The following is a 68,695-nucleotide window of genomic DNA, read 5'->3' on the forward strand; positions in this document are numbered from 1 at the left end:
CGGGTACAAGGTATACGTACGTTTTTTTTTTTCTTTCTTTTCTTTATTCCTAATCACTGACACGATAAATGAACAAATATGGTGAAGTGACCGAAAGACTCCACTTGTTGTGATGCCACGAGCTAGCAAGTGGAAAACAAAGACGTAGTCAACAATAGTCACTACTATTAACTATTGACTGTTCCTTATGCTTAATTCAATTGCATGGTGGTCTAGGATATTACACCCACTTACTTATTTATAGTTAGTCACTCACACCAACCGTGACTAGCCACCAGCCGCCTTGTAAGTTGTAAGGTTGACGCACCCGTGTAATCCATTTTCACTTACTTCTCACTCTCATTGACCAGCTGCTATACCAACAAATTTCCTATGGAACAATAATGATATTTTTGGACACAATGGAAGGAAGGTGTGGTTTCCCGTGCATTTTGTATACTTTGTCCCTTTTCACTTAGATCAATCGTGGTTTTTTTGTATCTTAGTTTTTTTTTTTTTACACTTATACCTTTTTTCAAAGGATATGTGGTCGAGAGTTAGGTTTTGAAGGAAAACTGAGAGAGGGCGATAAAAAAATTACTTTTGAGTTGAACATATACTGTTAATAAAACTAAAGAAAAGATAAATACATTAATTTGTTATTTAAAAAAATGTCAAATTAAAGAATAATTTATTTGAAATGAAAAATTTTCCTTCCTTCTTTTTCAAAACAAAACACCCAAATAAAATGATAGAGATTAAGGAAGGTCCTCAAGAAGAGATGAAAGATGCACGTAAGAAGAAGGATCCCTTAATTGGCTCAAAGGACTTGAGAAAGGAAGAACTCAAAGAGACAACTATGGTTGGGTTAGAAATACCAATGAGAGCAAGAATAAAAGAGACAAAAGAAAAATTTAGAGATTATCAACATATTATATAGTCAAGCCTAAAATGGGAGAAGAGAGTCCATGATGATGCACTTGATTCAAGTTGAAGCAGGTCAACCTAACAATGCACCAACATGGATTTGCAACCTAATTTTTTATTTCAATTTATTTAAGTGTTTTTGGAACAATTTTAATAATGATAAAGGAGTTGGTTTGATGCTAATTAGGAGCCCTAGTTTTAATTCTAGATTAGGAATATTTTCAGTTTAATTTAAATTATAATTTGGACTTTAATTTCCATTTCTTGTCTATTCCATCTTTTTTGTTTCTTTGGTTTAAACGTCATGTAGTTCTTGTTTGCATCATTGATGCAATTGTTTCATTGCTTTGTGCTAGTTTTTTCTCTTCTTCTACCTCTTTTCTTTATGTTGTCTTTAATTCTTGTTATAAGATAACCAATTCAAGAAATATTCGTAAAATAATATGATTCCTAACGAGGATCATATTATATATACTAGGTGTGAACAATAATATTTTTTATTTCCCAAATAGAAATTTGAGAGCAAATAAATTAATCAATTTTAAGATCGTGATGATTAGAAATTGGAAAAGAGATACAAGTGACCTCAAGTTGATGAAGACAAAAATCATAGAACTAAAAAAATAAAGGATAAATACTCATTTAGATCCACAAAAGTGTGAGACATTGACAGATTGGTCACTAAAAGATAAAAAATTTGAATTTAGTTCTCGAATGTACAAAAAGTACAACAAATTAGTCATGTTAACTCTCCTCCATTATTCCTAATGTGTGGTGCCTATGTGACACCTCTAATGATGACATGACAAACGATGGTTGTCACGTGTTATCCATGTGTCTACCATAAGTCTTAAAGTTGGTTTTCAATTTAGTCTCCGAATTTAATAATTTGTTGTCATTTTAGTCTATGAAATTAACTACTTACTAATGTTTTGGTCATTGAACTTAACCACATATTGTCATTCTGGTTCCTGAAAGCACTTTCAAAATTTCAATTAAGTTCCATGGTGCATGTAAATTATTAGCATAGACATTATCATATTTCTTCACTTCTATTCTTTATCCCTCATATTACCTTCCTCTTAAAAATTTTCTATTTAAATTATACTATAAGTACGAAACTAAATTATCCCTCACAAGATTCTATAAGGTTCAAAATTAGATCTTCTATCTAAATCAAGTTATTATCTTTTATGCTATTAATATGTATGTATGTTAGATTAATTAATTAATTAATTAATATATTTTATGGAATAACATTAATCACAAAAAGATAGTTAAAAAAACTAGAGAATCATGAAAGGAAAAATGGAAGTGTTAGAACCATTTCTTATATACCCTTTCAATGTGACAAGTGTAGTACATCTTGTCCCTCTTTTTTTCGGTCTTTGCAATTTTCACAGAATTGTTCAATGGTTGCGTATTAGAGGACATGACACTCTAGTGGCATGCAAAGCATGTGTCATTTTTCATTTTTTTTTTATCACATTTGGAGTGTAAAGAGTGAGAAATTTTAAGGTTGAAGGAGGTGTAAGTGTGAGGGGTGGCACATGATTGATGATCAATGAAAAAGGATCAAGCATATCAGAAAATGTAAACAACAAAAGTTATTTTCATGAACTACTGGTGCACCAGAGGTGGCGATGAACCAAACCAACTTGAAAATAGTTTGAAACTCGATTTCATAATCTCGTTGAACTTCATTCATGAACAAAATGAGTTTAACTTGAGTTGCGTATAGTTCGACTCATTTGGTTCATGAATTGGCTTGATATGTCTATATATATATATATATATAATCGATTGAATTTTCTATTATTTTATGTATGTAGGGTGGGGTAGTTTTTATTTTTGCAAACTTTGGTTGTAATTATGTCTTTTTATTTCATACCTTGTGGCCCTAAAAAATTAATAGAATACGTTCAATTTTGCTTTCTTAAAAAAAATTAAACAATCATCTTATCTAAAATCTACCAATAAATTGAAAATTTGAAATATATAGGATTTAAAAATTTTGACTCTTGGTTCATGTGATTCATGCTAATAATATGAACATAGATGTTTGTGAGTTTGAAACAAGTCGAGATCGAGCTGGGAAAAAAAGGTTTATGTCGAGCTCGAGTCGAGTTTTGAGTTGAGCTAAATATTAATGAGCTGAGTCGAGTTGTACTGAGCTCGACTTATTTCCAACCATAACTACAAGGTATATATAGACATCAAAGAATGTTAAATGTAATGGTTACTTGAGAGTGTTGAAGAAGTTATTTGAATTTTTTTAATTGAACAACATGTAACTTCTTAAAGAAGCTAGACAATGTTTATTAAGAAAATAAATAAATAATTTTTTAAGATGCTTTTGTGTTATTTTCCTATTAGAATTAATGTTTCAGTTGAATAAATGACAAACGTTGCATGCAAATAGTGGATGTGAAAGTTAAGATGAACTACAAAGTGTGGAAGAGGAAGATAAAAAATATGACAAATATGAAATGGAAGTAAGGGGATATGGTGGTGACTATTCTAATAATTTACATGCAACACGAGACTTAATTAAAAATTTAAAAGTACTTTTAGGGACCAAAATGATAGTATATAGTGAAGTTTAGAAACCAAAATGTTAGTAAGAGATTAAGTTCAAGGATTAAAATGACAGCATTGTTAACTTCATAGACTAAATTGCAAAGTCAAATATTAGACAAGTGACAACTATATGGACGACAAGTGACAACTATATGGATGACAAGTGACAACCGTCAGCTGTCATGTCATCATCAGAGGTGCTATATAGGCACACAACTTAGTGATAATGGAGGAGAGTTAATGACATGACTGATCCATCATACTTTTTGTACATTCAAAGATTAAATTTGAATTTTTCATCTTTCATGGATCAATTTGTCAGCGTCTCACACTTTCAGAGACCAAAATGAATATTTATCAAAAAAAAAAAAAAGAGAACTTCAATAAAAATATTTTATTGGATTGATTTATATGATTAAAGAGCCTAGATGAAAACAACATACTCACTTATTTGTACTACCACTACTAGAAAATAAAGATTTAACATTGTCAGTTTAACATCGGTTTTTTCCTAAACCGATGTTAACATAAATGTGGTGGCATAATTGTAAATAATGTGAATTAGTTGACGTCAATTTTTTGCAAAACCGATGTTAACGTACGTTCATTAACATCGATTTTTATAAAATCGATGTTAACGTAAGTTCGTTAACATCGGTTTTTATAAAACTGATGTTAATTTATCAAAAGTTAACATCGGTTTTATTCATAAAACCGATGCCAACGTTTACATCACTTGGTTAACATCAGTTTTCTATTGAAAACCGATGTGGAAGCTACATTTTAAAAATATTAGAACGCGAGCCCTATTTTCCTCACGCTCTCTACTTCTGTCTTCTTCGCGGCTGTATCTCCCTTTGCAACACGCTTGACACCTCACCACCGTCCCTGACGTCTCCAAGGTTGGCTGTGCCCGCGAAACCCTCACTGGTGCCTTCTTCCAAAGTGGATAGTTTCTTCTTCCCAGCATTGACGGTAGTCACTGTTTTCTAGTTAACAAGGCAAACCCTCTTTTGTCTTGCTTGGATTTAAATTTTCCTTGGTTGAATATATGATTATTCTTATTTGGTTGGTTGCATGGATATCATTTTTATGTATAAACCCCAACTCTTCTTTGGTCATTGGAATTGAAGCTTGACCTATTCTGCTTTGGTTTGATGGGTTTGCTATTAATTGATTCATAAGTGAAGATAGTTTTAATTATTTTTTTTACACTTGTATTGTTGTGTTAAATCCCATCTTGAGCTATCCTCAATCTATATTTTCAATATGTGTTGCTGTTCTAATTTGGCCGAGTAAGGGAGAGCATTATTATTGTTGATAGCTGCTACTATTTAGTGCCCCACGAACAAAGCCACATGACCCATAAGTTCATGTTCATCCCTTCCTCTACTAATAATATTGTTTCCACTATTGACATTTGAAAACTTACTAATATTGCTATTATCATTTTTATTGTTATAGCTTTCAGTACTAAACCAGTCAAGTGTTTCTGACTCAGTACTAGAATACAACACTTAAATCTACCCATATTTCACCAAAATACCACCAAGTTGTTCACTTAATAAAACTGAAGATCAGACGAGAAGGTCTTAATCAAATTGGTTACTATGCCCATTCCCATGTAACACATACTACATCTTTTTGGGCTTTGAAACCAATGACCACTTATTCCAACACTTTTTGACTGCCTGACAGCCTTCTTGGCAATGTTAAAGAAAGAAATTTAGGGGAATAATCTGAGTGTGATTATCTCTTGAATGTTTTCATGTATACATAAACAAGTGGTGATAGCTGTGGAAAGCTAACTCCTAGAATCAACATATTTTTAAAATATATAGATTAGTGGTGATAAGATGATCCTATCTAAGGTGATTTAATAACTATACTATCAAGTACAACCGAACTATTAGTTGGGATATCAGAATAGAGTATCAGCTTCTTAATAGAAGCTTGTATGGTCATTCATTAACTGTCAACATGCACAATTGTACACAACAAGACACAATTTGTTGGAGACTACGCTAGGAATAGAAAATAGAAAAATTATCCAAATGGGTTGAAACTTGAAAAAGGTTGATGGATTGGCGATCCTTACTAAAATCTTTTCCTTTCATTAAAAGTTGTTCCTTTGTCAAAAGTAAATAAATAGTAGTCCCTACCATTAAATATTTTAACACCTCGAGTAATGTTAGAATTATTTTTGTTTTCCCCTAGTGGTTAGACCTTCATTTGTATGCTTGTTTGGATTTTCCCTTCAATCTTTTGTTCAGTTTTTTTGTCATTATTTTGTTTTTATGTTATCCATTTATGTATTCCCTCCTTTTCTGCAAGACCATATCTGTGTTTTGTTGTCTGGTTCATCATTTAGTATGTTTGGTATTTTTCATGACTTTGGTTTGTTGTCTCCAGTCTTGCCATCTATAGGCATTGATGCACTTTTTGCACGAGAGGCTGAAGGTAGAACAAATATCTCTACAGGTGAAAACGTATTTGTCTCAATTTGGTTGTTGAATTGTTGATTCTTTTCTTTTCAATATAAAATTTATCTATTGTTATTTATGTCATTTCCTTGTTATAAGCTCAACCTTGAAATTATAGTGGAATTTCACTGCATGATGCATATTATTTAATTATACAACATCCTAAATGTAACTAATAATGACTCAGCTTCTAGTAAAAAAGCTAGCTAGTTGTTCATTACAATACCTTGAAAGAGTGCATTTGTGATTGCACAAATGACAAGCTAGCACATAAACTGCCTGTTCAATATAAATTGCATGTTCCATATCCACATTTGCACCCATCAACTTCATCCATAACATAAACCAAAATGATCCACTTGCCATGTCCATAAAATAGTCTCCAACTAAGGTTGTAATGGTCTGCCATGTGCTGTCCAATGCGATCCTTTGACTCCATAAAGGCACTACTTCACCTGCCTTTTTCTTTCCGACAAGAATCCATTTTGCTATAACACACGCCAATGCGGTTAAGGCTCCTGAGTGAATCCAAAACAAAGGAAGCAACCAATATATTGGAAGCTTCTTGACACTCTTTAGGTAAACAACACAGTTCAAGGGAGCATATAGTCCTGTAGTCCTATAGTCCCTAGTATTAGGAAGTTCCCTCTTTTCATATTAGGCCTTAGATAATTCATCCATCTTAATCTACAACTTTTCCCACATCTTGCAAGACCTAAAAACCAATACACCAGATAGAGAATTAATAAAATTTCTTCTATGCATGACTATATATATAAACAATCCTCACTAGCTAATTAATTGGCTTAATTATAATTTTGACTAGTGTTAGAATATATATATATATATACCTACAAATTGGGGTTATCAATCCTCCAACTCCTTTGTTTCAGTCCTTGTCATATGCTTCTATCTTGGGCTTTCCCTTGGTAGAACCAGCAAAATGACCCAACTCTTTGCCTTCAAGGTTCGTCAATCGTGCTTCAAGCTGCAGTAAAACTGGTTAAAAGTATGAAAGAAAAAAGCAAGAAGCCAAGATTATAACTATACAAAATATAACAAGTACCTTAGCTTTGTTTAAATGTTTTCTGGTAAAGCTTTAGAAAATGTGTGTGTGGGAACCACAAATGTCATTCTAGGGGCCATATTTTCCCACCATGCCGAGTGTTGCTTCGGGGAGGCAAATATGATTTGCGGGGGACATGATATTGCTTTTAGCCACATTTTTTTAAATCCTATTAGTTACCATTCGGTTACCATTCTGTGGAGCAAAACAAACTAATTATTGTTTGTGTCTAGTCTATTCTATTGGTACTTATCATTCTATGATTTTTTTTTTGTTTTTGTTTTTTACCATAAGGATACTCTTTTCCCTCTAAATATTTAACATAACTACATACATTCAAATTCAGGACTCAAATTCAAAACCTTTTGTTAAGCTAAAAAAATCTCATACCAATTGATTCCCTGTGCTTGATAATATCATTCTATGATTTTCATTTTCTACTTTCTTTAAAAGTTTTAAAAATAAAATAACATGATGTATGAGTTCAATTAATTAATCATCTTTCCACTTGTAACTAAACAATACTTTTCAAGGGGAAGTACTACTTTTACTCAATTTGTTATTCAATTAAGTGGCATAGAAGGGTTGTGGTAAGGCGGGCCAGATGCACATATATCATTGATAATGGAGCAATGCTATATGCTGCTAGCCAAAATAGACCACAAGTTCACTGCAATTAACTAAAAGCTAATGATGTTAATCTAATTAGATAAGCTAGTTTAGAGGGATAGCTAGGGGAAAATATGTGTATATATATATATATATATATATATATATATATATATAGATAGATAGATAGATAGATAGATAGATATTACAGTGTGAACTTTTATTGAGGATTCTTCATGGAAAAGTAAGAGAGGTGCAGTTAATCTTTGGTTCAAAAGGGACGTTTCAAAGAAAGAAATAGACAAGCTGTTGGTAGTGTTCAGAGAGCATCCAGTGTTGTTGTTATGTTTCCCTTTACTAACTCAGCTCTCTCTTCCCCATCCTATGTTCCATCCTCTCTACTGCCACTGCCCCTATCATTTGTTTATTGTAGCTGGTTCCAATTGTAGCTTATACATATTCTATTCTTATACATTACTACTCTGCAGGGCACGTACCATCTTAATTATTAAATCTCTTACTTTTCATATTCTTCGTTTATGCTATAGCCTCATTTTTATGTGTTACTTGCCTACCCTCAATTATTCTTATCACTTAACTGTGCTCTGATGAAAGAAACAAGTAACACTGGATTGCAGGCTCTACGGGTGGTTAATGGTGTGTTCAAAGACAATAACCAAAGGGTTTAATTAATTATTTGAGAAATATTGGTTACTTACACTAAATTGTTAAGAGATTGAAATATATGCCTTGAACTTATTAATTCCTATAGAAATGTTTATTAATGCACCTGCTTTTTTGGTACATATGTTGAAACTATCTCATTTTGTACTCTTTACAATGCAATTTGTTTGAAGATGATAATTATTTGTGGTCTTTGTTAAAGTAATTTCTTTTCAGGTTAAGGCAAGCAGTGTCATTAGTGAAGCCGATCAAGTTCAGAAAGGGATTGTTGACTTGGTTACTGTGCATAATATCAGCAAGCTTGTTATTGGAGCAATACCAGAAAAGTAAGTAATGCATTGACTGACAACAAATTTTGTTAGTAAGAGGGAATGAGTATTTATGCGAATGCATAATTGTCTAGTTTGTATGCATTGAACTTGGCTTATTGACTTGTTTATTCCATTCTAGTTCATAGGTTTCTATAAGTGGAAAATTTGATGTTTTTCTCTTATCTATATGTCTATCATTTCTATAGAAACATACTGAACCCTTATTTGCTATAGCATAAGCTCGGAGACCCTTATCATTTTGTTGCTTGCATCATCATTGATGATATTCATTGTTGGAGACTACTGATATTGAACATTATTATAGGTACGAATGTAAAACATACTTTTCTTGGCCTGGTTTATGTTAGAGTCCTTTTTTACGTTGTTTTATGTGATTAATGACTATTGTTTTGTATATAGTTAATGCTTATCATGAGTGAACCTTAGATTCCCATTTGAGATTGAATACAATGATTCTTGCGGATAGTTTGCATTAATCGTTGTATTGAATCTTGAATTGTCCGTTTGGACAGTTTAGGGAGACTCATATTTTTATGGTAGATTCATTCGTTAAGGTTAAGATTTTTTTGTTCAATTTGATGAAATTTTGGTACAATGCATTTCTAATTGTTCTCTGAGTGCATACTTGATTATTGGGGAATTAATCTCATGGATTTCATGTCGTGTACTTGGAGACCAATGCAAAATGCCACCAAAGTTTTGTCAAATTTAACAAAAGAGATTGAACCTTGACATATGAAGCTACCATAAAAAAATGTCTTCCTGAATGGGATAGGGCCACACCTATAATGAAAAAGTGAGATTTTCATGCATGGAATAACTTTGTGAGTATCGCGGAGTTATTATTTAGATGGACCAAAGGTATTGATCAGTTCTTGCAATTTGCTTTTGAAAGAAGTCGACCAGATGAGGACAGAAAATATTTTTCTCCTTGCATCAATTGTTTGAATGGGAGATAACAAATACTAGACGACATATAGAAGTATCTGTTGTGTGATGGGATTAAGAAGAATTACACCACATGGATATGGCATGATGAATTGATAGACATGCAAAGGGGGTCTCAATCTAAACCATTTGTGTTGGATCAAGTGGCCTCAGAATAATTAAGAAAGGGGGGTTGAATTAATTATCAATGAGCCTTTACTAATTAAAAATCTATCATTCTTAATGTTGCTAGATTTAATTAGGCTTTTACTACTAAGTTAAGAAAGTAAAGAACAGGAATTGAAACTTAACCAAAAGTAAAAGCGATAATTAAAGTGCACAACGGAAATTAAAGAGTGTAGGGAAGAAGAAGACAAACACAAGAATTTTATACTGGTTCGGCAACAACTCGTGCCTACATCCAGTCCCCAAGCGACCTGCGGTCCTTGAGATTTCTTTTCAACCTTGTAAAAACCTTTACAAGCAAAGATCCACAAGGGATGCACCCTCCCTTGTTCTCTTTGAACAACCAAGTGTATGTACCCTCCACTTGAACTGATCCACAAGAGATGTACCCTCTCTTGTTCTCAGTTACAACAACCCAAGTAGATGTACCCTCCAATGTGTTAAGACAAAGTTCTCAGGCGGTTAGTCCTTTGAAACTTTGTTAAGGGGAAAAAAAAGAATTCTCAGGCGGTTAGTCCTTTGAAATCTTTTGTTTAATGGAAAGGGAAGAATCAAAAGAATTCTCATACTGTGTCGTTTTGACTTCTTTGAAAACAGAGAAGGGAGACACAAAAGAATTCAGGCGGTTAGTCCTTTGTTCTTTTGGAAAAGGGAGAAGAGAGACACAAAAATAATTCAGGCGGTTATTCCTTGACAAATTCTTTTTGGCAAAGGGAGAAGAGAATGAAAAGATATCGAACACTTTTGTTTTCTGTGAAAGAACAAAGTTTGGAAACCAGAAAACTCAGAAAACTTTTGGCAAAGGAATAAGAAGAAGGCAAAGTTCAAAAAGATGTTCAAAGAGATTCAAAGGTTGTAAAAGAATATATGAAAAAGTTATATCAAGTTTTTTTTTAAAAAAAAATGCAAGTCAAGGTCTTGTTTTTATAGACTCTTCATGTATGGTCAAGAAAACCATTGGAAGAGTTATAGCCTTGAGAAAAACCTGAAAACCATTGGAAGAGTTATAATCTTAAGAAAAACCTGAAAACCATTAGAAAAGTTACATCTCTTGACTTTTTTATTCAAAACTTGTCACTGGTAATCGATTACCAAAACCATGTAATCGATTACACAAAGCATTTTATGAAAGGATGTGACTCTTCACAATTGATTTTGAATTTCAATGTTCAGATACACTGGTAATCGATTACCAATATCTTGTAATCGATTACACCATTTTGAAATCAATTGGAACGATGCAAATTCAGTTAGAAGCTTTTGAAATCAAACTTTGCTACTGGTAATCGATTACAGGAAACTGGTAATTGATTACCAGAGAATAAAAACTCTGGTAACTTAGAAAATTTTGAGAAAACTCTTTTGAAAAAAAAAATTGTGCTATGTTTGTTTTTTGAAAAATCTTTTCAATACTTCCTTTGTGAAGTCTTCTTGATTTCTTCTCTTGAATCTTGAATCTTGAAATCAAACTTCTCTTGATTCTTGAATCTTGTTGACTCAATCTTGAAATCATTCTCTTGGGCTTTTTGTCATCATCTTTGTTATCATCAAAACTACTTGAATCGACTTGATTCATCATCATGAAGCTTGCTTCTACAATTTGATGTAGAAATAGGAGATCACTTAGAGGATATGATTCGTGATCATGGACAAAAGTCTTTTCAGCAAGCACATGCCCCTATGTATGATACATTACAAACTAATTCAAAGAAGCCTTTGTATCCAGGGTGCAAGCATTCCTTAAAGTTGTTGTCAGCGGTGTTACAACTTGTTAATGTGAAGGCCAGATATGGGTGGAGTGACAAAAGCTTTAGTTCACTACTTCAAGTAGTGCATGATATGCTTCTAGAGGAAAACACGTCACCAAAAAGTTACTATCAGGCCAAGAAGATATTGTGTCCAATAGGTATGGAGTATCAGAAGATTCATGCTTACCTTAATGATTGCATACTGTACAGACATGAGTTTCAAGACATGCACAAATGCCCTAGGTGTGGGGTATCACGGTACAAACTGAGTGTAGTAGTGACGCAAACTCAAAGAAAAGCCCCCCAGCAAAGGTGTTTTGGTATCTTCCCATCATTCCAAGGTTTAAGCTTCTATTTGCTAATGGAGACAACGTAAAAGACCTTACATGACATGCAAATGAGAGAAACTACGATGGAATGCTCAATCATCCGATCGATTCCTCCCAGTGGAAGAAGATTGATAGTTTGTATCCAGATTTTGACAAAGAGGCAAGAAATCTTAGGCTTGGACTAGCCACTGATGGAATGAATCCATATGTCAGTTTAAGCACTCAACATAGTTCGTGGCCAGTTTTGCTAGTAATTTACAATTTTTCTCCTTGGTTGTGCATGAAGCAAAAATACATGATGTTGTCTATGATAATATCGGGCCCAAGATAGCCAGGAAATGACATCGATGTTTATCTTAGTCCATTGATTGAAAGACTTGACAAAGTTGTGGGACGAGGGGGTTTTAGTGTTTGATGGGTTTCAAAATGAAACTTTTCATTTGTGTGCAATACTTTTTTGTACCATTAATGACTTTCCAACATATGGGAATTTGACTAGTTGAAGGGTTAAGGACCATAGTGCATGCTCCATTTGTGATGAAGACATAAGCTACTTACAACTGAAACATGGTAGAAAAACAGTTTACACTAGGCATCGACGTTTTCTAAAACCTCATCACCCTTATAAGCAATTGAAAAAAGCATTTAATGGAAGTCAAGAGCATGAAACTATGCAGATACCGTTAACTGGTGACCAGGTCTTCCAGTGGGTTCAACATCTAAATACTATATTTGGAAAGACCTAAAAGAAGGAAAAAAGTAAGAGTTGCATATGGAAGAAGAGGTCAATTTTCTTTGATCTTCTGTACTGGTCTAATCTAAATGTTAGACATTGTATTGATGTTATGCATGTGGAGAAAAGTGTATGTGATAGTGTCATTGGGACGCTCCTTAACATTCAAGGCAAGACGAAAGATGGTTTGAATACTCATCAAGATCTAGCTGAGATGGGCATATGATCGCAGTTGCATCCAAGGTCTGATAGTAAAAAAGTATATCTGCCTCCAGCTTGTCATACTTTGTCCAGAAAGGAGAAGATCAATTTTTGTCAGTGTCTGCACTGGGTTAAAGTCCCTCAAGGATACTCTTCAAATATTAAGAGCCTTGTGCAGTTGAAAGATCTTAAGTTGGTAGGCTTAAAGTCTCATGATTGTCATGTGTTGATGCAACAATGGTTAGTCGAGGTCATACGAGACATTTTGCCTAACAAAGTCAGGCTTGCCATAACTCGGCTGTGCTTATTTTTCAATGCATATGTAGCAAAGTCCTTGATCCTGTCAAGTTATATGAGTTGGAAAACAAGGCTGCTATTATATTGTGTCAGTTGGAGATGTATTTTCATCCTGCTTTCTTTGACATCATGGTTCACTTAATTGTTCATCTGGTCAGAGAAATCAAATGTTATGGTCCAATTTATTTGTGGTGGATGTACCCGGTTAAGCGATACATGAAGATCTTAAAAAAGTATACCAAGAATCTACACTGTCTAGAAGCATCTATTATGGAAAGGTACATTGCAGAAGAAGCCATTGAATTTTGTTCAGAGTACATTGAAAAAGCTAAACCTGTTGGTCTTCCCGAGTCTCGATATGACGAAAGAGTGAGAGGTTAGGGTTCAAGAGAACTGCATGTTATCACTCCAAGTGTAGAAGATTTGCAACAAGCTCATTTGTATGTGTTGAATAACAGTAATGAAGTTTTGTCATACATACTTCGCCATGAAGGTTTAGTGAAAGAAAGTAATCCAAAAATGTCGAAGAATAGGGTCTTGAAAGAGCATAACAAGACTTTCCTAGATTGGCTTAAAGATACAATCTTTGCTAATGATAATGCTTCTGAAATGTTAAGAAACTAGCAGATGGGCCTAAAAGAAATGTTATAACTTGGCAAGGATATGATTTTAACAAGTATTCCTTTTACACAAAAGCACAAGATGACAAAAGTACAATGCAAAATAGTGGGGTTACCCTCAGGGCTAAATCTCAACACTTCGCTAGTGTACATTGATGGAAGCTTGCTTGTGGAGCTTCTATGGAGGCTGGATCTTTGAGCTTCAATGAGGTCCTTAAATGGTGATTTTCCACCATGGAGATGCAGTGGAGGCAAAGGAGAAGAGAAGAGGGGAGGCACCATCCACTAGGGAATAAGCCATGGAAGAAGGAGCTTCACCACCTAGAATGTGCCTTGGATAAGAAGCTTGAAGAGGATGCATTAATGGAGGAAAAGAAATAGAGAAGGGGGGAGCACGAAATTGAAGGAATAAAAGAGGGAGAGAAGTGGAACTTTGAAGTGTGTCTCATAAGACTTTCATTCATCAAAGTTACAACAATTGTTACACATGCTTCTATTTATAGACTAGGTAGCTTCCTTAAGAAGCTTTCTTGAGAAAACTTCCTTGAGAAGCTTTCTTGAGAAAACTTCCTTGAGAAGCTTCTTTGAGAAAACTTCCTTGAGAAGCTAGAGCTTAGCTACACACACCCCTCTAATAACTAAGCTCACCTCCTTGAGAAGTTTCCTTGAGAAGATTCCTAAAGAAGCTAGAGCTTAGCTACACACACCTCTCTAATAGCTAAGCTCACCTCCTTGAGATGAGAAGCTAGAGCATAGCTACACACCCCCTATAATAGCTAAGCTCACCCCCATTCCAAAAATACATGAAAATACAAAAAAAAGTCTCTACTACAAAAACTACTCAAAATGCCCTGAAATACAAGGCTAAAACCCTATACTACTAGAATGGCCAAAATACAAGGCCCAAAAGAAGGAAAACCTATTCTAATATTTACAAAGAAAAGTGGATACAACCTTGACCCATGGGCTCAAAAATCTACCCTAAGGTTCATGAGAACCCTAGGGCACCCTAGGGCCTTCTTTAGTAGCTCTAGTCCAATCCTCTTGGAGCCTCTTGCTCATGGCTCTGGTACCTGGTCCCTTCCTAGAGAGGATTGCATCATCATGATGACAATCCTCGTGTAGCTTTCATCCCTTACTTTGGTTTCATTGAAGAAATTTGGGAGCTTAACTATGTCAAATTTACTGTCTATGTTTTCAAATGTAAATGGGTTGAAAGCAATATCGATGTTCGGAATGATGATGTAGGATTTACGTTGGTAGATCTAAAGAAACTCACTTACGAAAATGACTCTTTCATCATGGCAGAACAAGCTAAACAAGTATTTTATGTTCAAGACCCTTGTGATGAAAGGTGATAAGTGGTTCTACACGGAAAAACAATTGGTGTTAATGTTGAAGATTATGATTCATACATTGATACTTATGTTAGTCCTTTGTCCACACAAATGTTGCCTAACATCGTTGGAGAATAAGAAGCTGACGGCGTTCATGCTAATCGTAATGATAATGATGAAGGAGAATTAATTAACATCATCTAATGTAATTTTCTTATTATGTACTTCATTTCAGTCCATTCATTTACATAAGTTATTCAGTTTTGTGATAATGTTAATTAACTGTTTTTTTCTTTATAGGAAAATGGCTACACCACCCAGCTCTCCTCCTCCTCCTCCTCCTACTGCAACATCACAATCGCCATCTACCTCGAAGTGGACAAGAAAAGACACACGGCTAAGATCATTGGCGACTAGACCAGTTGGGGCAAAGAGACATGTGGTCCATGTCGATCCTGCAACCTAGAAAGCTGACGGTCCCCACAGAAAGAAGTTAAGAACATATTTGGGGATCGTCTCTCGTGATAAGGTGGATGTGACATACGAGAATTGGAAACAAGTCCCAACTGCTCAGAAGGATTTAATATGGGAGGATATTCAGGTATTTTGGTTAAATCTTTCATTTTGTTGATTGACAATCAAATTGTAATTTAGTAACAATAGAATGTAATTTTTCGTTTGTCAGGCGGAATTTGATATCCCTGAAGCATCTGATCTGAAGACGAAAAAGAAAATACTTCAGACTGTGGGGAGCGGTGGAGACAATTTAAGTTTGATTTGACATTGAAATGGACACTTGCAGCCGACAAGGAAAGTGCTGATGACACTGTATTGGAAAAGTACGACATTAGCAAGGAGAAATGGGCCCAATTTTGTCTATCCCGCAGAGATCTTTCGTGGGAGGTAAGTTTGTGATTTTCATTGTTATAAACTTTAAATTCAGTTACTATTATACATTGTAATGATAACTTTCAATAACATTTAATTTTTACAGGATGTGCGAAAAAAGGCACAGGCCATCCCGAAACAAAACACTACCCCTCACTTGTTGTCTCGCGGGAGTTATGAATATCTAGAAAACAAGTTGATGGAGGGGAAGAGAAACAAAAAAGTGGAGGAAACTGCTCAATCTAGAAGCACTAACACCGTGATTGGTATTCCATCTCCCATCTGACGACACGTGAAGTGGAAGATGGCCCTTACCAAGAAAACTGGGCAAATGACGTCTCAGGTAGCAAAGGAAATTGCTGACAAGATTGTAAGTCACTTTCAATTGTTAATTGCAATTATTTATGTTTATTGTGTGATTGAGTAAACCAATAAATGTGTTCCTTACAGGATTCATCGGAGGACCAGGCCTCACAAGGTTCCTTTGTCGCCTATGGAAGTCAAGATGTACTGACTGTTGCCATTGGGTGACCAGAACACCCTGGTCGTGTGCGTGCTGCTAGAGCTGGTGTCACGATCAAGTAATACTTTGGACCGGCTCTGAGGACACCATGCATGTCTTCGTCCATGGCTCCCAAAGACCTAGAGCAGCTGACGCGAAAAATCAGGGACCAGCTAGAGGAGTCGATCACAGTAAATGTAACTTGACAACTAATGTTATCCTTCAGCCAGATGTAGTCCCATTTTCAATTGCAGATGCAATCATAGGGACTCACACTACCTCCAGAGTCTGAGGTTGATCCTTCAATTGCTTGTGTCAGCATAAAGGAGAGTTGTGTTGATCCCTCAGGAAGCGATCCAGACACGGGTGACTTAGACAAATGCAGGTTGTACGTCGAAGACAATCCTCCCCGCTTGGTTGCCCAAGAAAGACTATATGAGGGATCCACAACCGTTCACAACATTTCTTTGTTGCATGATCAAGTCAAGGTTGGTGTTGAGGAGGTTAGAGATGCAGATGCTCCCATTCCTGTACCCACTGAAAAGGTTAAATTAGTGGGGCAGACACTTAACACCTTCCTTGCTTGGTCAACACATCTTGTCAAACGTTTATCAGAACAGGTATTTCAATGTCATTAAATGCTTTTTTTTTCAATTAAAGTGTTCATTGTAATTAAATTATGTTAATTAACTGTGTTGGATAAATAGGGAGCTATGTGACCAGCGAAACCTGCAGATAGGCCGGATCAAGATGTCGATGATCCTCTATATCTGATGACATTGACCATCCCACAACTTTTTTTGAAGTCGTTGCAGGTTATGTGGGATGCTACCGTGTTTGGGGTGTTTAATGACAACTTCCCCTTGTACATAAAACATGAAGATCTGTCGGGAATAGCACATGATGGTCAATGTCTCAGCATCTCTATTATACAATTGTGGATTCTATAAGTCAGTTTACATTATTGTTTATTACCTAACATATTGTTTTAAATTTATACATAATTTACTTTATGTTAACAACAATAGGCATATGATTGAGACAAGTATGCGAGCGGGGAATGCCGATGTGTATGGATTCCTCGAGCCACATTCCATACAAAGATCTAGGCAATCTCAATTTGAATCAAAAAGTTATATTAAGAATTGGATGCAGAAATGAAAGAGGGATGTGTACCTAGGAGCCTACTTGAATGAGTAATTTAAACTGAACAAATGAATTTAAATAATGTATAATATTACAATAACCTATATTGGTCTCCACTGCAGTGCACATTGGCAAATGGTCGACATTTTGCCTAAGGAAAATGTTGTCATCTGGTTTTGTTCATTGCATAATAGGCCAGACAACTACCTCAAAGGAATAATTAACAGGTCAGTGTTGTTTTTTAATACATTTGCATTAGCATTAGTCGGGAACATCAATATTTTAATTGTACAATATGCATCCATGTTTGTATTCAACGGTGCTTTGAAAGGACTTGACGATACTCCACAAAGTAAATCCAAGGTTGTTGTTGCTAGGTGGATTGTTGTTAAAGTAAGTCATTTAAACAATGCTTCTAGTTATATTTTAGTACTGTGTAGACCAATTTGTACTTAATGTTGAATATCTAAATTTCATAATGTATTTAGTGTAATAGACAAAAAGGAAGCACTGAGTGTGGGTATTTTGTCATGCACTAGATGTCAACTATAATCCTAGGAAGCTTCAAGAATAATTGGGAAACGGTAATTGTTTAATTCAAACAAATTTCATTTTTTTATCATTGATATTATATTATTAACTTATATTTTATTATATTATGCAATATTTTAATGATGTTAGACCATTGGAATCAGAGAGATTGAAGGCACTTCGCATCCGGTGGGCCATTTTGTAATTAGTTTACTTACTTTACATTTTTTACAATTCATGTGTCCTTAACATTAAATATTATTTTAATTCATAATAATTAATCAATTTTTGATGGAATTTTTGGTAAAAACTATTTCAAAACAGAATGAAAATTATATGTTGTGTGGTCTGCTTTTAAAATTTGTAGGTTAATTTTGGGGTTATTAAAAAAATAGACATCATATTAAAAAAAATCCTAAAAAGCAACATCGGTTTTTAAAAATACGATGTTGTATGTTATTTTAACATCGATTTAAAAAAAAAACGATGTTAAGTTTCATCAACAACATCAGTTTTAGTAAAAACCAATGTTAATGGTAATAAAACAACATCGGTTATTAGTAAAAACTGATGTTGTAATTTTATAATTCTTATTATATAACATCAGTTATTAGTAAAAACTGATGTTGTAATTTTATATTAACATCGGTTTTGGAAAATCAATGTGAACGATAATACTTTCAACGTTGGTACTTTCAACATTGGTTAATAACGTTGGTACTTTCAACGTTGTATGATGCTTAATACACTAACACAAGTCTGATAAGAGGTATTGTCACAATCAGCTTGACCTACAAACAATAACAAACGGGAAGGAATATCCAAAACCCCTTCTTCTAAAGACAAGGACAAACATCTTCCCTTCAAAAACAACAAAGTTGAGATCCACCTTTTCTTGACGGTGAACAAGTACTTCTTTGTGTCAATTTGGCATATGTGGTTTTTTATTAGGTTTTGGAACAAAATGACGATTGGTATTCTACCTTGCATTTGGTCTTTGGAGTAGACTTTGTTGCCACAACACTCGCTTAGGATGGCTTGGATTGTGTGGTAATAATTGTATTAGAGTCTCAATAAAGACCAATGCTCATTGTTATTGTTCAAATGTGACTAGCAGCGAAGCATCACAATTGTGCCATATTCCTTCCTCACTTAAGGAGTGATCATGACATGATTAAACTAAAAGATGAATCTATGTTGTTTGATTTATCAGAGATTTCCATGGTTGGATGGAAATGGAAGTTGTATAAGTTGCTTGGATGTCAAGAAAATAGGCAACAAAAGAAAATCCAAGAAAAAGGAAATCAATCTCCAATTAAATTGACTTGGTGCAAACGGCGGGGAAAAACCTTTTGAACTAGGGAAGAGAGAAAGGTGATAAAAGAATAGGAGTAGTGAACAGCAATTTCTGCCAAGATCAAAGATAATTATGCATACAGGTAACATCAAAATGGAATTGCTCAAATCCATAAAGATAGTGTTGTTTTGAAATCACAAATTAGTCTTGATATTTTATGAATTTTCTCCAGGACTTCAATTATGGGAGCTAATTTTCTCACAACTTTGGTTGCCAACTGCTTCCTTAGAGCTTTTCGTTTGGTGGACTTGCAAACAATTTGTTCGTTTAATAGAAGTTTTATTTTACTTCAAGAGCTTATTAAAAGACTATGTTTATTCCTTGGTAACGTACCCAACAAGATTTTTCATGAACTCAGACATTACAAGTATTCTTTAACCTAAGCTTCTTTAGGCTCAACAAAAAGTATATAGGGTTTCAACATCAGTTATTAATCAATGTTGAAAGTACCAACGTTGAAAGTATTATCGTAAACATCGGTTTTCCAAAAATCGATGTTAATATAAAATTACAACATCCATTATTTAAATAACCGATGTTATATAATAAAAATTATATAAAAACCGATGTTAATATAAAATTACAACATCCATTATTTAACCAAAACCAATGTTAATATATATGAAGACAACATCAGTTTTTAGTAAAAATCGATGTTGTATGTCTATTATATTAACATCGATTTTGTTGCTGGTAATAAAACAACATCGGTATTAAAAACCAATGTTGTTTTCTTATAACAGACATCGGTTTATGGCAAGAACCGATGTTATTTTATTGTCAGGAACATCGGTTTTTCCCAAAACCAATGTTGTTAATGAATTTTAACATAGAGTTTTTAAAAAATCGATGTTAAAATGACATACAAAATCGATTTTTTTAAAAAAAAAAACCAATGTTGTTCTTAGGATTTTTTTAATATGGTGTCTGTTTTTTCAATAATCCCAAAATTAACCTGCAAATTTTAAAAGCAGACCACACAACATATAATTTTCATTCTGTTTTGAAACAATTTTGACCAAAAATTCCATGAAAAATTTATTAATTACTATGAATGAAAAGAATATTTAATGTTAAGGAGACATGAATTGTAAAAGATGTAAAGTAACTAAACTACAATTACAAAATTGCCTAAACATCCTAGGTTTCATTTTTAACTTTCAAATAATACTTTGCCCACTGGATGCGAAGTGCCTTCAATCTCTCTGATTCCAATGGTCTAGCATCATTGAAATATTGCATGATATATAAAACATAAGTTAATAATATATTACGTACCCATTATAACAAAATGAAATTTGTTTTGAATTAAACAATTACCATTTCCTAATTATTCTTGAAACTTCCTAAGATTATAGTTGACATCTAGTGCATGACATAATACCCACACTCAGTGCTTCCTTTTTGTCTATTACACTAAATACATTATGAAATTTAGATATTCAACGTTAAGTACAAATTAGTCTACACAGTACTAAAATATAACTAGAAGCATTGTTTAAATGACTTACTTTAACAACAATCCACCTAGCAGTAGCCTTGGATTTACTTTGTGGAGTATCGTCAAGTCCTTTTAAAGCACAGTTGAATACAAACATGGATGTGTATTGTACAATTAAAATATTGATGTTTCCGACTAATGCTAATGCAAATGTATTAAAAAACAACACTGATCTGTTAATTATTCCTTTGAGGTAGTTGTCTGGCCTATTATGCAACGAACAAAACCATATGACAACATTTTCCTTAGGCAAAATGACGACCATTTTCCAATATGCACTATAGTGGAGACCAATATAGGTTATTATACTATTATACATTATTCAAATTCATTTGTTCAATTTAACTTACCCATTCAAATAGGCTCCTAGGTACACATCCCGTTTAGAATTCTGCATCCAGTTCTTAGTGTAACTTTCTGATTCCAATTGTGATTGCCCAGATCACTAGATGGGCTGTGGCTCGAGGAATCCAAACACATCATCACTACCCCCTCACATACTTGTCTCAGTCATATGCCTATTGTTGTTAACATAAATTAAATTATGTATGAATATAAAACAATAAGTTAGGTAATAAACAATAATGTAAATTAACTTACAGAACCCATAACTGTAAAATAGAGATGTTGAGACATTGACCACCGTGTGCTATTTCAGACACATCTTCATGCTTTATGTATAAGGGGAAGTTGTCATTAAACACCCCAAACACAGTAGCATCCCACATAACTTGCAACGACTTCAGAAAAAGTTGTGGGATGGTCAATGTCATCAGATATAGGTGATCATCGACATCATGATCCGGCCTATCTGCAGGTTTCGCCGGTCCCACAGCTCCCTATTTATCCAACATAGTTAATTAACATAATTTAATTACAGTGATCACTTTAATTGAAAAAAGAAGAATTTAATGACACTGAAATACCTATTTTGATAAACGCTTGACAAGATGTGTCGGGTAAGCAAGGAAGGTTTTAAGTGTCTGCCCCACTAACCTAACCTCTTTAGTGGGTACAAGAATGGGAGCATATGCATCTCTAACCTCCTCAACACCAACCTTGACTTGATCATGCAACAAATGAATTTTTGAATGGTTGTGGATCTCTCATAAAGTCTTCCTAGGGCAACCAAGCGGGGAGGATTTTCTTCGACGTACAACCCGCATTTGCCTGAGTCACCTGTGTTTGGATCGTTCCTTAAGGGATCAACACAACTCTCCTTTGTGCTGACACAAGCAGCTGAAGGACCAACCTCAGACTCAGGAGGCAATGCGAGTCCCTGTGATTGCATCTGCGATAGAAACTGGGACCGCATTTGGCTGAAGGATAACATTAGTTGTCGAGTCACTTTTTTTGTGATTGACTCCTCCAACCGGTCCCTAATTTATTGTGGCAGCTGCCCCAGGTCTTCGGGAGCCATGGAGGAAGACGTGCTGGAGGTCCTTGGAGCTGGTCCAAAGTATTTCTTGATCGTGACACCGGCTCCAGCAGCACGCATATAACCAGGGTGTTCTGGTTGCCCAATTGCAGCAATCAGTACATTCTGACATCCATGGGCTGCAAAGGAACCCTGTGAGGCCTGGTCCTCCAATGAATCCTATAAAAGAACACATTTATTGGTTTACTCAATCACACAATAAACATAAATAATTGCAATTAATAATTGAAAGTAACTTACATTTGAAAACACAGACAGTAAATTTGACATAGTTAAGCTCCCAAATTTCTTCAATGAAACCAAAGTAAGGGATGGTAGCTACACGAGGATTGTCATCATGTACACTAGCGAAGTATTGAGATTCAGCCCTTAGGGTGACCCCACTATTTTGCATTGTACTTTTCTCGTCTTGTGCTTTTGTATAGAAGGAATACATGTTTATATTGTATCCTTGCCAAGTTATAACATTTCTTTTAGGCCCATCTGCTAGCTTTCTTAACGTTTCAGAAGCAATATCATCAGCAAAGATTGTGTCTTTAAATCAATCTAGGAAAGTCTTGTTATGCTTTTTCAAGACCCTGTTCTTTGACATTTTTGGATTACTTTCCTTCACTAAACCTTCATGGCGAAGTATGTATGGCAAAACTTCATTACTGTTATTCAACATATACAAATGAGCTTGTTGCAAATCTTCTACAGTTGGAGTGATAACATGCAATCCTCTTGAACCCTTACCTCCTACTCTTGCATCATGCTAAGACTCAGGAAGCCCAACAGGTTTAGCTTTTTCAATGTACTCTGAACAAAATTCAATGGCTTCTTCTGCAATGTACCTTTCAACAATAGATTCTTTCGGACGATGTAGATTCTTGGTATACCCTTTTAAGATCATCATGTATCGCTCAACCGGGTACATCCACCGCAAATAAACAGGACCACAACATTTGATTTCTCTGACCAGATGAACAATTAAGTGAACCATGATGTCAAAGAAAGCAGGAGGAAAATACATCTCCAACTGACACAATATAATAGCAGCCTCATTTTCTAGCTCATCTAACTTCACAGGATCAAGGACTTTACTCATATGGCATTGAAGAAAAAGCACAACCAAGTTATGACAAACCTGACTTTGTTAGGCAAAATGTCTCGTATGGCCACGACTAACAATTGTTGCATCAAGACGTGACAATCGTGAGACTTTAACCCTACTAACTTAAGATCCTTCAACTACACAAGGCTCTTAATATTTGAAGAGTATCCTTGTGGGACTTTGACCCGGCGCAGACACTAACAAAACTGATCTTCTCCTTTCTGGACCAAGTATGACAACCTGGAGGCAAGTATATTTTTTTTACCATCAGACCTTGGATGCAATTGCGATCATATACCCATCTCAGCTAGATCTTGACGAGTATTCAAACCATCTTTCGTCTTTCCTTGAATGTTAAGGAGCATCCCAATGACACTATCACATACATTTTTCTTCACATGCATAACATCAATACAATGTCTAACATCTAGATCAGACCAGTACAAAAGATCAAACAAAATTGACCTCTACTTCCATATGCAACTCTTACTTTTTTTTTCCTTCTTTTGGGTCTTTACAAATATAGTATTCAGGTGTTGAACCCGCTGGAAGACCTGGTCACCATTTAACAGTATCGGCGCAGTTTCATGTTCTTGACTTCCATTAAATTCTTTTTTCAATCGCCTATAAGGGTGATGAGGTTTTAGAAAATATCAATGCCTAGTGTACACTATTTTTCTACCATGCTTCAATTGTATGTAGCTTGTGTCTTCTTCACAGATGAGGTATGCACGATGGCCTTAACATTGTAACCGCTTAAATTCCCATATGTTGGAAAGTCATTAATGGTACAAAAAAGCATTGCACGCAAATGAAAAGTCTCATTTCGAAACCCATCAAACACTAAAACCCCCTCGTCCCACAACTTTGTCAAGTCTTCAATCATGGGATTGAGATAAACATCGATGTCATTTCCTGGCTGTCTTGGGCGCGATATCATCATATACAATGTCATGTATTTTCACTTCATGCACGACCAAGGAGGCAAATTGTAAATTACTAGCAAAACTGGCCACGAACTGTGTTGAGTGCTTAAACTACCATATGGATTCATTCCATCAGTGGCTAGTCCAAGCCTAAGATTTCTTGCCTCTTTGTCAAAATCTGGATACAAACTATCAATCTTCTTCCACTGGGAGGAATCGGTCGGATGATTGAGCATTCCATCGCAGTTTCTCTCATTTGCATGCCATGTAAGGTCTTTTACGTTGTCTCCATTAGCAAGCAGACGCTTAAACCTTGGAATGATGGGAAGATACCACAACACCTTCACTGAGGGACCCTTTTTTGAGTTTTCGTCAATACTACACTCGTCATCATCCTTCACTTTGTAGCGTGATACCCCACACCTAGGGCATTTGGGCATTTCTTGAAATTCATGTCTGTACAGTATACAATCATTCGGGCAAGCATGAATCTTCTAATACTCCATACCCATTGGACACAGTATCTTCTTGGCCTGATAGTAACTTTTAAGCAACGTGTTTTCCTTTGGAAGCATATCGTGCACTACTTGAAGTAGTGAACTAAAGATTCAGTCACTCCACCCATATTTGGCCTTGACATTAATCAGACTTAACACCACCGACAATAGCATCAAGGAATTCTTGCACCCTAGATACAAAGGCTTCTTTGAATTAGTTTGTAATGTATCATACATAAGGGCATGTGCTTGCTGACAAGACTCTTGTCCAAGGTCACGAATCATATCCTCCAAGAGATCTCCCATTTCTACATCAAACGGTTCAAATTGGGACCCACTCTGCATGTCTATCAATTCACCATGCCATATCCACATTGTAATTCTTCTTAATCTCATCACACAACAGATGCTCCCGTATGTCGTCCAATATTTGTTGTCTCTCGTTCAAATAATTTATACAAGGACAAAAAAATTTCCATCCTCATCTGGTCGACTTCTTTCAGAGGCAAATTGCAAGAACTCTTCAACACCTTCCTCATATGCAAGGCTCATGCGACATTCATTCATCTAACTTCGATTCATCTAAATAATAACTTTGTGATACTCACAAAGTTATTCGATGCATGAAAATTTCACTTTTTTATTATATGTGTGGCCCTATCCCATTCAGGAAGACATTTTTTATGATAGATTCATACGTCAAGGTTAATTCTATTTTGTTAAATTTGGCAAAATTTTGGTAGCATTTCGCATTGGGCTCCAAGTATGTGACATGAAATCGGTGAGATTAATTCCCCGATAATAAAGTATGCACTCAGAGAACAACTAGAAATACATTGTACCGAAATTTCATCAAATTAAACAAAATAATGTTAACCTTAACGCATGAATCTACCATAAAAATATCAGTCTCTCCAAACAGTCCAAACGGACAATTCAAGATTAAATACAATGATTAATGCAAACTGTCCGCAAGAATCATTGCATTCAATCTCAAACGGGAATCTAAGGTTCACTCATCATGAACATAATTTGTATATCAATTGTCATTAATGGTAGTGAACAAGTAATAAAAACATTTGTAACAAATATTTGTACTTGTGATGATGAGCAGCACGGTCCAAAATCAAAGCAACAATCCAATTAATAACTCAATGACCACCTACATGAATCATCATTCCCAAAAACATTAGATATCAATATGTGACAGTGAGTAGGCTTAAAGTATCCTATTTTTACTTCTACTAGATCAAAATTTTACATTGCTACATTAATGGCAGTGAACAAGTAATAACAACATTGGTAACAAACAACAAGATCAAAAGTTTACATTGCTACATTTGTACATGCAATGATGAGCAACATAGTCCAAAAACAGAGCAACAATCCAATCCAATAAAGAAGTCAATAATCACCTACATGAATGAATCATACCATAAGGTGGAAGTCTCAATAGTTGTGCAATAACATACAAAAGCAAACACAAACATTGAAACACTCAAGTGAGTTCGAGTACATTTGTTTTTCTTTGTCACAAAGATGGTGAGAACCCTGTCTTGTGACAAAAGTGGAATGAGGAATATGAAATTAATTGCTTATGTCACTAGGTATGGCTGTTGGAATTGGTGCCAACTCCCCAAATTTGAAAGTATATATGCATATATATATATATATATATATATATTGTAACACTAGTCAAAATTATAATTAAGCCAATTAATTACCTAGTGAGGATTGTTTATATATATAGCCATGCATAAAAGAAATTTTATTAATTCTCTATCTGGTGCATTGGTTTTCAGGTATTGCAAGATGTGGGAAAAGTTGTACATTGAGATGGATGAATTATCTAAGGCCGCATTGGCATGTGTGATAGCAAAATGGATTCTTGTAGGAAACAAAAAGGCAGGTGAAGCAGTGCCTATATGGAGTCAAAGGATCACATTGGACAGCACATTTTATGGACATGACAAGTGGATTATTTTGGTTTGTGGTGTGGATGAACTTGATGGGTGCAATCACAAATGCACTCTTTCTAGGTCTTGAAATGAACAACTAGCTAGCTTTTTTACTAGAAGCTAAGTCATTATCAATTACATTTAGGATGTTGTATAATTAAATAATATGCATCATGCAGTGAAATTCCACTACAACCTTCAATGAGCTGAAAAAAAAAGTTCCTCATAATATCAAGTATGAGATTGGCATATACCAGAAAAGAACTAACTCGCATATATGACTGACAATGAAAATTTATGGGTCAAATAATAAAATAGAACATTATGAATTTCTATTTTAAGGTTGCCACTCCACCCCTCTCTCTCTCTCTCTCTCTCTCTCTCTCTCTCTCTCTCCATACTAACTATTAACTCCACTCCCTCCCCCAACAACAAAGTAGTTATCATAAAAGTTAAAACGAGGCCATATCATTCAGTAGTAACAAGCACAAGCTAGCATTTTCAATATAGTTATAGAAGCCCAATTCATCACATATCCAAAAGTTGAAATAGCACAATAAATACAGAACAGCCCCAAACTAATTATTCTGCAATCTCAGGAAATAAAACACAATAACAAAAGCTCCTACAAAGTTCCATTCCATTCTTTGTCGACCAAAACACCACAAGAGAAAGAGAAATCGATTACCGTAGGTACAACACAATAGTGAGAGGGTTTCATTATTAGCGTTGCCACCATTCATATGCATAGTAAACCACCAATTCAATCCTTCCACTATAACCTTTTTTCCTCAATAAGGACATTCAATTTATCAGTAGTTGGTTTTTGTGATTATTGCCTTTGACAGCAAAATGACATGAATACTGAAGCTCAATTCTACAACCAACTACCATATTATTGCATACAATTTCAACAATAATGAATTGGGAATATCAATAGTTGTTTTATACACTTTTATTTTTTCTGCTAACTAAAAGAATATTAATGGCATGATTGCATGTTTTTCTGTTTATGGTCTATATACCTCAAACTAGTTATTAAGGGTTCAGATTTGTAGCAATTAACCACTTACTTCATCCTCTCCTTTGTTGTCTAGAATATTTAGTTTGACCTTTGATGAATCAAAGGGATTCTATTTTGTCCAGACTATTTTCCAGTCCGAATTTTTGAGACATATCCTACTGGGGAATGGGGTGATTTTGGTTTAACAAGCTGCACACAACACTCTTCATGTCCATGTTATGGAATTACTAACTTTTAAAAAGGAAAAAAAAACACGCATACTAGGGGAGAGGGTTGTTATACCCTAGGTTTTGAAATTGATCATACCTCAATAAACACAGTTGATGCTTAACATGGTTGAAACTTTTGAACCACCTCTGCAACTACTTCCTGCAAGAAACAACACAGATTATCAACAATGATGGGTAAATATTAGGAAGAGGAATTAAGTGAGGACTAGAATTAACAAGGGGGGGGGGGGGGGACAAGACATTGTAGTAAAGCTGATTAATTTCTACAACTAGCAAGCAGTGTTAGTATTAAAACTGCTTAATAAGAAGTGAAATACTAGAAATACACTTTCTCACATACTCTTTTATTAGTTGAAATTTATTGAAAATGACAATTTGTTGATCTCAAATCATATTTAATGATTTATTCTCCTGATTTTGTAGTTTTCAATTAATTTTAACCAGTTAGATAAAGTGTGTATGAAGGGGTGTGTTCTTAGCACTCCTTGGAAAGAGAAAATTAGAGCTGCTGGGTTATAGCAGGAAACATTATTTGTAAGTAATAAGAAGTGTCAATCTTGTCAAGCTAGTAAACCATTTGTTTAAATGTCCAATTAAATCATATTATCAGACCATTTGTTTATCAAATGCTGAATGGTTTTGAAATCATTACATTACAAGATTGCTTCCTAAATCACCTGCAACAAACATAAAGGCTTCTTAAGCAAATAAGTTAAACGACATTATGGTAACCATCAAGTAATTGTAGATGGTCTAACTAAAATAGCATAAACAATGAGATTAAGGTGCATCTCTAAATCCATCGCCATAAGATTAAGAAATAAAACTACCATACATATAACACATAGGAAATACAAAGTGTCATACCCTGATTTCGTTCGGGGATTATTACTTGATGACATGCAACCTTTGGTTAGCCGCTTTGAGATACTTGGCGTCCTTTGTTGCACAATAAATGAAGTCCTGAGACGTCTCAGAAATCTAAAGGAAGCAAGCTTGCGCGATCCGTGAAATTCCATAATGTGGCGGAAGTCGAAAAGAGGTGTTTTTCCGCAATCCGTAAGTTTCCGTAACTTCTTCGAAAGCTAAAAAAGAGTAAATACATAATCCGTAAGGATTCATAACCTTGCGGAAGAAAAATAAGTATCGTTACGAAATTCGTAAAGTTTCGTAACATTACGGAAAAAGAATCACAAAAAAAAAGGCAGGGGGTGTATTTAGTAAAAGTGGGGGTGCAAATAGCAACCAGGCCCACTTGGGCCCTCCAGAAGGCTGTTGCTTCTGGAGGAAGCAACCTTGCTCACCTGGGCGAGCTGGGCGGCAAGCTTCTCCCCTATTTTGCTATAAATAGGGGGAGAAGTGAAGAAGAAAAGGGTTCAGCCCCTTAGGCACTTCTCTCTCTCTCGAATTTGCTGAGGAAAATTATTTCCGTGAAGAAAATCCAAGTCGAGGCGCTTCCGTAACGTTTCCGTGAGTAATTACGCGAAGATTCTCGATCGTTCTTCAAGATTCATCATTCGTTCTTCGTTTTCTTCAGTCTTCAACGGGTAAGTACCTCAAACCAAGTTTTTCAATTCATTCTATGTACCCGTGGTGGTCCACATTTTGTTTCATGTATTTTTATTCTCGTTTCCATTCGCTTTTTATACCCCTTTTTGACGTGCTTAAGCCATTTATTTAAGTCATTTCTCGCTTAATCTAAAAATAAAATAAATTTCCACCGATCGTTTGAATTGTATCATCCGTTAATTTTGGTTAAGATGAATTCCGACCGTTCGGTCGTGCCGTAACCACATTGGAAATCAAAAAAGAGGTAAAATAATAATATAATAATTAAAAAAAAATACCTTTTAGTAAAGTAAAAGCGGAAAATCAATCGGACGTTTTCTCTTTGGGATTTCTCATTCTTAATTGAATTGACTAATAACTAAAGTGAAACTAAGACTAAAATCAACTCGCCTAGTCAAGCTCGTCCGCAAAAATAGGTTTTTGAAAGTTTATCATTTCAGTTTCTTACTAAGTAAAATGGATCATTTTTAAGGCCCAATGCCTTAAAATGATCACCCTTCAAGTAAAAAGAATCACTTGATTCACGCATAAGAAAGAACTACGTAGGTCTGATTTCCTCTCCAAAGGAGGGTACATATGAGCAAAAGCCCAACTTTTGTCGACCTCAAAAAAAATAAAAATAAATAAAGTTAAGATAACACAATTCCACAAATTCTAAAAAATAGGCTGTTGTCCTTTGAGACAAACGTAAGAGGTGCTAATACCTTCCTCAAACGTAAATACAATTCCCGAACTTAGAATTTTCATTTTGACTGGTTTCCTTCGGTTTTTCCGACGTTTTCCACAAATAAACGTTGGTGGCGACTCCGCGCATCTTTCCTCCTTTGGAAAGCGCACCCGTGAGCTTCGCCCTCGCTCGCCCGCGAAGGGCACATTGCGACAGTTGGCGACTCCACTGGGGACCTTTTTGTGAGTTAGGCCTAGTTTAAGGAATTGTGGAATTGTGAAACTTTGTGTGTGCTTTCATTGAACTGTGTAAAATGTAAATAAATTGTTGTCTATTTTGCATTCTTTACACTGCATTCTAAGCACCCACGGGTTTTGAGTAAAAAGGGGCCCTACACCCGGGTTCATGGGAATTTAAGGAGTGGAGGTGAATCTATCATCATGCTAGGTCTCCGACTTGCTTGATAATAGTGAAACCTCGTCTAGAGCTTCTCTCTTTATAATATGTTGTCGCTGGTATTCCATACCGCCACAATATTATTATCTTGAGTGATGATACCTCTAGAAAACAGTCGTGTGAGTTATGAATTGTTGGGGAGTAGTTATTAGAGACCCCTAGATATTGTCCTATGGGTTCCCAAATAGGGGCAAAGAGCAAACACACTCCGTGCCATTTGTTCTCATGCATCTTTTGATAAATAGCACTAGTTTATAGTTTTTGCTAGTGGTGTTTGGTTTCTTTAGAGTAATACATAACCTTTCAATGCTACGTTGAGGTGCCATCATGCCCAAACATAGCATTAAAATTAGATCTCTGCGGTCTCGTGTGTGTGAGTTTCCCCTTTGTGTTGTTTTCCTCCTGTTTCATGCATACGCATTGCATCATTCATGTCGGAGTCTTGATCCACCCCTTTTTTAGGTAAATGATGGGGACAAATCAAAATGGCAAAAGGTTTTATCAAGTCAAGGTTAAAAGCCTAGATGTCACTAGCCTCAAGGAATTAGGACGATTGATGGGACCTCTCCAAAGGCAAGCCTTTCGCAAAGTGTATGGAAAGATTCTAGATTTGGCCGCAACGGAGGTATTTACGGAAACTGTCGTATCCCTCGCCCAATACTATGACCAGCCGTTGAGGTGTTTCACGTTTGGGGACTTCCAAATGGTACCAACTATTGAAGAGTTTGAGGAAATATTAGGATGCCCTCTTGGGGGGAGAAAACCGTATCTTTTCTCCGGCTTTCTTCCTTCCTTGAGTAAGATTGCGGTTGTGGTTGGTGATTCAGCGAAGGAGTTGGATCGCACGAAGCAAACTCGGAACGGCGTAGTGGGCTTGCCTCGAAAATACTTGGAAGGTAAGGCAAGGGATATGGCAAGCCAAGAGAAGTGGGGCCCGTTTGCAGATATTTTAGCCTTGTTGATTTTTGGGGTTGTCCTCTTCCCGAACGTCGACGGTTTGGTAGACTTAGCCGCCATTGATGCTTTCCTCGCATATCACCATAGCAAGGAAAGTCCAGTGGTGGCTATCTTGGCAGATTTGTTTGACACCTTTGACCGGAGGTGTGAGAAAAACAGTGCACGGATTGTCTATTGTTTACCCGCTCTCTGTGTATGGTTGATTTCACACCTATTCCGACAAGACACGAGACACCCGTGTCCGCTTCAAAGCTATCGCTCATGCACCGAAAAAGGAAGAGTCGATTGGGACCAACATTTGGCTGGGATAGGGGGCAGCACGATCAATTGGTTTCCTCGTTGGAAGGAAGGCAAGGAAGGAGTTCTTTTCTCGTGTGGGGACTACCCTAATGTTCCACTAATAGGGACTAGGGGTTGTATTAATTATAATCCCGCACTCGCCATAAGACAGCTAGGGTATCCCATGAGGGGAGCGCCAACCGAAGAAAGTCTCTCGCCTTTCCTTGTGAGGGATCTAGGCGCGCAAGGTCTCAAGGTTATACAAAGAATCCACAAGGCGTGGAGGAATCCATTGAAGAAAGACAAGGAGCTTAGGGGCATCCGAAATGGCGTCATTGGAGGTTATCATGGATGGCTAAGAATTCATGCGCGAGGGTTAGATTGGCTCTCCAAATTGAAAGTTATCGATGAGGAGAATTTCGAAGCTCCGGAGGAAGATGAAGAAGTCCGAGCTCTAAAATTAGAGCTAGGGAAGGCAAGACTCGCCAAGGAGAAGTTCAAGTCAGCTGCTACACACATCCGGAAAGAGTGCACCGAGTTACAAGAGGAAAACGCGGCCACTACAAAAGCCCTTGAACAAGAAACCAAAAGGGCCCGCAAGGAGGAATATGGCCGAGAGAAATTCCGAGGAGCATTGTGGGGTAGTAACAATGAGCTCAAGCTCCGAAGAGAGGAGAGAGATCGGTCACGGGTGCATGGCATGATCTTAAAAGAAGAATTAGTTGCTTGCGCGAGGTCCAAAAGGAGTTTGGCTCAACACTTGGAAGCCACGGAGCGAAGCATGCTAGCTATCTTAGGGCAATACAAGGAAGAATTGAACCAGTCCATGGCCCATGAACAAAAGCTAGTGGAGGATTTTGCACAAGTGTATGCCGAAAAAGAAGCAAGAGGGAGGGTGATTGATGCGTTGCATCAAGAAGCGACTATGTGGATGGATAGGTTCGCCTTGACCTTAAATGGAAGTCAAGACCTCCCGCATCTGTTAGCCAAAGCAAAAGCCATGGCCGAAGTGTGTACTGCCCCCGAGGAGATCCATGGGCTAATCAATTACTGTCAGCACATGATAGATTTGATGGCCCATATAATTAGGAATCGTTAGGTTCTTTTGTAACACCTTTGTATAATCTTGGCTAGATGAAAGCTTTGTTCTTTTTATAAAATGAGAAGTTCTGGACTCATTACGTTATCTAAAAATCTTGGGGTGGATCCAAGTGCTCCGATCATCCATTTGCATACTCATGTTTCGGTGGCATACTCACCGTTGTTTATTTCTTTAGGAATTTCATCATAACTAAGAAAACACCAAGGCACCCCTATAACACTCGATCCAGAAAAATGGATAATGAAGAGGGCGTGCAGGAACAGATGAAGGCCGATCTATCGGCCTTAAAAGATCAAATGGCTTCCATCTCGGAGGTCATGTTAAAACTTCAGAAAACCATAGAGGATAAAGCCACCGCAACCGCCTCCAGTACAGTTAGGGAAGCGGAGCCGGTGCTGCAGCCCGCCTTGAATCCGGGCCTAGACAGAAACACGGCCGTGTTCGGTCGAAGGTATAGTCCGCAAGCTTATCCTTATGGCCTGCCTCCGGACTTCACCCCCCATGCCACCCCGGAAGATTTAAGCCAAGCCCCTACTTTTGAGGGGCAACTCCCACCTTATGAAGACTATCCCGAGCAAGACGATGGGGAAGGAGATACCCATCTTGGCCCCCTGCTCCACCTCAAAGATCCGTCCCCGCATGAACTACCCCAATCAAACATAGTCCGTCATACCCCGGCCTCACCCACACCCGTAAAAGAATCTGTTCCCTTTGCGGAAGATAAGGGAAAGATTGAGGCGCTTGAAGAGAGGTTAAGAGAAGTTGAGGGCCTTGGCAATTACCCATTCTCGGATTTAGCAGATTTATGTCTCGTGCCCAACATCGTCATCCCTCCCAAGTTCAAAGTACCGGACTTTGATAAGTACAAAGGGACGACATGTCCAAAAGGGCATCTCCGAATGTATTGCCGGAAGATGGGGGCGTATTCCGCGGATGAAAAGTTGTTGGTCCATTTCTTTCAAGACAGCTTGGTCGGGGCAGCTGTAGCATGGTATACCAATCTGGAAGCTTCCCAGATCTGATCATGGAAGGACTTGGCAACTGTCTTCATTAGGCAGTACCAGTACAATATGGACATGGCTCCCGATCTGAACCAGCTTCAGGGTATGACTAAACGAGAGCATGAGTCCATTAAGGAATATGCCCAGAGATGGAGAGATCTCGCAGCCCAAGTCGTACCGCCCATGACGGAGAGGGAGATGATCACAATTATGGTAGATACGTTACCTACGTTCTACTATGAATAGCTGATAGGCTACATGCCAGCTAACTTTGCGGATCTCGTCTTCGCCGGAGAAAGGATTGAATCCGGGCTATGAAAAGGCAAGTTCGAATATGCTGCCAATATGGCCCCCAACAACAACAGAAGAGCCCCAGTAGTGGGCGCGAGGAAAAAGGAAGGAGATGCCCACGCAGTCACCACCGCCCCAACATGGATGAAAGCACCCCAAAATATCCAAAGCCCATACCAGCCCAATCCCCCAAATTTTTTAATCCGAGCCGGGAACTCCCTCCCGACTCAAGTAAAAGGACCACCCGCAGCAGAAAGAGCGCCGGCCCAACGCACAGCTCCAGCCGCACCCCGGCCAGTTAATAATACAGCCCCCAGCGCGACCTATAAATATGCACAGCACCCGAAAGACTACTTCCCTCCTATTCCCATGGCATATTCCGAGTTATGGCCTTCATTATTGGAGAATCACTTGGTGGTGGCCATACCCGGGAAAGTTCTTCAGCCACCCTACCCCAAGTGGTATGATCCGAGTGCCAAGTGTGTGTACCATAGTGGAGTTCCCGGACACAATATTGACTCCTGCATCCCGTTCAAGTATAAAGTGCAGCACCTGATTAGTGCCGGCTGGCTAGTGTTTCAGGAGGAAGGCCCAAATGTTAAAACCAACCCGCTAGCCAGTCATGGAGGGGCTAGCGTGAATGCCGTCGAAGAGGACGGGCCATCACGGACAAAGAGGTTAGAAGAAGTGGTTACTTCTAGACGCTTCATCTATCAAACACTGCAAGCGGCATGCATGGTCCCCCAAGGTGGAGATGAAAGGGACGAATGTTTGTTTCACCTCGGGGAGTCGCATGACATGGAAACCTGTCCCGCGGTGGAAGAATTGCTTCAGCGGCTCATGGATTGCGGGCAGCTTGAAGTGTCCATAGGAGGGAGGGAAGAACCACAAATTTGCATGCAGTCGGAAGAGAAGAAGGTTCCTCTAACCCCCAAGGCCCTAGTAATATGTTTTAGGAAAGGGACCGGCTCCACACCCATATACCCCCGGGCGGCACCCAAGCCGACGCCATTTGCATATCAAAGTAATAAGGTCGTTCCGTGGAAGTATACCCCTCCCGCGTCCAGCGAAAGAGTTGCAACCGAAGTTGACTCCCTATCAGCTAAGGTAACCAACATCACCGGCCTCAGTGGCGTAACCCGCAGTGGTCGGGTGTTCGCTTCCCCTCACCCGGCGGAATTGTCCTCTAAAGGGAAGGCGCCCATGGTCCATGAGCCCACAGACATAGCCACCCCCTCGAAGGAAGTAGATCCTCCCGTGGCAAGAGGAGCCGAAAAGAAAGGGGGACTTCAAGGAAAAACAGTGACTTTGGAAGAGGCCCATGAGTTCCTCCGCCTCATCCAACAAAGTGAGTTTAAGGTAGTCGAGCAACTGAATAAAACTCCAGCAAGGATCTCTTTGCTTGAACTACTCATAAACTCCGAGCCTCATCGTGCGCTGTTGATGAAGGTTCTTAACGATGCCCATGTAGCACATGATATCTCAGTGGAGGGTTTCGAAGGCATCATTAATCATATAACCACCAACAACTACATCGCGTTTGCGGAAGAAGAGATTCCCGTTGAGGGGAGAGGACACAACAAGGCTCTACATGTGTCGGTGAGATGTATGGACCACGTTGTCGCAAAGGTACTTATCGACAACGGATTGAGTTTAAATGTAATGCCGAAGACCACTTTGGAAAAGCTTCCTTTTAGTGCGTCACGTTTAAAACCGAGCTCGATGGTGGTGCGGGCCTTTGATGGTACTCGGCGAGAAGTAATGGGGGAAATCGACATTCCCATTCAGATGGGCCCCCACACTTGCAATGTGGTGTTTCAAGTAATGGATATAAATCCTGCCTATAGCTGCCTCTTGGGAAGACCGTGGATTCATGCCCTGGGAGTGGTCCCTTCAACGCTTCACCAGAAATTGAAGTTCGCAGTGGGTGGACTTTTAGTGATAGTGTCGGGTGAAGAGGATATGTTAGAGAGCGGCCCCTCCTCCGCACCGTACGTGGAAGCGACGGAAGAATCATTGGAAACGGCTTTCCAATCCTTTGAGGTGGTGAGCTGCGCCTCTGTCGAACCAAGTCCGTCGCTACCTTCTCTCTCCAAAGTGGCCCTAATGGTGGCGCGTGTTATGCTCAGGAACGGATTTGAGCCCGGAATGGGTCTAGGCAAGGACTGCCTCGGGAATGCTGACGTGGTCGATATCAAGGGAAATCCATACAAATATGGATTAGGGTACGAACCTAGGATGCCGGGGAGGAGGAACGTGCCGTCAAGATTTCGGGCGGATAGGATATGGCCCGGCCGTATTAGCCAGTGTTTCACCAGCGCTGGAATGGTGTCCGAGGAGGAGGTGGCCGCGATAGAAGAGGAGTTCCCTCAAGACCCACCAAGTTTTGTGCAACCATGCCACCCCGATTCCCAAGTGGGGAACTGGCGCGTGATAAGCCAGTCAGAAGTCTATACCGCCGATTCAATGTAATTAGAGCCTATAGATTTCCGTTCTCTTTTGTTTTGTGAAACCTACCTTATTAAATAAACAAAGAGATCTTGTTTCATCTGTTCTTGCAGTACCACCCTTTCTCATATCATTTTGCATGTTTTTGATTCTTTTGTCTTGTTTGGTATAGAGATGAGGGTCGATTCTTTGAGGATCCTAACAACGAGGGTTTGATAATCGATTTCGATCGAGATATAAGCCAAACGATAAACGAGGAAGAAGAAGAGGACGTCCTGTCACCAGAGTTGGAAAGGTTGGTCGCTCAGGAAGAACGTGAAATGAAGCCTCACCAAGAAGAAACCGAATTGGTAAACTTGGGGACCACGGAGGAAAAGAAGGAAGTAAAGGTAGGGACCGGTATGACCGCGCCTATCCGCCAAGGCTTGATAACCCTTCTTGAAGAGTATCAAGATGTCTTTCCATGGTCGTATCAAGATATGCCCGGTCTGGATTCCGACATTGTGCAGCATAAGTTGCCTTTGAATCCTGGGTTTTCTCCGGTTAAGCAAAAGTTACGAAGAATGAGACCCGAGATGTCTTTAAAAATTAAAGAAGAAGTAAGGAAGCAGTTTGATGTAGGTTTCTTAGCTGTGGCACGGTACCCGGAGTGGGTGGCCAACATTGTCCCAGTCCCGAAAAAGGACGGCAAGGTTCGAATGTGTGTAGACTACCGGGACTTGAACCGAGCAAGTCCTAAAGACAAGTTTCCCCTGCCAAACATTGACATATTAGTAGATAATACAGCCAAATTTGCCCTTTTCTCATTTATGGATGGTTTCTCGGGGTATAATCAAATAAAGATGGCACCCGAAGATGTAGAGAAGACCACTTTCGTCACCCTATGGGGGACATTCTGCTATAAAGTGATGGCCTTCGGACTGAAAAATGCTGGGGCAACCTATCAGTGTGCCATGGTGGCGTTGTTCCATGACATGATGCATAAGGAAATAGAGATCTACGTAGATGACATGATTGCCAAGTCTCGGACTGAGGACGAACACCTTGTCAATCTGCGTAAGCTGTTTGGAAGGTTGCGGAAATACCAATTAAAACTAAACCCAACCAAATGCACCTTTGGGGTGAAGTCGGGGAAGCTGCTAGGATTTATCGTAAGTCAGAAAGGGATAGAGATAGATCCCGAGAAAGTGAAGGCCATCCTTGAAATGCCGGAACCCCGCACGGAGAAGCAGGTTCGGGGGTTTTTGGGCAGGTTGAATTATATCGCGAGATTTATCTCGCAACTCACCCCTATCTGTGAGCCCATTTTTAAGCTGTTACGTAAGAACCAAGCGGTCCTATGGAATAGTGACTGCCAAGAGGCTTTCGAGAAGATCAAACAGAGTCTCGCGAATCCCCCGGTGCTCATGCCACCCGTAACAGGAAGACCTATTTTCCTGTATATGACCGTGTTGGACGAGTCTATGGGGTGCGTGTTGGGTCAGCATGATGATTCTGGGAAAAAGGAGCAAGCCATCTACTATATGAGCAAGAAGTTTACCGCATGTGAGATGAATTACTCAATGCTGGAAAGGACGTGTTGTGCTCTGGTATGGGCATCACATCGGCTTAGGCAGTATATGCTCAGCCATACCACGTGGCTTATTTCCAAAATGGATCCCGTGAAATACATCTTTGAAAAACCGGCCCTCACGGGACGAATCGCTAGGTGGCAGGTATTATTATCTGAATTCTATATCGTTTACGTCACCCAAAAGGCGGTAAAGGGAAGTGCCTTAACAGATTATTTGGCCCAACAACCCCTCCAGGATTATCGGCCGATGCACCCCGAGTTTCCGGATGAAGATATCATGGCCATGTTTGAAGAGAAGCGGACGCATGAGGACATAGACAAATGGATTGTTTGCTTCGATGGGGCATCCAATGCTTTGGGCCACGGAGTAGGGGCAGTCCTTGTATCCCCGGATGATCAGTGTATTCCTTTCACGGCTAGGCTAGGTTTTAATTGTACCAACAATATGGCCGAGTACGAGGCATGCGCCCTCGGGGTTCAGGCGGCCATTGATTTTGATGTAAAACTACTCAAGGTGTATGGAGACTCAGCTTTGGTCATACGCCAGTTGAAAGCAGAATGGGAAACTAGGGACTCGAAGTTGATACCCTATCAAACTCACATCTTGAGGTTAGCCAAGTACTTTGACGACATTTCCTTCCACCACATACCTCAGGAAGAGAATCAAATGGCTGATGAGCTAGCCACCCTGGCATCCATGTTTCAACTTGCCCCACACGGGGATCTGCCATACATCGAATTCAAAATCTCAAGGCAGGCCGGCATATTGTTATGCAATAGAGGAAGAGCGGGATGGGAAACCGTGGTATTTCGACATCAAGCAGTATGTCGAGAACAAGGAATACCCACCAGGGATTCCTGACAATGACAAAAGGACGTTGAGGAGATTGGCTACTGGTTTCTTTGTAAGTGGTACCATCCTTTACAAACGAAACAACGACATGACCCTCCTACGATGCGTAGATGCCAAAGAGGCGAACTTCATGATTGAGGAGATCCACGACGGTTCCTTTGGGACACATGCCAATGGGCATGCTATGGCCAGAAAAATCCTCAGGGCCGGCTATTATTGGCTCACCATGGAAAGCAATTGCTGCGCTCATGTCAGGAAATGTCATAAATGTCAGGCATACGCGGACAACGTCAATGTTCCGCCACATCCTCCGAATGTTATGTCCACCCCTTGGCCTTTTTCTATGTGGGGAATAGATGTCATTGGGGCCATAGAACCCAAAGCGTCGAATGGTCACCGCTTCATTCTTGTGGCGATAGATTACTTCACCAAATGGGTCGAAGCGGCTTCTTATACTAACGTCACAAGGAATGTGGTAGTTAGATTCATAAAGAAGGAGTTGATTTGTCGATACGGACTCCCCAGGAAGACCATTACTGACAATGGCACCAATCTGAACAATAAGATGATGCAGGAGATGTGCGAAGACTTCAAGATCCAGCATCATAACTCTACCCCTTATCGGCCAAAGATGAATGGGGCTGTAGAGGCTGCGAATAAGAATATCAAGAAGATTGTTCAAAAGATGACGGTGTCATACAAAGATTGGCATGAAATGTTGCCTTTCGCCCTACACGGGTACAGAACCTCGGTGCGAACTTCTACTGGGGCAACGCCGTATTCCTTGGTTTATGGGATGGAGGCAGTACTCCCGTTTGAGGTAGAGGTTCCTTCTCAGAGGATAATGGCGGAGTCAGGCCTAGAAGAGTCAGAATGGGCCCAAGCACGCTATGACCAACTTAACCTTATTGAAGGTAAGCGTTTGGCTGCCATAAGCCACGGGCGTTTGTATCAACGAAGGATAAAGAACGCATTCGACAAGAAGGTACGCCCGTGCAAGTTCAACGAGGGGGACCTCGTGTTGAAGAAGATGTCCCACGCTGTTAAAGATAATCGGGGCAAGTGGGCCCCAAATTATGAAGGACCTTTCGTGGTGAAAAGAGCTTTTTCTGGGGGTGCTCTGATACTCACCCACATGGATAGCGAGGAATTGCCTTCACCCGTGAACTCCGATGTAGTTAAACGATATTACGCTTGAAATCTGGGGCAATCGAGGGGACCGTTGCATGTTCTTTTAATTCTGAGTTTTTTGTTCTTCCTGGTTTCCTCCAGAGATTCCCTTCCTCTATATTTTTTCTTGTTCTTTTAAAAAGAGGAAAAGTTGGGCGAGGTTTTAGTCCTCCCTTTGGTTTCAAACTTTGTGTTTTAGATTTGTTATAGGCATGAGCCCTCTTCGCTCGGTGTATGGGGTGCCCCAAACGCTTATTTAAAATTGAACCTAACCAGCCTTCACTAAAATAAAATCATCGCATTAGCAACATTCATACATGCACATGCACATGCATATCTTGTGATAGCAAGGAGCAGAATCGTCTCAGGTCACAGTTAGAAGTCAAGACAAGTTGACTGTGGGAATCAACCAAGGTAAGACGATGACCGGTCACGATTGGTCGCATATCATTTGGCTCGTACTTGCAGGTACTTAGGGATGGAAGTGAATGAAGGATAGGATCGCGACCGACCAAGCGCCACCCCTTCCCGGTGCTAAACAAGCAGAGGACGTCGCTGCAAGGCAGCCCAGTATCCTTTGCGTTCACAGTTTCTTTTACTATTGTTTGTTTTAAATAAGTAATCAACACCTAATTCTAACTTAAGTAGGTTCAAGTTAGGCAAAACGCTAACCCGTAAGGGAGGAGGGGACATGGTTAATATTCCCATAAAAAAAAAAGGGGTAGCAGGTTAGCTCGCCTGGGCGAGCAACCCCTGCACCCAAATTATAAAAAACGAGGGAGGGGAACGTTTTGGCATCCAAAAACTCCCCCCCCCCCCCCCCCCCCCCCCCCCTCATTCAAGAAAGAAAGAACACGAAGGCTTGCAGTTCTTGCCCCCTCAAGCCACTTTTGGTTGCCTTTTGCTTTCATTTTTGGTGTTTCAATTCACTCCAACAAGTAAGTATTCCATCCTTGATGTTTTTGCTTCCCATTGATGTGCTTTCTTCATCTTTTGGTGCCTTAAATTGTGAGAACATGCTTATATTTGTGAGGCAGTTTTGGTTTGCTTTGGTGCTTGTTTTCTTGAATTGAGGATTTGAATGAAAAGGCCTTAGGCCTAGGTTGTATTCTGAAGCAATGGGGCATGCCACATTGCTCCCCTTCTCTTGCAATTCATGTCCAAACATGCGCTCACCAAGTGCTCGGTGAGATGCCCCAATGGTGTATGAATATGATTTTGTAAAAATTGGGATGGTGGGGCTGTTTTTATGTATGTAGGTACAGCATAGGAGATTCAAAATAGGTGTCCAAATGCAATTCCAAGCTTAGGAACCCAAACTTGTAGCTTCAATGCAAGGAAACATGCTTATGGCTAGGAATCCAAAATTTGGTTTTAGGATTAGAAAAGCATGAAAATAGGGATTTGTTTGTAAGAATTTGGGCTGCCCCATGATTGGTACTTTGCACCTAAGTAACGTGGGAAATGCTTTTCAATGATGTGTAGATATATGTGTAAATATAAAGGGCATGAAATTCTTTGTAAAGGGTGAAGGAATATTGAGGTCCCTTCCTAAATGAATGTATGATAGCACGGGATTCCCTTTTGAATGCAAGTATGTGCATAATGTTAAATATCTTGCCAATATGCGTAAGTGTGTGTGAAACAATGAAAGTTTGTATGGTATATATATTTTGAGTGTGTGTAGGTAGTTTGTGATAGCAAGTGTTTAGGACATAGTTAAGTGTAAATTTTGACGCAATGCCTTAAGCGTGAGAATGTGTGTTCTTTCCAAAATGCATATATATGTATGACAATTAGAATGTGTTGGATGGCCTCTACGTTGATATAAATAGTAGGATATTCTACACATACGCATGTGCATAAATGTGTTACTTTAAACGTGCGCATGATTTCGTTCTAAACCGGAGGGGTTAGCATGACATTTTTGCGTTAAGACAAGCATTATCTTGTAAAACTAACTTCTAAATGTTTGTTCTCGCAGGAAATGGCCCCGAGGAAACTTGCCTCAAAGAGATCCAGGAAGGATAAAGCAGCTGAAGGAACCAGTTCCGCTCCCGAATATGACAGTCACCGCTTTAGGAGCGCTGAACACCAGCAGCGCTTCGAGGCCATCAAGGGATGGTCATTTCTCCGGGAGCGACGCGTCCAGCTCAGGGACGATGAGTATACCGATTTCCAAGAAGAAATAGTTCGCCGGCGGTGGGCATCACTGGTCACCCCCATGGCCAAGTTCGATCCAGACATAGTCCTCGAATTTTACGCCAATGCTTGGCCTACAGATGAGGGCGTGCGTGATATGAGATCCTGGGTGAGGGGTCAGTGGATCCCGTTTGATGCAGATGCTATCGGCCAGCTCCTGGGATATCTTTTAGTGCTGGAAGAGGGCCAGGAATGTGAGTATGGCCAGAGGAGAAACTGGTCTGATGGGTTCGATGAGGAGGCCATCGCCCAGTTGCTATGTATACCGGGGCAAGATTTTGCCCGGACTGCTGCCGGGAGACGGGTGCGGATCATGCGCACCAACATGACCACCCTGACTCAGATATGGATGACTTTGCTGCTCAGCAACATCCTGCCCAACGACCATAATTCCGACCTCCCCCTGCCGAAGTGTCAGCTGGTGCACGCCATCCTGACACGGATGAGCATTCATGTGGCTCAGTTAATCGCTGATGTCATCTATATATTTGCAGGTATGGCGCCTACCAGGCACCCTCTGGACCCGGATAAGTCCAACAGGGCCCTGGGATTTCCCGCCTTGATCACAGGACTCTGCCAGTCATTCGGCATCCCCGTCACACCTAGCAAGGTGATTCGGTCGCCCATCACCCGAGCTTTTATCGAGAAGTACTGCACGCAGAGACAGGTCCAGGGTGATGCACCACAGGCCGCGGACGCGCCGCCACCTCATCAGGCTAGTCCAGCCGGATCGTTTGATACGGAGCAGTATTTGCGGCATTTGGTTCGCTAGCAGGCGGCCAACCACCGGGCACATGTACAGACTCATGATTGTCTTTATCAGATGAGTCTCAGCCTGTAGAGCCAGGGCTTTACTTCTTTTCCATGCCCTACTCCAGACCAGTTCAGGGCAAAGGTCGCATGGCCTGGAGATTGGCCTGAGGCCCAGGCAGGAGAGGCACCAGCAGGGGCACCAGCAGAGGCTCCCGACGAGGCAGATGAGGCCCGCGAGGACAAAGAGATGACCGATTTACTTGATTTCTTAGGAGGGAGAGGGGCCACATGATTGGGAGATCTCTTGATCCATATTTCTTTTTGTTTCCATTTGTTTTTTCTGTCACATATCATTTTATTTTGTGTTTGACTAAAGGACTAACGTTTGTTTCATGTTTTGACTTTTGTTTTGTACATACATATCGTTTGAGTTGTTATGTCGATACTTGTTTCATTGTTGTCAATAGTGTTTGTTGAAATTTTGGAACCGTGTAGAGTTTTCCATTTAGGAATGTCGTCCTAAAAAATAAAATGAACCAAAAATCCTAATAAAAAAGAAAGAAGCGTTGTGAATAAAAGTCATGTTCGTAAAGAAAAGAAAAAGGTTTTTATCTATACATGTGTGTAAAAGGAAAGTGTGTATAGAAGGTTTTTATGTAAATGATGCGTGGAAAGGAATTCTTATGTGTGTGAGTAACAAGTGTATATGAAGAAACTTTTGCGTGAACTATAAGTTTGTGTTGGAGAAAAACGAAAAAGATCTTTGAACGTAAATAGGGTTTGTATATAGACCGTGTGACGTAAAGAGAAGAGTTCTAATGCGTGTACAGAAACAGTTTGTCATGTATAAAAATATAGATGTACAAAGAAAGGTTTTCCTCATAAAGGACCACAGGTGTATAGTTTTAGTGAATGTATATAAAGATAAAACAAAAAAAAATAAAGAGAAAGAAAGACCACGAAGGTCGACATGTTACAGTTAAGAAGTATAAATCATTCGTAAAGAGCAAACGCGTCTTCTGGAAACAAGGGACTGATGCTAAGAGTTTATTTTCCGGAATGAACCGAGATAAGGATGGATGAATTCATTGAACTGATGAAAGAACATAACTTGGAAACGTTGGGTCTGTCTGTGTAAATTCCCAACTGTAGTATCACAATGCCGTAAACCGGATGCTTGAGTGCCCACCTGGCTGTAGCCATGACTAATTTTGCACGTTGTTTCCAAATCATCATTGTCACGCGTGCCTTATGGAATAATGTGGAAGTTCGGCCCGAGACCGACACCTTGACACCCAAATTTGTTTCGCCCCAGATATCAAGATTGGTTTCCCACGATAAAAGACCCTATTGAAACACAACCTTAGACCTTTTTGAACCTTGGCCTGTAAAAAAGGGAATCCCCATTCTTTCCCCCCGAAGCAAAGGACAACGGAATCTCCTCGAGGGGGAGCAAATAGAATGCTAAGCCCGATTTCCCGAAGAAAGGGATGGGGAGGGAAAAGTGAAAAGAAAGAAAAGGAAGAAATGGAAAGAAAGAAAAAAAGAAAAAAAAATGAAAATAAAGAAAGGAACAGAAGAAAGGAAAGAAGGATTCCCGATCAAAGATTGAAAAGAAGTAAAAAGGGAAAAAGAAGCAATTTTCGATCAATGAAAAAAGAGGACAGAAATTCTTCAAAGCCAGATTGCCACTCAGAATCATTCTTGACTGGCAATATCCCACTCCACATGAACAAAGAGGAAAAGACCGAAACACCCAACTTCCTTTCCAAAAACACTATCCTCGAGAAAATCCTATTGGTCCGTGATCGTACGTTTGATCTTTGATTCGATAGGAAATCGTGTGCAAAATAGAATCATGGTGCAGTTATGGTTTGGGAATAGGATAAAACACTTGCCTTGTGAGTTTCATACACTATGAGTGATTTATTTTCAGCTTAGCCCGATGTTTCCCCTGCATGTTCATTTAAAAGCTAAAAGTTGACATCCTGCCCTTCATTCTCGGTTACAAGGAAGATTACCCTTGGCACAAGTATATTGTTTCTCTAAGATGTGGTGCTCTCGCGAATGATTTATTTTACTTTGCAAAAAGCGTGTTTTCCTTTTAGGTGGAAAAACCCGGTGGACCGTTCGGTCCTGCCAATCTTTTTCGGAGCCCCATGAATTGCATTTTCGTTCATGCGTCCTCCACCTTTGAGTTTGGAGTCATGCGTAGTGATTGCTTAGTGCAATTCTCCATTCTCACCCTTTTTCGGAGCCACATGATTGTTATTGCTTAGGGTTGTTCATGTGTCCTCCATTTTCGAGTTTGGAGCTGAGTTTCATGATTGCCTAAGTGAGGACCCTCAAGGCAATCCTCCATTCTCACCCTTTTCTGGAGCCACATGAATGTTATTGCTTAGGGCTGTTCATGTGTCCTCCATTTTCGAGTTTGGAGCTGTGTTCCATGATTGTCTAAGAGAGGACCCTCAAGGCAATCCTCCATTCTCATCCTTTTCCGGAGCCACATGAATGAATTGCGTTGTCATTCATGTGTCCTCCATTTTCGAGTTTGGAGCTGTGTTCCATGATTGCCTAAGAGAGAACCCTCAAGGCAATCCTCCATTCTCACCCTTTTTCGGAGCCCCATGAATGAATTGCGTTGTCATTCATGTGTCCTCCACTTTCGAGTTTGGAGCTGTGTTCCATGATTGCATAAGAGAGGACCCTCAAGGCAATCCTCCATTCTCACCCTTTTTCGGAGCCCCATGAATGAATTGCATTGTCATTCATGTGTCCTCCATTTTCGAGTTTGGAGCTGTGTTCCATGATTGCCTAAGAGAGGACCCTCAAGGCAATCCTCCATTCTCACCCTTTTTCGGAGCCCCATGAATGAATTGTGTTGTCATTCATGTGTCCTCCATTTTCGAGTTTGGAGCTGTGTTCCATGATTGCCTAAGAGAGGACCCTCAAGACAATCCTCCATTCTCATCCTTTTTCGGAGCCACATGAATGTTATTGCTTAGGGTTGTTCATGTGTCCTCCACTTTCGAGTTTGGAGCTGTGTTCCATGATTGCCTAAGAGAGGACCCTCAAGGCAATGCTCCATTCTCACCCTTTTTCGGAGCCCCATGAATGAATTGCGTTGTCATTCATGCGTCCTCCATTTTCGAGTTTGGAGTTGTGTTCCATGATTGCCTAAGAGAGGACCCTCAAGGCAATCCTCCATTCTCATCCTTTTTCGGAGCCACATGAATGTTATTGCTTAGGGTTGTTCATGTGTCCTCCACTTTCGAGTTTTGAGCTGTGTTCCATGATTGCCTAAGAGAGGACCCTCAAGGCAATCCTCCATTCTCACCCTTTTTCAGAGCCCCATGAATGAATTGCGTTGTCATTCATGTGTCCTCCATTTTCGAGTTTGGAGCTGTGTTCCATGATTGCCTAAGAGAGGACCCTCAAGGCAATCCTCCATTCTCATCCTTTTTCGGAGCCACATGAATGTTATTGCTTAGGGCTGTTCATGTGTCCTCCACTTTCGAGTTTGGAGCTGTGTTTCATGATTGCCTAAGAGAGGACCCTCAAGGCAATCCTCCATTCTCATCCTTTTCCGGAGCCACATGAATGTTATTGCTTAGGGTTGTTCATGTGTCCTCCACTTTTGAGTTTGGAGCTGAGTTTCATGATTGCCTAAGTGCGGACCCTCAAGGCAATCCTCCATACTCCACCTTTGTTCGTAGCACCATGAATTTCATTCCCTAGCGCTGTTCATGTGTTCTCCATTATCAAGTGCGAAGCTTCTGGTGACTGGGAAGCACGTTATTCTGTTGTTTTCCAGATCGGTTCCTTCGCCAAGTATGTGTATATGTGTATATGTGTATTATATTCGTTGTTCTGGTTGTTGTTTGTATTTTGTTTTGTGCAGAAGAAAAAAGAAGAAGTAGAGATGAGAGTCGTCATCACGGAAAGGGCAAGACGGACGAAATAAGTGTCCTATCTTTGCTTTCCTCTTATCTTCGATGAGAGGTAAGTAAAGAGGGGCAACTGTCATACCCTAATTTCGTCCGGGGATTATTACTTGATGACATGCAACCTTTGGTTAGCCGCTTTGAGATACTTGGCGTCCTTTGTTGCACAATAAATGAAGTCCTGAGACGTCTCAGAAATCTAAAGGAAGCAGGCTTGCGCGATCCGTGAAATTTCGTAATGTGGAGGAAGTCGAAAAGAGGTGTTTTTGCGCAATCCGTAAGTTTCCGTAACTTCTTCGAAAGCTAAAAAAGAGTAAATACATAATCCGTAAGGATTCGTAACCTTGCGGAAGAAAAATAAGTATCGTTACGAAATTCGTAAAGTTTCGTAACATTACGGAAAAAGAATCACAAAAAAAAAGGAAGGGGGGTGTATTTAGTAAAAGTGGGGGTGCAAATAGCAACCAGGCCCACTTGGGCCCTCCAGAAGATTCCTCCAGAAGGCTGTTGCTTCTGGAGGAAGCAACCTTGCTCGCCTGGGCGAGCTGGGCGGCAAGCTTCTCCCCTATTTTGCTATAAATAGGGGGAGAAGTGAAGAAGAAAAGGGTTCAGCCCCTTAGGCACTTCTCTCTCTCTCGAATTTGCTGAGGAAAATTATTTCCGTGAAGAAAATCCAAGCCGAGGCGCTTCCGTAACGTTTCCGTGAGTAATTACGCGAAGATTCTCGATCGTTCTTCAAGATTCATCGTTCGTTCTTCGTTTTCTTCAGTCTTCAACGGGTAAGTACCTCAAACCAAGCTTTTCAATTCATTCTATGTACCCGTGGTGGTCCACATTTTGTTTCATGTATTTTTATTCTCGTTTCCATTCGCTTTTTATACCCCCTTTTGACGTGCTTAAGCCATTTATTTAAGTCATTTCTCGCTTAATCTAAAAATAAAATAAATTTCCACCGATCGTTTGAATTGTATCATCCGTTAATTTTGGTTAAGATGAATTCCGACCGTTCGGTCGTGCCGTAACCACGTTGGAAATAAAAAAAGAGGTAAAATAATAATATAATAATTAAAAAAATACCTTTTAGTAAAGTAAAAGCGGAAAATCAATCGGACGTTTTCTCTTTGGGATTTCTCATTCTTAATTGAATTGACTAATAACTAAAGTGAAACTAAGGCTAAAATCAACTCGCCTAGTCAAGCTCGTCCGCAAAAATAGGTTTTTGAAAGTTTATCATTTCAGTTTCTTACTAAGTAAAATGGATCATTTTTAAGGCCCAACGCCTTAAAATGATCACCCTTCAAGTAAAAAGAATCACTTGATTCACGCATAAGAAAGAACTACGTAGGTCTGATTTCCTCTCCAAAGGAGGGTACGTAGGAGCAAAAGCCCCGCTTTTTTCGACCTCAAAAAAAATAAAAATAAATAAAGTTAAGATAACACAATTCCACAAATTCTAAAAAATAGGTTGTTGTCCTTTGAGACAAACGTAAGAGATGCTAATACCTTCCTCAAACGTAAATACAACTCTCGAACTTAGAATTTTCATTTTGACCGGTTTCATTCGGTTTTTCCGACGTTTTTCACAAATAAACGTTGGTGGCGAATCTGCGCATCTTTCCTCCTTTGGAAAGCGCACCCGTGAGCCTCGCCCTCGCTCGCCCGCGAAGGGCACGTTGCGACACAAAGTATGCTAATTCTTCATTGAGGGAACTAATCATCCGAGGAACATTTCCTAGAAAAGAACATAACCAGAGCAAATACTTACTTCCAGCAACATGCTATATATACAACACCATCTGGCCAAGACAGTTTTCTTTTCTATATATAGCCACCTTGTGCTGCTAGTATGAGCATGTGACTCAGCTACCATTCAATGATGGCATTATTTTTTTTAATAGTGCAAATATGGATTAGCCTTAACATACAATGCTAAAAGGCTATGGCCGATCAGCAATCCATGTTAATATACACAACTAAACCTATTAATACTATATATCAGTAGTTCATTGGGTATATGAAGATGAAGCAACATATTGGGTTGGAAACCAAAATCCTATAAGGTAATATAATGTACAGTTTTCACAATAGTAGGAAACTTTTCCAAAGAGGATAAGCATATAAACAAGGAAATTTCCAAAGAGTGGAGGATCATTGAATAACAATGTCCCTAACTAATAAGAGTTGAATATTAATATACTTAATGTTGTCCATTCTTGCATGTTTTCATTACTCATTCATCATACATGAATCTTTTAGATTCTAATGGTTCTGGAATAAATAACCACTAGCAACCTAAAACTAGAATTGAGAAATGATCACACTCTAAAATTTGAGTCAGTCACGTATTTCCAATTTAGTCAAAAGTTTGAAAATCACACACATAGCACTCTCAGTTTTTTATCTTATATTCATAACAAGGAAAGATGAAAGCTTCCTATAGACAGCTATGTTATTAATTAACTGTTTGGTCTTCAATAGAGGAATCAAAACTCAACAATTTGCTAGAAGGTACAGGATAATCAGCCAGCACTTGAACTTTTGGCCCTGCTTCAAGAATTGCAGGGGCATGAATAAAAATTCCACAAAATGATTCAGGACCTCCTTCCTTGGAGACAAGCTCTGGCACTAAAAGCTCTGCCTCAAAGCTTTGAATCTAAATAAGTATGTATTTTAGTTAAATGTTATCCAAAGTGCACAAAAAAATTTGTTCCTCAAACCAAGTATATTATTCTTTTCACTAATTTTATGTAGCTTTGTGCATCACATACTATATTTACATTCATACAAATCCATGAATCTTATTAATTATAATGATACAAATGGTAAATGTTTTAAAACAAGAGAAATTTGTTTTGGAAAAATAAACTTGTAATTAATGTTATCAATGGCGGATGGCGAAAGGCCAAAATTCTGCCATATAAACACACCATTGCACCTTATGGCACCGCCATGGCGAGCCTCCATTCACAAATTGCCTATGGAGGTTGGGTTGTTGTGGTTGTCAACAGTTTGTTTCATAGAATATACTATAGCTTAAAATACATAGCACATGCATTTACCTGGCTACCAAAGAAATTTATATGCACTGTACAATCAAGTCCACCAACCAAATATTGTCCACCAGTCTTCTGCCCTGAAATGATGTTAGTCATTTTAATTTTTTAAACTATTAGGATTGGAATTAAGTATTATGAACCATAGCATTTCATGGCCATACACCAAAATATTAGGACTAGAATTAAGTATTATGAACCACATCAGTTCATGGCCTTCTAATACCCTATGAAATTTCACAACATACCTTTGACCTCACCATAGAAAGATTCTATCAAATCCATCATCCATAGCTTAGCCAACAAAGCCAACACAGATTATCAACAATCACGGGTAAATATTTGGAGGTATGCATTATAATAAGACATTGACTTGTAGAAATGATTCATGTAACATTAATTCAAATTAAAACCACTAAGGGCCTATCCCTTAGCTGGCGAGGAATGCTGAGAGTGAAGAATATAAGGGGTGACTCAAATAGATTTTGCTAGTAAATTTCTCACTTCAAATCCCTTCCTCTGATAAAATATTTTTATCCTACCCATAACTAGCTAAAGCTTTTATCCACACAATTCAAACCGCCTTTTGACAAACCAATATAGCATTTGATTTTTCCCCCCCTAAGTCTCCCTTTTTAATCTATATAAGCACCAAAACTCACACTCACTTGTAGTCATAGTAGCAAGTTCAACTACTGATATCATATCACAAAACAGTGAAGGATTATTAGGGAAGTTTGATTAGTTTGAAACTGCACCAATTTATTGAAGAAAAAAGAACAAGCTTGCAAAGACCCAGTGACATAAAAACATTTATTGAAAAAAAAAAACAATCTTGCAAAAGCTCACAAAAATGAGAAAAGAAGCAAACATGTACCTTGCGTTGATGTTAGACTCCAACGGAGGATGCTCAACCTCACGACAGTGACAAACCCCAACGGTGGTCATGAACCCCAGCGGTGACGATGGTGAGGAGGAGACGGCAGTGACAGGTCGCAAACGACGGTTACAGGTCTTGCGGGTGAGGGAGAAGAGAAAGACTTTGTTTGCGAGACTGAGCGTGTGGGGGAAAAAGGTTTTGGGTTTTAATTTATGTATAACCAGTTGACGTTAACATTGATTTTCTAATAACCGATGTTAATGATCTCATGTTAATATCGGTTTTTTCCAAAGCGATGTTACTTAACTTAAATTATTTAGGAAAATATCATCGTGCTTTTGTTTATATCGATTTTTTCAATAACCGATGTTAATCAGGCAATGTTAAATCTATAAATTCTAGTAGTGTATATTTTTTTGAATTACTATTTGAATCCCCTGATAAATTTTATTTATCCGCAAACTTATGTGAGTGAATATAAATCTTAAAAAAAGATGATTTTATTTGTAAACTAAACTTATTTGACCTATCTAAAATACGAATTTCACGAATTAGACCTTAAATATACTGAACCAGTCCATACAGCCACCCTTCCTAGTAATTAGACATTGCCACTAGTGTGGCTGCTTAGGTGAGAAAAACGAGCACTTTGAATTTGTGGGCAGATCACTTTGCAAAATAATTTGGCTTTGAAAATGTGTTACACCTATGACAACGGGACACGAAGTATGATAGTAATGAGTAACATTATTGTGCGCTATATAATATTATTTTTAAATTTTAAATCTTCTTTTTCTGTGTTTTTTTAATTTAAGTAATTAAAAATGTTTATACAAATAAAATATAATAAATTTTTTTAATTAAATATCTTTACTTTTAATTATATAAAATTAACTTTGAAGTCTGATATTAGTAAAATCATGTTTTAAAAAATGTTTATACAAATAAAATTTAAAAATATTAGATAAATCTCCTGTTAGAGTTATGGTGGAACTTGTACTTGGAAATCCATTTGTTTGATTTCAATTGAACTCCTTTTCTATTCAACTAAATAGATTGTTTTGTTGTTTTGATTTTCTTGGGAATTGATCACTCTTTACATGTTAAAATTAATTGATTGATAGGCAACCAAATTTGGGATTAATGTATGACCAACCATTGAATAAATTCCCAATTAGATTAATTGATCGAATTAATCATCCTAATCACGCTTATGCTTTCTTTTAGTTCGGTTTTCCACATGAACAAATGGGAAACTAATTAATTTGAGAAAACTATTTGCAGTTCGTGATCAATAATTTGAAATAGATTTCGAAGAGCAAAAATTGGTATTGCATTATAGATTAGGTACCAGTTGGAATTAAATCAAAAAGGGAATTAAGAGTACTGGTATACGGGGAACCATAATCCTAAGCATTCATAAACTTAGTTTTCTTCCAGGCATTTCTTACTCTCTTTGACACTTGAGTATTTTCTTTTAATTTTGCAATATTGAGAGACAACCCTTTCAACATAAACTCCCTAGGCAACATAAGAATTTCTGGAAATTAGTAGTCACCACTAATCCTTTTGGTGTGATATTTGTACTCAAGTCTATTTTTATTAGTGCAACAGGTACACTTGTCCTTAAACGTATTTTAAATGCATCATTTAACACAAATTTAAATATGTTTTTGGTCAATATATTATACCTACCTATTTTATAGTTTTAGTTCCTATAAAAAATTCTTGTGAAACTATATTCCTTTTATCTTTTATCCGCATGCTTAATTTTTTTTTTAACATCTTATCTCTTACAAAACGTCACTATTTTTTAAAAATTTTGTACCGAAAGTCATTAAAAAAATACTTATAATAATATACCACATATCAATTATTGTTACTTTATTCATTAATTATATTCATCATTATTTTATGAGTAAAGAATGTATATACTACCAGCATAAAGTTTTTTACACCATTAACTAATAAAAGATTATCATGTATGCATGGTAAATTTGTGATTTTTAATTATTTTAAAAATTATACTTTAATAAAATTTTGATTGACCGGTAATGTAATTTTTTTTATACTGGGAATACATAAAAATTAAAAAAAATGTTTTATTATCATGCATATTCGTATTAAATCTAACAATTATATTGAGCTCTCAACTGAGATCACAAATCACATATTATCGACTGATTATTATTTTTTTCAATGATAGTAATTAGGATGTTTGTCTTTTTTATGGAATCCCAAGATATTTTTATAAAGTTTGATCTTTTAGATTGATTATGAAACTAATTTTTGATTTAAAACTTAATTACACTTAAAATTTTATTGCTTATCTCCAAGAATATATTCTATGAGTATTTTACGGGAATTAAACTAAATCATCTCACATAAATTCAGTGTTGCCAACTGAGTTAAATTTATTAGGTGACTATAGTTATTTCTATTAGACATAAATTTAACATTTTAATAAAAAATTATATTATTTAAAATTTTCAAATATCAGCTTACTAAAACAATTGAATTCTAAATTAAAAGTTATATAAATTAGAATATACAAAAAATAATAATACCTTTATGATGCTTTGAGTTCTCTAATTAATTGAAATACTTTCTGAAAAGTGCATTATTTTAATTTTAAATATATATATATATATATATATATATATATATATATATATATATATATTGTTGGGAATTTTCAATAAACCATATACAATACTAAATGAGCACCAAAACACATTACGTCACATTATCAAGAGGTTTTAAGGAATACCTGGATCCATAGAGGTTGAATAACACACAGTGAAATCTGACAGTGGTCACGAACAATTGATTTAATTACCTTCCTCAACCAAATCATCTTCTTCCTTATGGGACCTTCGTTTTCTTTTTAGATGGAGGAGGAGAAATTGTTTGTTGATTTGGTATATTGGGGACCATAACCATGCCTTATATTTTAAATCTATTAGGGTTTTCATTATTCCCTAATGGACCAAACTGGTTTCTGCTCATTAAACCCATATCAATATCTGTTGACAGTCTAATGAGCTCATTTCAATAGATCACTTTATATTGAACCCATTTAAATGTAAATAACTAATATAAATGTTATAATATAATATGTAGACCATATTAATTAATTAGGAATTATAAAATTCCTATAATATATATATATATATATATATATATATATATATATATATATATATATATATATATATATATATATATATATATATATATATATATATATATATATATATCGAATGATGTGTATCACGAAAAAAAAAAAGAGGCATATTGAAGAAAATGGGGTTGTGCAATGTCCCATCACCAAGCTATATTGAGCTATTAAGGTCACCATGAGGTTGTGTCTGCTTGTCTTTCACCAAAAATATGAATAACGTAACGATGAGCTGGACTCTGTATTTTAGTCTAAGCCATTGAATCTAACTGGCACATGCTAGAATATGGCTGTCATCTCAATCTAGCTTCATGCATTTCTGTACCCGGTGAACGTTAGGAAGGTATCAATACACATCACCCACAAATGTCACAGCCCTAGGTTCTGGAAATTTTGATGCTATACATAATAAGAAATCTTGATACTTGTCGTCATATTCAATTATTTCTTTATGTTTGACTCTTTTTTTTCACTAAAGACAAATGACAAGGGATCCACAGACATGCATGCCATAATTCGCAAAAGTTAATTTCAAATACAAAATTAATGTATAAAGGTATTATAAAGAAATGATGCGTAATGAGACCTATTGATAGAAAATCACGTATATCTAACGATTCCTCCGTTCTAGAGTACCTAGATACCAAATAATGATTTGGTGATAATGATTGAAGAAGAAAAATACAGAAGCACAATTATGGAGACCATATATGGCAGCTATTTCAAAACGTTTTCTCAGTAAAAGTGACTAAAATTCAATGCTTTTGTTTTTCTTTTCCACTCAATTATTCTCTTTCAGTCACATTAAAACAAGGATCATAGAAAAATATATAGAGTATGATATAATATGGATCATCTCTGTACAAAATACAGATCACCAAGAAGAACAGAAGCAAGCTGGATCAAATACATTAAACAATATATTATTATTGTCGTTTTTTCTTTTTCCAAACAATAAATTATACAAATTAAAAGGGTCCCGTTGCTCCCTAATCTCCACAAAGCTTAAGAATTATTGCCTGCATCATTATGTTATATATTTTTATGCTAAAAACACGTGCAACAAACCTTCTGTGCAGCATGCCAATTTATAAAAGAATAAAGTTAAAGCTATCTACTTCAAGGGAAAAAAATTCAATTTAACTCTGTTTTACTAAATTATTTTAAAAAATACAAATTATTGCGGAAAAGAGTTTTTTCTAAGCCAACAGAAAAAATAAATATTTAATAAAAGGAGAGAATAAAACTAATATTATTAATAGGTGCGGTGTCCAAATCCTATATTAATTATTTGGTTCGATTACAAAAACTTATATTTGGGTTTCGAAATTTAGACTAAAAATAATACTAATAACTATTGCAGTCAACCTAAAAGTTTTCTATGTATTCAAAATGCTCTATATAATTTGATGCATTTCAATTTGTCAATGACTGTCATGAAATGCAATATCATTATTAACTCGAGAAATACTGTTAAGATCAATATTTGAAATAGTGAGTTTTGTTTGAGATTGAAATTGGATAAACTAAATTTGAATACCCTAAACTTTGAAGATATTGAACTCAGCAATTTGCCTGGTTCCTTATTTGAGTATTTCCTATACTTCTGAGGGTCCTTTTGGAATTCAAAGTTCCTTCTTCCTCTATTATTCTTTCTTCTGAACATCGTTCTTTGAATTGTCTCAAGATGAGTGCAAGCTCATCATCTTCTCTAGAAGTTAAGTCATCATTGTCTTCTCCATCATCATAATCTTTTTTTTTATTAGCTAAAGAAAATATTATATTACAAGGGATACCCCAACCCTTTTGCAAAATACATCGACCTGCCAGCCTCAAAACAATACAAGGAGAAACAGTCATTCCAACATTTCAAACATCCAATCTGCCCTACTATGCATCCTGCCGCAAGGTACAATAACCTAGCTATACCCTTTAATTAAGCACATGAAAGGGTTCACTGACCATTCAAAAAAATAAGGAAAATGAGAAGCCCTTCAACTTATTGATCAACCATGTCCATGATCTAAATTTTATTAAGTCCATAACATACTCAAAGTCAAGTTCCTCAATTTTACAAATAATGCAATTTTTATTTGACCAAAGAGACCAAATAGAAGCAAACCAAAAGCTCACTTAGATTGAAATTTCTTTTGCACGTTAATTAGCTCCAATTGGACGCTCAAATGGTCTCACTATATTGCATACTGATTTTCACAAATATTACACTTGATAGTTTCCAACCCATTGGACGCTGACACTTAAGGATAGCATAAACATAAAGCATAAAGCTTAGGAATTCAATTCCAAATTTTGATTTGGACGGTGTGTTACTTGTAATGCTTAATGAAATCCATTATTCCATTCATGATTTTAATATAATTATCATCATCAAAATCATAGATTTTTTAGGAGCTAGATATCATTCAATGTCTTTGGTTCTAACATAAAAAGTTGGTTTGAGATGTTTTCTAGTAATTCTAAGATACTACACATTATATACAATGTAAAACTGTCATAGAAGGATTTGAAAATTTGAAACAAATAATATAATAAATTTAGTAAGTAAAATCAACAAAACATAATACACAAATCAACCACTCACTAATGAGAATTCTCGTGACATCAAAACATGTCACCGCCTCACTCTCATGTCCCTGTCATCACTTTGTGTTCGTCCTTTCCTTTGTACACGATGTTATCACTTAGTGTTTGTTTGAGGGAATTATGGTTTGAAAGAGTTCAAACATTGGAGATTCTCTTGTTTTAGTGCTTATAGTTTTGATTTTGATTCTCTTGTGATTTTGATTCAAGGATTCAGTGAATCATGAGTTGTTGATTTTGTGCTTTGGATCATGTTTTAGTGGGTTGTTGATTTGTGTATTGACTGTTGTTGATTTTGCTTATTACATTTCTTCTTTTTTTTTATATATATTTTCAGATCTTTTTTTTGGCAGTGTTACACTTCTAGAAAATTTGTAGTTCCTTAAAATTGTTAAAAAAATATCTTAAACTAACAACATGCATGTGACTGTTACACAAAACTAGTAAGTAGCCCATATGAAAAATTGTGTGACTATCATATCATCATTTAACAATGATATTAAATGAAAGAAATTAAAACAATAACGAACATAATTAAATGACCAATGAATGATTAAAAACAATTTTTGTAAAAGATGAGGGACTAACATTGGTAAAAAATTATTGAAGGGCTAAAAATAAATGTTGAGAAAAAATGATTGAGTAAAAACATAGTTTAAAAAAATTATATTTTAATGTCACATTAAACTAGTAGATGACATGAACATGATTGTCAACTTGATCATTAAGACATCATAACAATATAGGCAAATTTAACATTTAATACTCCTGAAACCTAGATATTCTGTTAACCAAGTTGGAGTAACTTGTATTAAAAAAAAGTTTGAGTAGCTTTTTTTTTTTTGTATTGATATGATTATAATGATATTTTAAATTATAAATGAAAAAATACCCCTGGAACCTAATACGAAGCATCGATAATTTATCGGTTTAATTAGTCACCCCTAGTACGTTTACTATTCTAATTCTTTTTCAACTAACAGATATTGGATTTATAAAGAAAGCTTAAACTATGTTGTCAAAAGTGGTAGGATAGTTCCTGTTAGATAATGATTTTTAGGCCAAGTGACATATACTCTTAAACAAAGTTTGACGGGCACACGTTGATAAATTCTCTGATCGAGATCCCTAGTCAGCAAAAGATTCAAGTGGCACTTAGCTATAGCCTATACTTCTTCAAGTTCAAAAGAAACAAAGTAACGACAAAAATTAGTGTGGGTCAAATAGTCAAACAAAGCTACCATTGTTGAAAGGAGCATGAACTAAAAAAAAACACCTTAACAATTTAGAATCGGAGAACGACGCTGCAGCCATCAGTGTTGCATTTTCTACCAGTTTTTTTTTTTTTTTCTAAATGATTAGATTCATGCCCCATGGACCATTAATGATAAGTACTCCAATTACTAAGTTTTTATTACCAAAAGAGAAAGAGAAACCACTAAGACCACGCTTAGTGGGTTTCAGCACCTTTTCAACGCCCGCATATACCAACGACAACACGAATGCGGTGTAGATATTCTTTCAGTGGTAGTACTTTTTGTCTTAGTGTCCTTAGCATTCTAATAAGAAATGAAAAACAATTAAAAAAGCAACAAATTTTTATCAAAATATTTGCTAACTGAACTTTCCATTTATAATCCGAAAGCATTTTCACTTTCTCTTATGATGGCGCTTTGTTTTGTCTAACTCTTTGAGTCCAACTTGGACATAAAACATGGATAATACCCACGCATACATGACAACCATTCATTGTATAGCAATGATATATGATATATAGAAATAAAATAAAATTCACAAACTCCTATTCACAACCGTTCATTTTTGTTGTTTTTTTTTTTTTTGTTCTCTCCCACTTTCCTAACAGTCGATACAATATTCACGATTGCTTCTAAAGTCAGTTAATGTAATTTGAGGATCATGCCTTAAGAGGTCAAGAAATTAGTCATAAAATTTAGTTTCAATCATGACGCTGACCCTATTTATGATAACATAGGGTTACCTTAATCGACGCTGTTGCTAGATTGCAAATACAATGTGGATGTATGGTTTAACATCGCGCTTTTATATATTGATTTTAAGCTAAAGTTATTTTATCGGCCTTAAGTATGCTAAATACAACATTCACCTAGTTTTTATGCTTGGTGGTATGTAGCATCAACTTGACCGATCCCTATAACTAATTTAAAGGTTTAAATATTTTTTAGTTCTTATAATTATACTTACATTTTAATTTGGTACCTATTGTTTAAAATATGTCAATTTGATTCTTATAGTTATGTTTTTCTGTCCAATTTGCTCCTCGCTGCCAATCACCTTAATTAGCGTCGTGTGTTCAACCCCATATTACTGCTCATTGACTTTCCATCCTTTGCCCTTGATGACATATTAATTATTCCACTATTCGTTGACCTAACCTTCTGCAATTGCAATCCACCTCCCAGAGCAATTTTCATCGCGAAGATAAGAACCACAACTGCGCCAATGCTGCTCACGGGTTGCAGGTGAATATCCACACCTTCTAGGGTTTATTCTCTAAACGTCTTTCGAAACTTCACAAATGCACGCCCCTTTGAAACTCAAGTGCCATGCATGGAAAGCAACATCTACAAAACTCCACATTGAAAACCCATGCCATTGATCAATCGAACCGCGTTAACGGTGATTTCATGACGAAAATCAAATTGAAAAAAATAATAATTACAAGAACCAAATTGACATGTTTTAAACTCTAAGTACCAAGTTGGAAAATAAGTACAACTATCGGAGTCACATTATTTAAACCTTTATTTAATGTTAGCGTTATCTAAATTTATGGCAATTTAAACATTTACTTCCTCCATTTCATTTCTTTTTAATTGTCAGAATTTTGAAAGAAAAAAATATTAGTCATTTAAAATCACATTAATTTTTTTTTGTCAATTATATTCTTATTTTTTTCCATAATATTTAATTAATTTACATATATGCATTTATTGTGGGGTAGAAATGAAAAAAGATAAAATAATAAACTCTACAACTATTTTATTAGAATAAGAAATTTTATTAAATTTCTTAATATTTATATAGGAACTTTAAAAGACATGTAAAAAGAAATGGATGAAATAGTTGACAATAATAAAAAAGTGTATTGTTATGGATGACATGTAGTGTGATGAATATTCAATTAATGAACATTTAATGAGTCAATTTAGAAAATTGAATAATAAACATCATAAGAAATCAAAAAAGTGAATTAAGATTCAATAAAATTTAATAAATATTACAAATACTTTTAGAAATTAGGAATAATATAAATACTTCAACTAAATTACACAAATCTCCTTTAAGGTTAGATAAAATTACATAAGTCACGCCTTCATTTTTGCTTATTACTTTTATCCTCTTCTGTCAAAATTATTAAGTGGTAAAAATTAATAAAATTAAAAAAAAATTAAAAAGATATGTTATTTCCCATCATGCCCTTCTCAATTAACATCCTTACTTTTTCTTTACCTTTGAAGGACAAGGTGTGGAAAATGCTATTGAGTGTTGTTGTAGTGTGGAAGAGCAAGGGGATGAGGAAGGACGACACAGATAGACCGTTGTAGTCGCAAAGTCCATGCAGGTCGCTAGTGTTGGGAGCGATGCAGTCGGATACGTCAGGTGTTCGCGAAGAAGGCAAAGGAGCATGGCGTGGGAGGGAAGGCAAAGGAGCGCAGCGTGGGAGGGAAGGAGAGGGGTGATGGGAAGGGGATGCCTGTGTTTGTCATGTTGTCATTGAACAACATAATGACGGGGAACACGATGAATTAGAGGAGGTTCATAGTGAAGGGGATCCACCTGCATCAGAAGCGAAGGGGGTTTGAATCCAAATTCATCATGTTCTTTCACTAGTTTTCATTTTTGCTTTTGAACAATAATAGGGATTCTAGAAAAAAAAATGAAAATTTATCTAATACCCCATCCAACTATATTCTACCTTTCTTATTCCCGCTTATTCCCGTGTTTGTTATTCTCTATAGAAAGTTTGTTTTGTTTATTTTCTGGATTTATGTTTTGAATTATTTCTAATTACCGGGTTCTATTTAAATTAACGTACGCATTTTACTTTTTAATGTTAGGTTGTGTTTGCTGAACTACAGAGGGATTCACTCAATGATTTTCTCTACCTAAATCAAAATGATGTTGAAATAATGAACTTTGATTGGTTTCAGAGCGTATTCATAAAGGATTTGAACTATAAGAATTGAGCTGTTATTTACTGTTCAATTTCAAATCAAGTTGCATTAGGTTACTTGGTTTTCAAAGGGAGAAACTTGAGAATTGGAATCTAGGTCCTGGACTTAAGAAATGAAGCAACCAGATTGTTTGGCCTTGGTTCAAGCGTGAAAAGAATTGGTACCATGATCTTAAAAAAAAATTGAAGGAGAATGTATTTTAGGAAATGAAATTCGTTAAAAGTCCTGTGAGATGCACATGATTCCTTTCTGTCAAAATATTAAACGGTATTAACTAGTGAGGGGAGGTTAGTATAACATTTAACGAACATTTAAAGGGTTTTGTAGGTGTTAGAAATGAAGGGGATAACATATGTAATTTCATCAAACCTCAAGGAAGGTTTATGTAATTTACTCAAATACTTATGAAATTTACTTGAAACTTTATATATAGGGTTTATGAAAAAGGAAACCATCATCGTCTAACAATGGCATGTTAAGGGAGAATTTTTTATCCAGTGAGAATCCTGTTGTGCTTTAGACATATATATAAAAGGAAAATGTATTGAAAGAAACAGTAAGTATTGAGTTATTGTATCTAGATATAGCATAAAAGGAATCATCAAATAACTTTTAGAAGCATTAGTTGTAACAAATTGTGAATTTGTTATGGCGATTTTAATTTTTGAAAAGAAAAGATTTCATTGTAGCTAATGGGTAATTCAGTAAGGTGAAAATAATTTATTTTTTTTGGCTTTTGAAAGGAATTTTCAAAGCAAAAATGGATTGAATTAGAGAAAGTGTTATTGAGAGGATTGAATTAGAGAAAGTGTTATTGAGATGAAATCCATAAATATGATAAATAAAATATATATGGTACTAACATCACAAAATAATAATTAAACAACTTCTTTAATCAACATAATTCTTATTGATGATAACTATAAGCAAGGGAAGAGTAAAAGAGATAAATTAAAACAAATAATCATCAGCAAATATTCTTGTCTTTTCTGACCGAAAAGGACTATATGATTTGTTAAGAATGAATAGATTCTTCTTCTACCTAGAGACAACGAATAGATTCACCAAGCTTTGTTGTCGAAAACTACATAATGCGGCTATAAATTAATAAAAGTACTTAATCGGGATGACGTATGTAATTGGTGAGTGCAAAATCTAAATATGATAAGCATGGCCCTCTCTTGTTTTTAAAGTATATTGTCAACGGGCAAGCTAGTGCAGATGCATGCACACTCTACAGTGTCTGGTTGTTACAGTACCAGCATATATTCCAATATGTAAATTTAATATTATTGTTTGTATTTTTAAAAATAAATTATCGAATATGGCTACATATTATGACGAATAGGGCTACATATCGGTAATATTATTGCTAAAGATATTAAATGATTGAAAGTTACTACACCTAACGATTTAATGCTTCGTATTTTTTAATTGATTGTGAACTAAATTACATGTTGACGCCAGTTTTTAAAAATCAGTCATTAGTTACATAATGATTGGTATTTTTTAACACTTATAAAACTCATTACTCATTTTTCTTTGTGATAAATGAGAAATTGTTTTGTTCTTTGATTATTATTTTCACAATGTCGACATTTAATCTTTCAAATACTCTTTTCCATCATTTATAATAATTTATTAGAAAAAGCTTAGTGTTGGAGTACAAGTTTGAAGTAAAATATCACATTCGGTAAAAATAAGAAAGGTGAGCAAAGTAAAAAAAAAACTCATAAACATGAGTTTTAAAATTTTAATTTAAAGTGTGGTATTAATTTGTTTATGTGTGTTGTACTTGAGGCCTATTGGTATCAAAGCCAATGGTTCATCCAAGTGACCGAAACGAATGAATTCAATGGAGTTGGTGATGGATCCTAGCCATGAGAATCTCTTGTATAAAAGGTCTTTCTGGGGATGGAGGTTAGGCAGCATGTCCCATGGCCATGAAATAGTGGAGAGTGCATTAGATACTCGTGAATTGAAAATAACTTCTGCTTGGGGGAGACTCACACTTGAAGGGCACTTGAGGGGGACATTGTTGGATTACTGGTATGAGGTGAAGTCTTACATTAGGTAGAAATGAGAAAGTTGAATAACATATAAGTGAAGGAAATACTCATAAACCTTAACTTTAATGTGTGATGTCAAGTTCAGTTATGTATGGTTGCTCAGGACTCATTGGTATAAATCTCCTCAGTTTTACCCCTCATATGCACAACAACTAGTAATATACTTTTTAATATAATATATTAAATACACTATCTATTGTTATTTGTAAAAGACTTTTGTTTTATCCCCCTGAATTCATAAACTCAACCATATTAGTGCTTTTATGCTAATGTTGCTTTCTTCAATTTAAATGAAGATTATTGCATTATCATACATGTGGTCACTTTCACCAATTTGTATTCCAATATTGAAAATTAAATTCATGGTTATCAACACTTCTACTTTGTATCCTTGTGATTGATCAATAGTAAATTTTTCAATCACAATAATTAGGACCTTTGACTCTCTCATGAGATCTTGAGATATTTTCACAAAGCTTTTGTCCTTAGAGTCGACTACAGGATTAATCCTCAATCTGTGGCTTAGTTACACTTAAAAATTCTCACTCATCCTTTAAAATGTATTTTACATGACTTAATTAAACTCAAGTCATGCCCCCACAAATTAACTCAGAGTGCGTTGCCAATAGAGTTACATTCATTAAGTTCTGATGAATTAAAGGTGCTATGAGAAAAGCAAAAGCAACTTGTGTTTGGGTTAAGAACATCAAATTCTCAAGGTAAGGGATGGATGGGTGGAGCGAGGTCAAGGGGCACCAGAGAAACCAAGTGAAGGATGGGCAATCAGAGGCTAGGTGGCGATGGCCTATGGAAAGAGATGGCTAGACCTTTATCTTCTTCACGAACTTCCCTGGGGAGTGTAAGGTGAGGGATATGTGGGAGGTGTTCTAGAGGTATGAAAGAATTTCCAAAGTTACCATTTCGGGTAAGAGAGACACGTGAGGTGAACAATTTGGTTTTGCACAGTTTAAAGATCTTTGAGACCCTCACATCTTTGCTTTGATCCTTGACAAAATCTTTATTAATTGCAGACCATAAATTGATGGTGAATCCCCCTAAATTCTCCAAAAATTTTGGGCCTCCTAAGTCTACAGATAAGGGCCAATAAGGATTGCTCCCTATAAGAGGCCATGAGATGGGAAGAGGTGGGTTAACAACAACCAGTCGGCGACTTTATTTGAAAGTATTGCGAGGAAAGTACTAGTAGTGAAGATTTATACTGATAAAGAGGGTGGGCATATAAGGAAGAATAAGCAGGCTTTTTTTATGTTTGAGCCTAAAGAAGGAATACGATCCATATTAGAAAGAACATATGTGGGTCATGTGAAGAGGTGTGGAGATGCCTACATTACCCAACATAAACTTAACCTAGAAGGATTGTTCAGGGTTCATGATCTTAGGTCTAGACGACCACTCACACCTACTTTAGATTTTGATGATTAACAAAGAGTATAAATTGTTAATATATTAATGAGTTTTTGACAAGTGGACAAGACCAACTTTTTTAAAGGACTTAAACGTTAACTACATATTTTGTCCATACTCAAAGAGGAAATTGTTCTGTTAGTTATTAACCAGCATCCAACAAGCTATAAAATCAAGAGTGTCCACTCGTCACATTAACCACTATTATACACTGAGTAAGATCAACACTCGCATCTAGTTGGTATAAGTCTTGTACATACCTTCATCACAACCAACATAGTACAAAAAGGTTATGATAGTAAAAAAGGGAAGTACATGTGTTATCACTTATAAAAATTCATTTTGTCTCTCTTTTATTTGAATTGTTAATATTTGAATGTAAAGAAAGGACATAATAAAAGAGAATAGAAGGTCTACATAGAATATTCCGCAAAGGTTGCTTTCATACAAGACAAGGAACACATGTCGTTGTTTGTACCTTTGTTCCTTTCCTCTTAAATCAGAGCATGCCATGTAGCCTCATCTCCCAATGTGAGACAACTGTCACTTCAAGGACTCAACACTAATCCCATAACAGATTTTCCACTAAAGTCTATAAAAGGAAAACTTTATCCAAAAAGCAAAAAGACGAAAATATAAAAAGAAAATGAGTATATCTTGGAAGCAATACTCAACAGAAAATCACTAGACGATTCATTTATGCTTTTATTGTTTATCCTTTGTTAAGCAAAGTTAATTTGTACTTGAGATTTATTATTATCCACTCATTGAGTGTTATTGAATACTTGTATTCATTCAAACTACTATTTGTAAAAAACAAAAGTGACTTAGTGTTAAACAATACTTGGATTTTTGTAGAACGTAATTTTGTTTGAGTAAACCAGTATAGAAGTCTTTGACATTTTTTTCATGCCAAGTGATTGCTTGAAATAAGTTTTAGAACTTCATTTTACATATTTATTGGACAATTAAACTTGGTTTTATCAAAATTTGTGTGTGTGTGCTGTGTGTGCGCGTGTGTAATGACAAATTTTTATTAATTGCTTTTTATCCAAGTATTTTATCAATATAAAATGACTTTTCTATTAACTTTTTATCAAAATAATTTTGATTAATTCAAATATTAAATTTAAAATTTTCATAAAGTAAATTAATTTTGAAAATTTTCACAACTAAAAGATTAATTCAGTTGCACTCACGCACACACACTTCCAGTAGTTGGATCCTCAATATCAATATAAAATGATATTCAATAACTTTTTTAAAAAAAGTAAATTATATTATTTCAGCTCCTGAATTTAAAATTTTATAAAATAAATTAATTTTACAAAAAAATCACATAATTATAAAAACACGGATATAATTAAAAAAAAAGTAACAATATATTTAAATAAAATTTGTAACTTTGTAAAATTTCACACAAATAAAAATAATTGATAACTCAGTTCTCAGTCTTACAAATATCCTTAGGATGTTACTTAATCAGAAGGGCAATGGATCAGCAATTAATAATCATACAAACTCCATGTTGCATTCTCTCTCTCTCTCTCAACCGATAAAAAAAAAAAAAAAAACAATGATAGAATATGTTAGATTGAAAAAATTTCAACTTACTTTTTGTGGAATTTTTTTTATCAACGTAACAAAATTATGCACTTGCTTTCAAGTTCAGTGGAATTTGACAATATATGTAATAATTCCATTAAAGGTCCGAATTCCAGTTGTTAACTTGTTATAGATATCAATTTATAAAAGTGATTCTTAATGTAATTTATTTTTTTGAAGACCGAAAAAAAAACTCAGCGTCCTAATTTTTGGACATCCAAATTGTACATACACATCAATATTGACATATCTCAACTCTTTTTCTCTCTCACTTATTATCACATTATACTATTATTGATTATTAATTGTATTAATTACTTATCTCTCCTTTTCTATCTCTCTGGGTATCACTACACCCCTCAAGTGTTGAAGGATTTATTTCCAAAGGCTCGTAGGAAGGTTTTATATAAGAAAAAGTCTTTCATATATATGTTGAATTTTCTTGGTTTCATATGCCGTTAATAAATATAATTACACTAAAAGAGACCTTCGCACCATGCAATTTAGAAATGTTAATGCTTTTTTCGGTTGATGGTTTTCCGAATGGGACGACAAAAGTGATGGTTTTTACGATTGTTATTATTATTAATACTATTATTATATTGCAGCTGAAATCAAAGTTACTATTAAAGTTCGAAATCATAGCATAAAACATTTCCTTCACGTTTATCATATGCAAATGTTGTATATTTCTGCTTTTGAACAAAGTAAATAGGGCGGCTTTTAGTAACTATGCTAAAAGAACAAGATACTTCGGCGAACTTCACTAGCATGAGTGTTAAAACGTGGGTTTCTAGAAATAGCAGAAATTATCACATGTCTTTACATTTTTATGTGGTGGAACTTATAGTGTTTCTATTCGCCTTGTCATTTTTGTTTCTCAAAGATATGATTGTCAAAGTCCCCTCTTAATTTTAGAACCAAAATCATGTTGCGCAGTAACAAATTTTTGTACAGTAGTTACGTCATACGTGTGCATGTTGATCACAATATTGATTTTTATATTAATCTTACCATAACTAGAATATTGATGACCAGAAAGGGGGAAAATATCATATTTTGTTCTTTTAAGTATCAATCTCGAAAATTTCTAATAATATATATATATATATATATATATATATATATATATACTTTTAAATGATTTTATTTTTTGTTATAATAAATGATTTTGTTTTATTCATCTAGAAAACCTCTTTCCTTTAAAACTTACTTTTAAAATATATTTTATATAACAATTTTTGCTGCCAGTTTATTCAATATCAGTTGTTTGAAAAATAATAAATTTGATAACCCTAAGGCTTAATTAAGTGATCTTAACTTTACTAAATTTATAATATAATGGACTGAGATATCAACATTATTGTTGATGATGACTCTTACTTATCAGTTTAGGTTTAAATCATTCTCAATGTCTCCTTTACAGCGATGAAGGACCCAATTAGTCAAGTTTCATATACAAAAATTAATTTATGGTAGTATCATTAATTGGAAATATGAATTGAAGTTTTCTTTCATTGGAGTCTACACTATTTTAGATGTTAGAATTAAAGACTGAGGTTGAATAAACTAAAACATATATATAGTGAGTGTTACTCCTTGAAGCAATTTGAAAAGCACCTATAGGTGCTAACAACAAAGAAAGAAAGAAAGAAGACCGGGAAAAAAAAAAAAACTCAACATGCAATCGGTCAACCATTTAAAACAAAGAAAAATCAAAGAAATTTCAATTAAGAACCAAGTAACATATTCTTAGACATCTCTTTTAAGTTTTGTTTTCGTTTTTCTCCCCAATATTCACTCATTACCTGCCTTTATTAGTTATTATAAGAGAATTGGAAGTTTTGTTAGTTGCATACTCAGCCTTAGCCTCTATAGAGGTAGACGAATCAAAACTATTGACTTGGGTTTTCAGAAACCATACACAATTCTACTTAAACCCTCTTGCAATTGGTTGGGGTTTCTTCAAGCTTTGGTTTTTGTTTTGGTGAGAGCAAAGAGAGTCAGAAGTTTGTTCAACTTGGGAATCAGTGAATATGCATCTATCTGTTCTTTTCCCGTTGTCTTCAAACTTCATGTGTCTCTTCATCAATTTTCAAAATAAAACTTTTTTTTTAATGTATGTTTTTCTCCTCATGCTGATTTTACAACAAATCCAATGTGGCAACATCTCCGATTGCAGAACAGACAGACTTCTTCTATAAGCAATTTCAATTATGTTTTGTTGAATCTATGTTTTATGTTACCAAAAAAAGAATCTATGTTTTATA

The 68,695-nt window shown here is 36.6% G+C and overlaps 1 protein-coding gene across 1 annotated transcript; it reads right to left on the minus strand.

The window, feature by feature from the left end:
* Window positions 1-22,347: 22,347 nt before the first annotated feature.
* On the minus strand, window positions 22,348-50,546 carry LOC102667909 (probable pyridoxal 5'-phosphate synthase subunit pdx2). The gene is made up of 3 exons (XM_006574091.1): window positions 50,454-50,546; window positions 49,907-50,047; window positions 22,348-22,560 (listed from the first exon to the last, which is right to left on the minus strand). Exons 1-3 carry the CDS (start codon window positions 50,544-50,546, stop codon window positions 22,348-22,350), a joined length of 447 nt encoding a protein of 148 aa, XP_006574154.1.
* Between the last annotated feature and the right edge of the window lie 18,149 nt (window positions 50,547-68,695).

The sequence above is a fragment of the Glycine max genome, chromosome 1, assembly GCF_000004515.6.
Source record: "Glycine max cultivar Williams 82 chromosome 1, Glycine_max_v4.0, whole genome shotgun sequence".
Classification (NCBI taxonomy): Eukaryota; Viridiplantae; Streptophyta; class Magnoliopsida; order Fabales; family Fabaceae; genus Glycine; species Glycine max.

Bases quoted from the DNA above. Each gene is read 5' to 3' on its own strand.
- LOC102667909 (XM_006574091.1), bottom strand. From the start codon at position 50,546: ATGACTAACATCATTTCAGGGCAGAAGACTGGTGGACAATATTTGGTT. The intron at 50,048-50,453 runs GTAAATGCATGT...ATACTTATTTAG, and splicing joins TAAATTTCTTTGGTAGCCAG to ATTCAAAGCTTTGAGGCAGA. The intron at 22,561-49,906 runs GTACCTTCTAGC...GTTCTTTTATAG, and splicing joins AAGTGCTGGCTGATTATCCT to GATTCATTGGAGGACCAGGC.